This window comes from Anopheles merus, chromosome X, assembly GCF_017562075.2.
Source record: "Anopheles merus strain MAF chromosome X, AmerM5.1, whole genome shotgun sequence".
Classification (NCBI taxonomy): domain Eukaryota; kingdom Metazoa; phylum Arthropoda; class Insecta; order Diptera; family Culicidae; genus Anopheles; species Anopheles merus.
The window spans coordinates 13,530,328-13,585,148 of NC_054081.1; the positions used below are offsets into that span (position 1 = coordinate 13,530,328).

At 47.2% G+C, this 54,821-nt stretch overlaps 6 protein-coding genes across 14 annotated transcripts; 1 reads left to right on the top strand and 5 right to left on the bottom strand.

Annotated features, from left to right (window-relative positions):
• Positions 1 to 226: 226 nt before the first annotated feature.
• LOC121597416 (zinc finger protein ZIC 2) lies at positions 227 to 3,937 on the bottom strand. 7 transcript variants are annotated; one of them, XM_041923167.1, is made up of 3 exons: positions 3,677 to 3,937; positions 2,317 to 2,980; positions 227 to 1,958 (listed from the first exon to the last, which is right to left on the bottom strand). In XM_041923167.1, exons 2-3 carry the CDS (start codon positions 2,414 to 2,416, stop codon positions 1,264 to 1,266), a joined length of 795 nt encoding a protein of 264 aa, XP_041779101.1. In that variant the 5' UTR covers positions 2,417 to 2,980; positions 3,677 to 3,937; the 3' UTR covers positions 227 to 1,263. The 7 variants fall into 7 exon arrangements, with proteins under 7 accessions (XP_041779101.1, XP_041779095.1, XP_041779087.1 ...); XM_041923161.1 differs by having other exon boundaries at positions 3,632 to 3,937; XM_041923153.1 differs by having other exon boundaries at positions 3,599 to 3,936.
• A 7,272-nt stretch (positions 3,938 to 11,209) lies between these two features.
• LOC121588514 (membrane-associated progesterone receptor component 1-like) lies at positions 11,210 to 17,135 on the bottom strand. Its single transcript, XM_041906550.1, has 4 exons — positions 16,807 to 17,135; positions 15,307 to 15,760; positions 11,587 to 11,739; positions 11,210 to 11,472 (listed from the first exon to the last, which is right to left on the bottom strand). Exons 2-4 carry the CDS (start codon positions 15,638 to 15,640, stop codon positions 11,210 to 11,212), a joined length of 750 nt encoding a protein of 249 aa, XP_041762484.1. The 5' UTR covers positions 15,641 to 15,760; positions 16,807 to 17,135.
• Positions 17,136 to 21,455: 4,320 nt separating this feature from the next.
• Positions 21,456 to 34,139, top strand: LOC121592983 (septin-2). 3 transcript variants are annotated; one of them, XM_041914971.1, is made up of 6 exons: positions 21,456 to 21,634; positions 28,249 to 28,973; positions 31,078 to 31,513; positions 31,582 to 31,898; positions 31,973 to 32,208; positions 32,281 to 34,139. In XM_041914971.1, the coding sequence occupies exons 2-6, from the start codon at positions 28,967 to 28,969 to the stop codon at positions 32,362 to 32,364; spliced, it is 1,080 nt and encodes a 359-aa protein (XP_041770905.1). In that variant the 5' UTR covers positions 21,456 to 21,634; positions 28,249 to 28,966; the 3' UTR covers positions 32,365 to 34,139. The 3 variants fall into 3 exon arrangements, with proteins under 3 accessions (XP_041770905.1, XP_041770915.1, XP_041770926.1); XM_041914981.1 differs by having other exon boundaries at positions 21,456 to 21,604; XM_041914992.1 differs by lacking the exon at positions 21,456 to 21,634 and having other exon boundaries at positions 26,293 to 28,973.
• A 2,111-nt stretch (positions 34,140 to 36,250) lies between these two features.
• On the bottom strand, positions 36,251 to 44,007 carry LOC121591468 (transmembrane protein 41 homolog). The gene is made up of 4 exons (XM_041911983.1): positions 43,487 to 44,007; positions 38,731 to 39,300; positions 38,521 to 38,649; positions 36,251 to 38,303 (listed from the first exon to the last, which is right to left on the bottom strand). Exons 2-4 carry the CDS (start codon positions 39,018 to 39,020, stop codon positions 37,796 to 37,798), a joined length of 927 nt encoding a protein of 308 aa, XP_041767917.1. The 5' UTR covers positions 39,021 to 39,300; positions 43,487 to 44,007; the 3' UTR covers positions 36,251 to 37,795.
• Positions 44,008 to 47,752: 3,745 nt separating this feature from the next.
• On the bottom strand, positions 47,753 to 50,741 carry LOC121595825 (protein VAC14 homolog). The gene is made up of 6 exons (XM_041920081.1): positions 50,478 to 50,741; positions 48,946 to 50,407; positions 48,751 to 48,869; positions 48,608 to 48,687; positions 48,355 to 48,520; positions 47,753 to 48,265 (listed from the first exon to the last, which is right to left on the bottom strand). Exons 1-6 carry the CDS (start codon positions 50,573 to 50,575, stop codon positions 48,139 to 48,141), a joined length of 2,052 nt encoding a protein of 683 aa, XP_041776015.1. The 5' UTR covers positions 50,576 to 50,741; the 3' UTR covers positions 47,753 to 48,138.
• Positions 50,742 to 53,184: 2,443 nt separating this feature from the next.
• LOC121596750 (vacuolar-sorting protein SNF8) lies at positions 53,185 to 54,321 on the bottom strand. The gene is made up of 3 exons (XM_041921955.1): positions 53,873 to 54,321; positions 53,523 to 53,799; positions 53,185 to 53,437 (listed from the first exon to the last, which is right to left on the bottom strand). The coding sequence occupies exons 1-3, from the start codon at positions 54,210 to 54,212 to the stop codon at positions 53,302 to 53,304; spliced, it is 753 nt and encodes a 250-aa protein (XP_041777889.1). The 5' UTR covers positions 54,213 to 54,321; the 3' UTR covers positions 53,185 to 53,301.
• Between the last annotated feature and the right edge of the window lie 500 nt (positions 54,322 to 54,821).

Consider the following 54,821-nt stretch of genomic DNA (forward strand, 5'->3'; position numbering starts at 1 on the left):
TAAATCTCCAAAGATTATCTCTTAGGCCCGTGGCAGCGCTCATCCGATGCGATTTTATCGGACGAGATTTGTATAGGATTTGACAGATAACGTCGGACGTGCGATTTCGTCGTACGACGGAATCAAAAAATTTTGATTCCGTCGGATCGTCGCATCGATTTTATCTGTCAATGTTATCATGCAGTTTATGTAGGAAAATATCAAATAATTTTTTTACAATGGTTTAACAATTCAAATCATTCGAATTTTCGCAATATGAGCCGAATAAGTGTTTGACAGAAGCGTCCGATAAAATCGCATCGGATGAGCGTTGCCACCGCGCTTATTATTAATATTCTTGTAACCGTAACAACATACGTGATCATGCCACAGCCTATACAGGCTTTCGCGACTTCCTGGCAAGTAGAACCCACGGCCTCCTGAGAGGCTTGAACCCACGGCGGGCATGTTGTCATGTCGTCCATGTTAACCATTTTACCATGGGATCGCGTAAATTCAATACTTTGAAAATCATACATGTATAAAGATTCACGAATCCCTGGAGATCTATGAATCTTAATTAATTCATGAATGTTATAAATTCATAAATCTATCGAGATTCGCGAAACCTTGGAGAGTTGTGGATCTTTGGCGATTCATGAATCCTTGATAATTCAAGAATCTTTAGAGGTCCATAAATCTTTAGAGATTCAAAACATCTTTAGAGGTTAATAAATCTTTAGAAATTCGATTCCATATTCGGTTCACCCATCGCTGAAGATTCATCATAATGAATCTGTACGAAAGATTCATGAAACCCAATACTATACGAAACTATGAAAACGAGTCCCCACCTGCTGGATAGCCCCATGAGCAAAGCTTAGTCATGTTTATGTATTCTATAATATAAACACATCCGCAGACAGAACCGCTTACTAGGGCCCAAAATCGACAACAAAACAAATCTTATCCATTCGCCATGTTTTGGTTGGTTTGCTTTGTGCATAACTCGTGTGGGGCAATTTCGCGCTTTTTTTCGCGACATTAAAATGAAATACAACCCACACACGGTAATCGGAGACGCTGACACAAGCCCTTGGCACCGGCACCGGACCCATTCGGCTGCGTTAAAAAGGCATTAATTTTTTAAGCACTTGCCACAACTGTCGCCATGTGACAGCAAGGTGGGTGGAGGGTACGTTACGTTATTAATGCTAATGCTACATCCTTCCCCCCACCAAAAGATAAGCTTTTCTAAACGATAATCCTACCTTTAAGCACATTCTAACACCTAAGCCCGACCCCCCCGTCGAAAGCCCTTGGTGCAGTGGCGGAGCCAGTTACGTAACCGCTTGCCTGCTGCCCGATGTACTGACCTGTTGGCGTTATGCTGCGGTTCGCCGCCGATATGCTGTAGCTGTGATGTTTGATGGCAATCTTGCGCTTGAGATCGGTTGTGCCCACCGTTTGCTGGTTGAGGTGGGCCGGCTTGCCCGGCTCCAGCCCGCCGGCCCCGGCTGCTACGGCGCCACCGAGCCCGTTCTGCTGCTGCTGGTCGGCGATACCGTTCGGCGTGGCACCGCCACCACCATTGGCCGGTGCACTGCTGCCGCCCGTGCCATTCGTGCCAGCGGCACCGGGATGGTTTGTGGCCGCGATGCCGTGCAGGGTGGCGGCGGCGCCGGCGTTTGTGCCGGCGGTGCCGTGATGGTCCGACGCCGCACTTTGGTTGATCGAGGACGGTGGTGGCGGCGGCTGTTGGCCCGAGCCGGACAGCCGCAGCCCATTGCCCCCGGCAACGGCGGCCGGTTTCGCCTTGTCCGGGCTGTTGGTCGCGTTGGCGGCAGCGGCAGCGGCCATCGGCGACGCCACACCGCCGCCATCCCGGCGGCTCTCGTCGGTGACGAAGCGCAGCACGTAGCTGAGCGGCAGACAGGTGGGCTGCGTCTTTTCCGTCACATCCGGCGCCTGTGAGTCATCTGCCAAAAACAACAACAACAACAACGTCAAAGAAAGGTTTCGATTAAGATACGTACGTGTACGTGTGTGTATGTAAAGAAGAGAAGTGGGTGGCTCGGCGGGGGGAGTGCAGGTCGAGGTAACAATATTGTGAGCGTTTTTCCGGTCCGGTCGTCCGCGAGACTGCTCAAAAACAAAACCAATTGCATCATTCACAGCCCAAATGTTGACCGGCCACTCCCCAATACCGACCACCCACCCACCCACCCACTTTTCTAATCGCTGCGAACGAGCGCTTGCACAACACGGTCTGCGATGCACCACTGCACCACCGCCACTCTCTTTCACTTGTTCTTCTTCTTCTTCCCCCTCGCTTACCTATATGGGTGTTCTCGATGTGGTGTATTAAATCGCGCAAGCTGGGAAAAATCCGCTCACAACCGTTGAACTTGCATATATTAATTAGAAACACAGCCATATTATGAACGTGCAACGGTGTCGGCAGCCAGGTGAGCAGGAAGGAGCAGGGAAGAGGGGGGGGGGGATCAGAACCGTGCAGGGAAGGGGGAAGGGTCGGGTGTGTTTTTCTTTGCTTTTGTTGTTTTTTTTTTGTTTTTGTTTTGCTTTTTTTTTGGTTCGAGGAAGGTGTCACGCGCTCGGCCCGCTGCAGCAGCACCCAGAGCTCGGTCGGCCCCTTCTAAACACTGGCAAGCCCAAAATCCAAGATGGTGGGTAACTGAAGAAGATACGACACTGCGCGCTGTGTGGTGGCTCCGGTCGCCGTCGCGCTGTGTCTATCTCGCTCTCGCACCTCGCTCCACTCCGCTCGTGTCGCGGGCGCGCTGCTCGGTTCGCGCACGTCTATCCCAGCGAGGAGGTGGAGCGGCGGAGGCGTAGGGTGGCAAGAGCAGGGGAGCGCGCGCGCACGGGGGGTGGGAGGGGGGCACTGTTTGTGTGGATGTCTCTGTCACTCGTTCGCGTCGTGTGGCCTGCTGCCTTCCTGTGTGGCCTACTGCGTTCCGGCTCCGGCTGCAGCGCTGATCTGTTTATAAAAAGAAATTATGCAATCGGTCAAGATTATCTGAACGCCCTACTCCCAACATCTTTGTGTGTGTGTGTGTGTGTATGTATGCGTGTGTGTGTGTGTGTGTGTCTCGTGAGTGTTTTTTTTTGGGGGTGGTGAGGGGTTGTAATCCTTCCACCCCGCAGCTGTGTGCTGTAACTGCTGTTACGAACGTAATCACACACACGCAAACACACACATACGCTTGGGGAGGCACAGTAGCAATCACACAATCACACAGACACACACACACACACACACACACACACAATTATGGCCATCGATAAAATAGGGAAGCTGCGGCTAATTGGCCTTGCCCGGATGCAAGGAAAACACACAAACGTACAATCCCCAGGCGAAGGAACCGGGGCCCACCGAGCACAACACCACCCACACACACACATACATACACATGCACACGAACACGAAGCAGGGGCAGTGGCCGTAAACTCTGCATTACCTCTCCTATGTGTACCTAGCATACACACATACACATCCCCAAGCACACATACACGCTCACACACACACACACTCCTTGGTCCTCCACCGGGCCCACCACACACACACACACAAGTCCACACGGCCGAGAATGCTCACTGAACACGGGGAAGGGTTGGGTGGCGCCTTAACCTTTGCGGAAGGCGGTGGGTGGGCAGGGCTGCTATTTTCACATACTTCAGGCGCTCGTCTCCATTTCGCCCGCCCGCTTCGGAGCAAAACAACACCACCGAAAGACACACAAACGGGCTACTTCCGTCCGCAGTGGCGTGATTATTCTGAATCAAGCTCCTTCTCCGTCCACACGCACCCACACACACATACACACACTGGTTCTTGCACACGCGCGTGCACACAAACAAACACGCACACACACACGCGCATCTACGCTAAACACTGCACCGCACTGTACGTGCGGGATGGAAAGGTTTCATTGCGGGCGCGTTTACACCCATCGGGTTGTGAGCTTGATGTGTGGTTTTTAACCGTTGTGCTGGGCAGAATTGCGCTCTGTTTTACTATTTTGGCAATTATTAACACCTAGCCTTTGGTTTGCATGATTTCAGTCAGTGGCGTGGAAGATTTGTTTGTGCAATCGTGACGATAATGTGGCGAACCGTGCCTCTGTATGAACAGCCAGTGTGCACCGTGCAGAGACGGGAAGGTGTCACATTTGATTTGTCAGTTGGGCTGTCAAGCTGGGAAAGGAAATTAGGAAGAAAAAAATAAATAAATCAATGCCTGATTGCGGCAATTGTTGTTGTTTTTCAAAAATTATCTTTGATTTTCGTTATAGGTTTGAAATATCGAGAAAAAATAGGAAGCATTGCTGCCTTTACATTGACGCTTGTGCGCTTCAATTTGACCGACAAAATGCAATGCTTTAAAATGACGGTTTCGTTTGATTCGTTGTAAACCCTAGCACATATTTTTTACAAACACAACATTTTCTCATAAGTTTAGGATAAACTTATTTGATTGTAGATTTTTTTAAAATATAAATTAAGTGATGCTCGATTAAGGAGCGAGTAGTTTTCGCTGTAAACTTCACATTTACTGATGAAGCAAAGTTTGTTTTTATAATCATTATAATCATAACATTATCATATCATAACAATTGCCAGAATATCAGGATATATGTTTATTGGCATTTTTCTTTTAGCTCATGAATACATTTGCTTTGAGAGATTTAGCGTAACGCTCGCTTTTCACCGCTGTGGAGGATTTTGCCAGGAGGCAGTTGATTTTTGATTTTAAAAAGGACGGTATAAGGCCTAGAGCCTTTTGGATACGCTAAATTAAACTTACCTAACATTAAACTAACTTGTCTACTGTACACTATTAGAGCAAGAGCAAGAGAAAAAAGAAGAATATATTAAAAAGAAAAGAAAAAAGTGCAAACAAGTAAAAAAAGTACCCTTAGAAGGGGAGAACCTAAACTTGCGCATTTTTCTCTTTGGCTAAATTATTGCATTTTTCTCGAAGGGATGTTATAACACATCCAATTTCATATATTGGATGTGAACTGGTTTTATCGTACAACTCTTCTAACCTGGTCCAGTTCAGTTCTAACCTGGCATCAGAAATTAGTCGTAAAAATCGGTTCAACCCTACTTGAACCTTGAGGATGTTGGTCGGAGCGCTACTTTTCTATACCGAGATACTGTTACCATGGGAAGAACTGTTTGCGTATAGATAGCGATAGCCACGATTCATTAGGGGATACAGTTTTTTAAGCAGGACATTGATTCGAGTTGCCAGCTTACGGGTGTGGTATATCAGCTTGTTGTACATAGTTAGATCCAGATACTTTACCCTTGGCAACCAAGGAATTGTTGTTCCTCCCACAGTCAGTTGGTGGCCAATCGGGTTTAGTTAGCTACTTAGCCGATGTGAGACAATCATGGCTTGGGTCTTTGCGTTGTTGATGCGGATTTTACATTCAGCAGCAGAGCCCTGTAATATTTCCAAACAACGCTGAGCGCCGCGTCTGAGTTCTGCTGGCTTTCTACGCTTCGTAGCGATCGCCGCGTCGTCTGCGACCAAAAACACCTGGGCAACGCTAGGAAGAGCAGAAAGGTCTGCCGTGAACCAGCAGATGCAGAAGCAGACCCAGGACCCTGCCCTGGGGTACGCTCGCCAGAACATGCTCTACATCCGAAGTATATAAGCCGATGATAACACGGAAGGTGCGCTGCTGCAGGTAGTTCGTGATCAGCTAAATCAAGAATAACGGGAGGTTGAACTGATACAGTTTATGGACAAGCATTGTAAAAAGCGTTTTCCATGACAAGATCATAATTATTAGTCGAGTCGATCAGAGAATGTAGAAAAAAAATCAGCCTGAATAAATCTCTCAACTAGAACACATCGTACTCTGGCATTTCAATGAACAACAATTGGCGACGATAAAATTAAAACTAGACAGCAAACAGGATGCCTCAAGAAGACCAGAACATTCAATTAGCGATTCTGACGGCTCTGCAGACGCTATCGGGAACTACATCATCGGGAGCCAATAATAAGGAATGCGTTGACATGAACATGCCCGAATTTACCTTCGATCCAGAAAACGGAGGAACGTGTCGAAAATGCTTTCCACGGTACGAATAGATTTGTTCGAATCGGATGCGAAGGATCTCGAAGAAGTCGCAAAGGTTCGGCTTTTGCTGAGGAAGTTGGATGCTCAAGCATACAACAAGTACACCAACTACATCTTACCAAAACTTCCGAAGGAGCTAACATTCAAGAAAATTGTGGAAACATGAATGAACATTTTCGGATCACAGAGTTCACTATTCAGCAGACGATACTGTTGTCTTCAGCTCGGCAATACCGAAGCAGATGACATTATAAATTACGCAAACATTATAATTTACAGACCATGGTGGCAGTGCGGTCAAATGCACTTTGTTCGAGATTGCCAATCCTCGACATACCCGAATGTATGAATGTGAATGTTTCCCGAATCAAAAAACAAAAAAAAAAAACCATTGAAGGAGGAGAAGACGATAAATATGAAGATATTAACACAACAACCATCATCAAGTGAACATGGAAAATTGCGTTCCAGAGGTAAAAGCAAGCGAAAATTTATTCTTACAATTATCAACGGCATTACAGTCAATCTACAGCTCTCCACTGCTAGGGATATAACGGAGATTTCGTAGCAAACATGGGTGCACCGAACATCTATCTTGCGACGATCCAAACTATCACTGCATATAGAAAACTACTTCATCTCCAACATGAATGGCAAATCGCATGACGGCGGATGTTTTGTCACCACAGCAGGTAACCTAAACCTACTAGGAATCGAATGGACTGAACTCTTCAATCGAATAATTTGTCATCAACTGTAAAGGCCGAAAGAAGAGTTCGTGATTGCCGTGCTCAGCATTGAACAGAATCTTTCGAACGAAGAAGAGAATCTTTCCGACACTATAAAAAAGGTTTCAAATGCAGTGAGTGTTCGCTAACTGGAATATTTGTACTTTCCAGTTCTTCCATGCGAATGGAAGAAGAAAAACCATGGGCTTGGTTTTTAATTGATTGCTTTGATGGTTATTATTTTCAGTTCAGTTAGCGAACATCGACCCCTAATGTTCGCTAACTGAATTGAAAATAATAACCATCAAAGCAATCAAATAAAATAAAAACCAAACCAGCCCATGGTTTTTCTTCTTCCATTCGCATACTTAGGATGCCGGATGTTTGACCGGTGTACGTTTGACGTTTAAGTGGTTTTAAAATGGGATCCATCCCAGTTAGCTAACATCCAGTTAATAAAAACATTTCAGTTATAAAGCATCCAGTTAGCGAACACTTACTGTATTGAAGACACCCTCAATATTTTCCTTAAATTATTTCGAACACCCGGCCGGTCTGGTGGTACAGTCGTCTACTCGTACGACGTAACAACACGTCCGTAATGGGTTCAAGTCCCGAATAGACCGTACCCCCATACGTAGGACTGACTATCCTGCTATGGTAACAATAAGTCACTGAAAGCCAAGCTCACTTCATTAGTGGGTACTGGCAGGCCTTGACCGACAGCGGTTGTTGTGCCAAAGAAGAAGAAGAAGAATTTCGAACACCATCTAGCAATTTGAAGCTCGGCAAGCTCATGCAGAAGCTATGTTTTCAAGCCCGTTTCGAACTGTTTCGTCGCTTCTCAGCCCAAGCAAGCAAGAAATGGAATAAATCCCGCATGAATAGTACACTCAAAGATATGTTATGTTTTTTAATTAAATCTTTAGTGGTCAACATTTAAGTGCTTACTTGAACCGTCGTTTTAACATCTTATGTGTCAAATAACAGTTGTGCCCTACGCCGGTTGTAGGAAATGTCCTAATTTTCAAAATTTCTTTCGAACGTGTTTAAACAAACACCGCGGTGAACTTCGAGGCCGAGACCAATAAGGAGGTTTCCTTGTAAAAAGACAATCCATCAATCTGGTGAATCGAGGAAATTAGAAAAGGATTAGATTAACACAAGAAGGAGATAAAATTTGAAAGCCAAAAGCGAACGCAGCATGTTGAAATAAATGTACAATCTTTTCCGTTTGGTTGTTTGGTACCGACACCCATCATTCATATCACGTTCTTGTGTATTACATGTATTACTCTACTTGAAACAATAGTCCGCAAAATACTTAAAATTTCGAGCTATAATAATCTTGTGTGTTTGTTTATTTCCTCCCCTCAACACGTGCTTGTCTCGCCCATCAAGCGACCGCAGTACAAATGATGCCACCGCACGCACCGGGACAGGCCGGCGGATAGGGGCCAAGGGTTGATCGTTCCTTCCGCACTTCGACGCCTCGACTGGTACTGTTTCCCTAGCCTGAGGTGAGTTGTTTTTGTTGTTGTAATCGCACTTGCACAACAAATTCGGAAAAAAACTCCAATCTCCACCACCTCCTTTAGATCGGATGAGGTAAATGGTGGGTGAGGGGATCGGTTCGGGCTTTTCGCTTACCCGTGTTACTTGTGTAACGCTTTTAGATAATATTATTCAAATCATTTTGTTTTTGTTTTTTTTTCTCTCCATTTAATTGCTTATTTCAATTTGACCTCGCCTCTCTCTCTCTCGCTCTCTCTCTCTCTTTTCCTATCATTCTCTTTCTTTTTTCTTCCTGTGTATGCACATTGCCTAGACATAGATTTTGTTTTTCTTCTTGTTTTACTGATTAGCGAAACACATTTTGTGTAGAAGCATCTTTTACTGTGTTTTACAGAAAGTACATGCACACTAAAAAAATATTTATATGCAACAACTGTGTGACTCTTCTTGCCCCCCCCCCCCCTTCCCTTCCCTCTTATACGTTTTCTCCCTATATATCTGTTCAACGTTAAATTACATTTTCACTGTGGTCGAGTGTTCTTTACAATGATCCCTTTTACTAACACCCCTATGATGATACCCTTCCACCACCCACTGCTAATAATCGCCTTTCTCTCTCTCCTCTTTAGCTCGTTTTATGTGTCGCCGCATAAAAGGCCAAGCAGATCCTGTCCCTGGCCGCGTGTGCCCTGTGCTTTTGCTGCATGCATTACCATGATAAGATAGAAATAGTAGCAATTAAAAAAAAAAAAAGACAAACGAACTAATCACATCATTTGTGCCGACCACCCGCACCAGCGACTATCTGCTTTCATCCCTCATCCCTCCACCAGCAGTACACGGTGCATGTGCGTGTGTGTACGTACAGCAGCTGCCTAATGGAACGGACATTACTGGAAACATTGAGACATGTTTATGGAATTACGCTAAGACGGAGCCTCCTATCGAAATGGTTTAAACATAAAAAAACCCCCCCGGCTGATTGCGACACATCCCCGACCTGCACTAACCCACAGGGCGCCTCCCTTTTTGCTCTGGCGGTTCACCCTTTCCCGGTTAACCGGGTAAGTACAACTCTCTGGCTTTTGTTTTAGCTTGCTGTCCGAAGATGAAGAGGATCTCAAAAAATGTTCCGAAAATCTGGTTTAAATCATTTAAAAACAATAAATAAACGCCAAGAACAGAGTGCAATAAAAGCAATAGAAAAAAAACAAACACACACACGAACGACAAGCATAACTTTGGTTAAAATAATTAAGCACGATAGCAACACCAACGTAAAGTGGTTGTGGCTCACGCGTCAAGCAAATCGTCATTGCACCGTAACCACGTTTCTCATCTTTTTTTCACAGCTGCAAGACGGTTTTGTGTGTGTTTTTGTTGTTGTTGTTGTATAAAACCCACCCTAATGTGTACAAATGTACAATCATATATTTTACTCTACTTCTCGGTTAATCGAGTACCACCCACACAAATACCGTCACGCCAAGATGATTGTTAGAGAAACAATACAAAATCGAAAAAACAAACAAAAAAGTTGGAACAAAACAAACAAAACACACTTGCACACAAACGTGCATTAAGATTGCTGGGTAGAGCGTTAAGACAAATAGATAAAATATGTTGCTAACCTGCGCGTTGCGAAAACATTAACCCATCTGGACGCAAAATGAGAGTGAAGCAAAACAAAACAAAACAAAAAAAAACAGAAAAAATACAATCTGCGCATCCTTAAAATACGCAGTTAGCAATTGCCACACAAAATAAATGGGCCATTTGGGGGTTTCGACGAAACAGGAATAAGAAAACCATAGCAATACGACCTAAAACACTTACTACTAGGGTCCTCTGCTTCATCATCTGCTGTGGCTCTGCAAGCCTGGAACTGGTGGTGTAAGTGACCCTTGTCTGCCCTTTCTGTCGAATTGAATCTCCCTCCCTGTTTACCTCCTCACTTTCTTCTGCTCGTCTATTGCACACAGCTTGCTTTGCGCAGTGCCTCTGGGGCGGGTTGTGGTGGTGATGGTGGTGAATGTGGGTTGTATACATATATATGTGTGTGTGTATAAGAATAAATCCCTCGGAAGGGAATTGAAGATGAAGTTACGTGGAATATACCACCTCTGAGCCTGTTGTGTCCCTTTGCAGAAAGGACGGATGCGGACACCACCACTATCGCCTACGCGGTGCATGTTGACAGGGTTGGGCAGGTGGTAGCGCATTAGCAGCTAAGCTTCAGAACCCAAACATGTCGCAGATCGAGTGCTGATCGTAGCGCAACCGTTCGCCAATCGACATGTTGTTGTTGTTGTGGTGGTAAGGCCGTTCGGTCTCGGTTGCTCCCTGGCTACTACTGCTGCCGTCGCTCGGGTCGTCCGGTTTGTGCCCCGCCGTCTCGGTACTGCTTCTACTACCACCACTACTACTACCTTGTCTGTCCTGTCCCTCCCCTTCGACGCATTGCTGCCGGGAGCGGTGGCGTATTGACGACCCTTGTGCGCTCACCTCGCGCCCGCCAGCATGGTGGTAGTGTGAGCCTTCCTCCCTTCGCTCAACTACTGTACTGGGGCTACCACCACTGCTGCTGCTGCTGCTGCTGCTGTTATTATTACTACTGCTACTACTGCTGCTGCTGCTGGCACTGGTACCCGCAGCAAGCTCTTGGTCCGGCTCGTGCTGGTGATTTCTTACTAGCTGATGTGGATGATTCTGCTGCTGCTGCTGTGGTTGGTGATGATGATGATGATGCGGATGATATTGCGGCTGCTGCTGTTCCATCTGGCTGCTGACTTTCATGCGGTTGGCAAGCATATCGTCAATCAGTGCGTCGGGCTGCAACGGCTGACATTTGGCGGGCAGGGACCGTCACTCGCTCTTCGCCTTGTCAGCCTCGGCCGCATCACCTTGGCTCTCGGGGGCGGTGGCGCTGGCGCTGCTGCTGCTGCTGGTCGAACCGGACGCTGCTGCTTCTGCCCGGGCTGGTTCGTCCGCCGATTTCGCGGCGGTGGCAGCAGCGGCTGCCCGCTTCCGCACGTCCGAACCGTCGGTCGGTGTGTCCTCGTCCTCGTCGGAGTAGTTGGTCGGCTTCTCGCCCGGCTTCAGCAGCCGCCCAACGAGATAGTACTTTTCTGCAGCACACAATCACACAAACAAAAATACAGTACAAGACAAGGTTATTGTAGAGTTTGGTTTTAACGAAAGAGTTTGAGTATGGTGGCGGCGGCGGCGGCGGCGGTACTTACCCTTGAACTGCATCTCCCACTCGCGCATCGATTCCATCTCGTGCGAGTTGAGATCGCTCAGGTCGTCGTACTCGTCGCTGACCGAGCTGGTGATTTGGAATGTGGCCAGCCCGCGGGATGCATCCCGCCCGCCGAACGCTGCATACGTACCACCTGCGCGAAAACAGAGAAATTGCGGAGAGATAAAATATATATTCTTTATTACGTTTGCTTTCCAAACTACTGCATCGCACTCCGAACTGAATCCAGTTTACGCTGCGTGTTTATTGATTGGTTGTAAGTGTGGCGCCAGGCTGCGACTACGTCCCTGCATCAAAGCTCGTTCTCGCTGCACCACGAGCATAAAGTTAATTCAATGCATACATTTAATGCCTCCTCCAATTCCCGTTTTATGGTGATATGTGATCAAGAAAACAAAAATACACACACGCAGACACACACAATTTGCATGCGGTCGAGAAGACGGATGAAGGATGAAGAATTGATTTCTCTTCTTCCTTCAGGCGTTCTTTTCTTTTCCCCGCAAAGCAAAAATCAATCCGCAGCCAAATGTGCGGCAAACGTTTGGGGGGTGCAAATTTGGGGACACCCGACAGTCAAATTGAATCTTGCTTTGGTACGAAATTGGTTGACCAGGCGGGCCAGCAGGGCTAGCGCAAACCCACGTCACGATTACGCGTGCTGCGAGCATGACGGAGCAAAAAGCGAGCGCCAGTGAAGCCGAAAAACCCGGTCCCAAAATTGAAATTTACCTCCAACTGCCTACCGACACCGTGTGCGTGTGCTGGCGGGGCATTTAGATCGAATAAAATCTTATCATTGTTTTTGCCTATCGCCATTGGACCGCCGAGTGTCTGAGTGTCTGAGTGCGATCGTCGCCATTCGAAGGCACGCAAATGCTTTTAAGTTGCCAATGTCACGGCCATCATCATCATCGTTAGTTGGGAGGTCGGACTTCAATGATCTTGCACTATGACCCTACCCCTACGTGGGTTTTTTTTGTTTTGTTTTGTGGTACAACGAAGACAGGGGATCTTTGGTTCAAAAGCAAACTGGAACAAGACCCTCACACTCTACGGTTTGTCTAAAGAAAAAAAAAAAAAAAGAGTAGAGGTGATATCTGTGCTCGCTCAAACACTTCATCTTGTTGTCTCGATAAACCGACCGGCATGATAAGTCGGCCGACAATCAGTGACTTCGCTTTTAGATAACAGCTCCCAACAAGACGTTAGAATATTGCACCAGCCAGTGGGTTCGTTTTCTCCGGTTTTATGCATGTGTGTGTGTTTTTAAGTGTTGCTGCGATTATTTCCCCCCGCTTTTTGCTAAAAAACTAATAAACAAAATAAGTATTGGCAAATGTTAGCTGAGCCCGTGTGTGTGTGTGTGTGGAGCGAATCGGTGCCACACTTGCATAACCAATCGTCGACACGCAAGGTTCTCCTGCCCACACTACCGCGCACCCCTTCGTACAGCGTGTCTTGGCGGTACACATCATCCCGCAGGGTTTCCTTTGCTGATAATAAAAAATATTGCCCCGGCCAGCCCTCACCACACCATCCCTGCTGGAAGTGGTTGGGGCAGCGGTGGTGCAGGTGTTTCTCTTCTCGCCAGCGTTCCAGTGATGTAAAGTTGTGGGACCGCTGGGGCGGGTGAGTTGACAAAACGGACAAACTTCTGTCGCTCCACCGGTGGCTTCTGTGTAGTGGTGGTGTCGAACGCCTTGAGTTGCGATATAATGCGCATTACAATGCATTTTTTTTTTTGGGTTTACACTGTTGCGGTGGTCTATATGCGATTGTCATTCTTGTCCTGGGACGCAAATTGATTATTAGTACTGGAATTTTGGACAAAATTGATTGTATGAAGGATGATACAACGCTGAACTGAAGAGGAAGATCAACGATCACACACGGACTAATGCTGGCGGCTGTCGATCGTTGGGCTGCCACTGTCCTCGTGAATGGTTTAAAAGTACTTTACACGAGTTGAATAGTCCACCTGGTATGTTTCGTATGACGCAGGGACTTGAAAAGGGAATCGAAATTATGTTTCACACAATGAAGATTGGATCGTGATTCCTTGGTTCCAATTTGGAGCCTTCAGATCCCTTGTTTCAGTTTCTTGCATCAAAGTATTATCCAATCTCGAATCCAACCACTCAAACAAAAGTTAATAATTGCAATTACATTTGTGAGTACTAGTGTAGTGTTGAGTGGGTTTCATTAATCTTTCGTTGATTCATACGAATCTTCAGGAATAAATGATCTCGAAACAAATCTCCAAAGATTCGTGAATCTCAAAAGATTCATGATTCGCTCTCTCCAAGGATTCATGAGTCTCGTAAGTTTAATTAATCTTCCAAGATTGATGTATCCATTAATATTTTTCAATCTCCGGGGATTCATGAATCTTTATAGATGTATGATTTACGAAACATTCAATTTGCCCAACCCCACCTAAAACTTGCCCGTTGTGGGTTCAAGCCTCGCATGGACCGTCTCACCGTAGCAAAACAAACTATCCGACTGCGTGGTACTTTCCAAGAATTCTAGAAAACATGTATAGGCTGGCATAACCATGTATGTTGTTACGCAAAGAATAATAATGATAAAAAAGCTTGCTTAATTATTTTTTGGAGATTTATGAATCCCTAGACACTCGTTCATAAGATTCTTTTGGGAATTCATGAATCTTTCCAACAGAGCTTCAGATGCATTGAATCATTCCACAGATTCATTGAAATTCATGAATCTCAATCAGATTTACCCAACACTACACTAGTGTTGAGTTTTGAGATTCATTTGAATCTTCAGGAATGAATGATCCGATTCTCTAATCGAATCTCCAAAGATTTATGAATTTCTAAAGATTCGTGAATCTCCAAAGATTCATGATTCTCTCTCCCAGGATTCATGAATCTCGTAGATCTTGCAAGATTCATGTATTCATGTATTCATGTATTAAGATTTATGAATCACCAGGGAATCTTTAAAGATGCATAATTTAAAAAATATTGAATTTGCTCTACCCCATATAATGGTACTGTGGTAAGCTCGCATGACTTGACAACATGCCCGTCGTGGGTTCAAGGCTTAAATTAACCATTTCCCCATTGCAAAACAAGCTATCCGGCAGTGTTGTACATGCCAAGAAGCCTAGAAATCTTGTGTAGGACTGGCATGACCACGTAGGTTGTTACGCTAAACAGAAGAATAATAAGAACCTCAAGCTCTATGAATCTTTGGAGATTTATCAATCTTTCCATCAGAGATTCCGATTCATTGAATCATTTCAAAGATTGATTCAGATTCGTGAATCTGAGCCAGATTTTCCCAACACTAGTGAAGCACGACTTCTGCTAATCCTTCTGCTACTAATCCTTGTGTCCATCAAACCAACAATAGCTACAACAAAAAGCTCTCCTTGATGTTAACCAAAGAACAACGCCGAAGAAGCATTTCGAAAAAAAAGAAACGCGACCTTGGCTGTGGCTCACGTTAGCCCTCTACTCCCTCCCTTTGCTGTCCTTCGTTTGCACGGACCTTCTACAAAAAAAAAAAAAGAATACCCAACACATTCTGCTCCAACATTCATGAGCTGCCTAACACACCGAGTGTTGTCGCGACGGGCGCGCGCAAATGCGATGCAAATGTGGCACCGGTGCCGACTCGGAAATCGGACCCCGCCCCTCGCTCCCTGTCCCTGCTGCTCACTTACCTGGCCCGTAGAAAGCCTTGCCCTTCGTCACGTCGTACACGTTGCCGTTGACGGCGGTCAGCACCCGGCCGTCCGGCTGCGTGCCGTCGTACTGCTTCAGCTCGGCCAGCGTAAAGTCGCGCCGGAGCCGGGGCAGCTCGGGCGGCGGCGGCGGCAGCGTGGCCGGCGGCTGGCGTGTCTTGCTGATCTTGTACAGCAGAAACGAGATGATGCAGACCAGGGCGAGGTTCACCGGGCTGCTGACGATCTCGTACACAATGTCGGACAGCAGAGACCCGCCCACCGTCGCTCCCTCGCCTCCGTCCTGCTGCTGCTGCTGCTGCTCGTCCTGCATGGTGGTTTCGGGGCGGCGGCTGTGGCGAAGCAACAGTTACTGCGGTTACTGCCGGCTGGTGGGTTGATCGGAATGCGTTGCGGGGGAAGCTGGCTGCTGCTGGTGGCCACCGCTTTCGGGCTGCAGGCACAGAGAAGAGGGAGAGAGAGTGACAGAGATAGAGCGATGTTGATTGGTGTGTTTCGGTGTTCGGTGGGGTTGGGTGGCCTTAAGGGGTCAACTGGAAATTTTCACTTGAGCTCTCGCGACCGTCTACTGGACCGTACTGACTCGCGGTGGCTGTTTAGACGGACCGCGCACCGGTTGGGCGATTGTGGCGATTCACGCACCACTGAACACTCAACACACATACATACACACTCACACTCACACACACACACTTGAGCAATTGTGTAGCGATTTGATAGCGACCCAAAAGGGCACTCGAAGCCGCGCAACTGTCCGCGGCCGCGTGTGTTTGTGTGGTTCGTTGCGTACGCAAGTGGGCGCGCAAGCGAGACAGGGACAGTGTGTGACGGTTGCGTGCGTTTTGAGTGTCGTTGTCCCTCTCCGTTTGTGCCGCTGCTGTCTCTCGCTCACTCACACACGCCCGCAAAAGCGTGCCGCCCCGTTTTGATGCCCGAGAGCTTGTGCCGTTACGTCAAAACGCGAAAACTCGAAGCGGCGCAAGGGAATGACACATCGCGAGACGCAAATAAAAGGGTGTGAAGGTGTGGAGAGGGAAGGAGGGGGGTGGGGACAAATTCAACAACGCAACAGACACAACAACAACAGCAACACCGTTGCGTTCCCTTGTGCGGAAATATTGGAGAAAATCGCCACAGCGCGCCGCGATGCAACCGGCTGCCGTTTGCGCCCAGGGGAACGAAGGGAGCAATAAAGCAAAAAAGACGGGCCAACTCTCCGGGCACGGAATCCGAGATGCACTCCCGGAATGTGCCCCGTATGCTGGTTTTTGTTGATGGTGTTTGTCTTTTTTTGATTCCCTCTACACCGCCGTACATGCAGAGACACACGCGCGCAAGCAGTGTGTGTGTGTGTGTGCCGGAAGTGTTTTCGAGTGCTGCCTTCCTTAACCTACACCGTATTTTAGTGCATATGTATATATGTATGTGTGTATGATTGTATGTGGCTGTACGTGGTACGTAATATGTTTTCTGGCTCACTCTTTCGCTTCCTGCTTGGCTGAGCCCACGAGCCCCTTCCTTGCGGGAGGGTATCTTCCGGGGTCGGGATAAAACAGTGTAAAAGCTGTTGCCGCTGCTAGTTCCTGCTGGAAAATTACGCGTCAGATTCGCGTACGCACTGCACCCGCTTCTACAACACACGCGCACACAAACACACACACCACACCTATCAACTTTGGGGAATGACACACGCGGATCGTAGTATACACACGCACACGCCTTGCTGGTAGCACGGACGGGAAGCAATTGTTGGCCGCTCGCTGTGCAGTCTGTACACACGAATCGTTGCGCCTCGCTGCCGTAAGCGTATACAAACGCACACACACACACTCACACAACTAGCGACTCGCCACGGTGGTCGCTCTGTTCGGTCGCCCGGAAAGCGACGTTAGGCGATTGTTTCGATCGAAGTGCGGGAAAGTGGAGTTTGGCAGGAGTAGCAATTGCGGTGGATATATTTCAAACTATTTCGGACGAATATTTTGTGATCCAATAGAAGCAGTGTGGCGCAAAATAACTATTTCATCAAGCCCTTTTTTGGAAGATCGGCCCGCCTCGCTGTACAAGTTTGGACAGCGGGAATCGAATTCACCTTCGAAAGCTCTAAAGCTTTCCCAGTAAAGCTAGCAAACGATTGCCCACCAGATGGCAGTGCACGCGGGAGAACAGCTTCAAATTAAGCCCAGCTTACAGCGCGAGTTAAATTGAACGTGAAATTTGGTGTTTTTAGCTATAGCGGTTAACGGAGCCAAATGAGCACCCTTTATTTAACACTTTGAGAGGCAGACCATTTTTGCTTGAGTTTCCCTGGGTGCCTAAGCACTTTATGTTTACATTTTTGATGACTATCATATATGATAGCCATAGCCCCCAGGGAAAATAATGATTTTTAATACATTGTTGGTTGATTTCTTGTTGTATTTTCATTCTTTTACTTTGTTTTGATCATTGGATCGGGAAAACAACAATTTGAAGTAATAGCCGGCATCGCGAATAAATGAACTCTTTTTAACAGTCGTTTAAAGTTCATTTTGGTTTAACCGAGTTCATTTGTTGTTCATTCTTGTTAAAATAAACGATCGTCAAAACAGTTAACGACTGCTCGAAATGGCATATAGGCAAACACGGGGAAAAAATTCGAGCAGTACAATTAAACGACTGTTAATTTGTATCGCATACGCTCTTGACAGTCGTTTGTTTAACGCCGGCATAGGACCAGTCGTTAAAATTAACAAATGAACTCAATGCGTTCGCGATGCCAAATTCTAGCAATTTTTAACGACTCTGGTTAAATTTTAACGACTGTTAATTTTAAACCAATTCTTTCGCGATACCAGCTAATATTTAGATTTGTTTTTATCAGGATATTTCGGTGAAAAGTGATCGTGTAAACAACGTATGTTGACATTTAGATAATATTTTAACTAATATCTGCTGTACATTAGGCTGTTTGAAAACTCACATTATAACTAAAATATGTGAGGCTGCACTACATTGATCGAAGGAACTGTTATTTTGCATTTAAATTCTCAATTTTCGACCATTTCTGAGCAAGAATTATTAAATCAATTATTGTTATTATTATTGTTGTTGTTGTTATTATTATTATTATTATTTTTTTTTTCTTTTGGCTCAACAACCGATGCCGGTCAAGGCCTGCCAACCCACCACTTGTGGGGTTGGCTTTCAGTGACTTATTGATTTCCCCCCATAGCAGGATAGTCAGTCCTACGTATGGCGGCACGGTCTATTTGGGGCTTGAACCATGACGGGCATGTTGTTAAGTCGTACGAGTTGACGACTGTACCATGAGACCGGCATTATTATTATTATTATTATTATTATTATTATTATTATTATTATTATTATTATTATTATTATTATTATTATTATTATTATTATTATTATTATTATTATTATTATTATTATTATTATTATTATTATTATTATTATTATTATTATTATTATTATTATTATTATTATTATTATTATTATTATTATTATTATTATTATTATTATTATTATTATTATTATTATTATTATATTTATTATTATTATTATTATATTATTATTATTATTATTATTATTATTATTATTATTATTATTATTATTATTATTATATTATTATTATTATTATTATTATTATTATTATTATTATTATTATTATTATTTTATTATTATTATTATTCTTATTATTATTCAATAAATGAATTTTCTATAAAAAGGAAAACTCAAAAAATTATCAAAACCACATATTACCAAGTTATTTAACATGTTGTTGGTATTTTTGCATAATTTCACGATAACACGCCCCATCAAGATATTAAGATTTAAAGTCAATTATTCCTGGCTATCATATATGATCACCACGGCACTCATAGTGGTAAGCATTATTTCACAGCAAGGATAAATTCCAAGGCTCGAAGCGTATTAAATGGAGTGTTTTATGTACACCATGTAGGTTTTAACAAATAATCAAGAAAAATACAAAAAAAGATGTTGATGTTACACAAAACAGTCACTTGGGCGTGGGGCCAGTCATCCAGTCCCATGTACGGACATCATGATACCGACCCTACGCTATAGCCCAGGACTACTTTTAAATTGGGCTCATGGAACGTATGTACACTCAGCGTACCCTTGAAAAGCTAAATGATGTCCTAGCCACACTCAACATGGACCCCGTAGCTCTACAAGAGATTCGGTGGCTAGGGAACGGTGTGCACAACAGGTGTGGTAAGCAATGCTACGACATCTACTACAGCTGCCTCGACCGACACCGCGTGCTCGGAACGGGTTTCTCCGTAGGTTCCATAGATTTAGTATCGTCCCTCACGGTGAAGAGAAGAAACTATCAAAGCGGATTCCGGAAAATCAACCACTGATCAGATCTCCACCATGCGGCAGATCTTGGAGAAGACGACAGAATACAGACACGATACGTACCATCTCTTCATTGACTTCAAAGGGGCTTATGATAGTATAGCCAGGGTAAAACTATACGACGCTATGAGCTCTTTTGGAATCCCGGCTAAACTGACAAGGCTAGTTAGAACGATTATGACTGACGCCACTTTCAAGGGAAGGTGGATGGAAAACTCTCAGGGCCTTTTGCTACCATCAAAGGTCTGCGCCAGGGGGATGGGCTTGCCTGTCTCTTATTCAAATTGGCACTAGAGAGGCCCATCCGTGACTTGAGGATGGAGACTATGGGAACGATATTCTATAAGTCAACCCACACCCTGGCATACGCTAATGATATAGACATCATTGGTCTGCCGCTCTACTATGTAGCAGAAGCCTACCAAGGGATCGAGCAAGCGGCAGAGAACCTTGGATTGCAGATAAACGGGGCTAAGACCAAACTGATGGTGGCAACATTAGCGATCCTACCAACAACAAATCCAAACTACTTAGGCGTGACGTAGAGAACGCACTGTTGAAGTCGTCACAGAATTAACCTATCAAAGGTCAAAGGTCAGCAACGACAATAACATGGTAGTAGAGTTGGATACTGGCTGCCAACCGGTTATTCTAAAGCCTGAGAAATAAGTTCACCTCATAGAACCTGTCGCGACGGGCAAAGCTGGGACTAAATAGAACCTATATAGTACCGGTACTCACATAAACCTCTGAGACATGGACACAGTCCAAATCTGACGAAACCCTCTCAGCCGCGTTCGAGAGGAAGATGCTCAGAAAGATCCTTGGCCCCGTATGTGTGGAAGAACAATGGAAGAGTCATTGGGTGTCATCCGAATCTTCGGCGTCGCCATGTGCTGTCTGTAGCCGTGTGGAGCAGCTACTCAACAGTTCCCGATGGTTCCGTATTAGAAATGTTACACGTAGCTTCTGAAGTTGATTTAGGTATCCCAATTTATTAACGATTCTAGTTTATGGTCGAATTTACTTATCACTTCCGCATAGCTGAAATATCAGAATAATAGCTGAAATATGATTTTAATCATAAAATGAAATAAATATTGGGTCTAAAACGTAACGGAGTTTTCGGAAACGTTTAGAGCCGTTTTGAATCGCCTGGAGCCGTTTTGAATAGTCTGGAGCCGTCCGCATTCGTGCGGAGTCTTCCGGAGTCGCCCGGAGTCGTTCGGAGTCGGAGTCGTTCAGAGTCGATCCGGAATCGGTGTCGCCCGGTGTCGGAGTTTTCGACTCAGAACGACTCCATGCGACGCCGGACGACTAAGAATGACTCCGAACGACTCCGATTCCGGGCAGACCTAGTGGTTCCATTTTTACCGGAGTCAGAAGTTGGAGTTGAATCGGAATCGTGGGTGCGCTCCAGAGTGCACATCACAAGCTCGCACTGCCTCTAATCACCGCTTTACCGATGAGAGCGCGACAGGCGGAAGATGACTCTCGAGCGCGCGCGCGCGCGATAGAGAGTGTTAGGCGGGCTGCACCTTTGCTGGAGGTGAAAAGAGGAGAGACAGCGCCCGGCCGCAGTTGGAGTGAGCGTGAGAAGGTGAAAACAAAACTCGGAGATAGCGAGCGAACCACCCCAGTGCGGGCTTTCCTGTGTGTACGTATGCCCGCGTGTATATGTGCGCGCAGCTGTGCGTGTGCGAGTGTGTGTAGACCGTTAGTTTTTCGTCTTTCCCTTCGCTGCGAACGCTCAATTTGCTGCGAATTGATTTCATTGAAGGTCCAGCTCGAAACCAGGCACGGTGTTGGGCGGTTGACGTGCTCCCGTGCGTGAGAGGGCGTTTTGTTGTCGTCCCGCGACGGTTGACCGTTTTTCAAGATAGCCGAACGGAAGGTACTGTGGAGAACGTGAAGCAAAAAAAAGGTTATTACTGCTCGAGTGGAATTTAAATAGTTGCTGTTGTGCCCTAATCGTGTCGCGATCTAATCAGCACCGTTTTTTTTATTGTCGTTGTTGTATCATCACTGGTTCGTTCGTGTTAGATTCGTTAGGTTCGTGCGTGTGTCTGTGTGTACTTGTGCATAGTTGTGGCAGTGGAAGCGAATGATTAGCCGTGGACGAAAATTGTCTCATCTCTACTTCCGTGCGTGCGCAATCAAACCGTGTGGGACGAGACCCCGACCCACGGGGTCACTGTTTGCTGCAGATGTTGTAGCCCAAGGTGACGCTGGGATGCATTCAAAGTGAAGGGTGCCGATGCACCTGGCGCTCGCTACGTCATCGGTCGACCACCGGTAACAGGCATCCGCTAGCCCGCCCGTCATCTCCGGACGCAAACAATTCAAGGTGTTAGAGCGATATACACAGCATCCCTCTTCCGCCCCCAAGCATTGCAATCAACCCCTAACCCCACGACGTCTGCCAAGTGCAGCACAGTACCATGAGCAATACATACGTTACAACGACGGAGGTTGCACTGCGTGCACACTTACACGAATTATGGTTTAGCACTTAGCATTTCTAGTGGCGCTGCTGTGAGCAACCCATTCGGGAAGCCGGAATAGGCCCTAAGGTACCATATGCAAACGTTGCTAGAGCAGGCAATTTGAGGATGCTCCATCAGGGAGCTCTTGGGAGGATTGTTCGTATCTTGCTGCCCATGCTAGCCAATTTTCGGAATTTGGAGAGAAGCAATTGAACATCTTTGGAGCATTAATGGCTATCAAAGGCAGCATCTTCATGAAGGGGCCATTTCTTCAGCTTGGCTCACTGTCGGAAGCTTTCCAAGCAGGTTGTTCGGGCATTGCTCGGGAAGCGAGCCGTATCTTCCGTATGCGAATATGGAAGGAACATGAAGAATACAAATAAATTCAATGCTGGGAGTTGAACCTCTGGGGAAGAGGATTTGAACAATTTGAAAATATTCGGTCGACACAGAGGCGTACCAGGTGAAGCCGGGATGATCTTCGACGTGAGCTCGGGACTTATTGCACCTGTTTCTGTACTCCAATCAAACTCGCACTTCAAAATCCTTCCCGCCCCACTGGAGGCAGCTGGGGGCGAAGAATTTGAGCTCCCTCGATATTGTTCCTTTCTTTCTTTTTGCTATGTTTTTTTTTAAGAAGGTGCAGAGGAGGAACGGGGGAATATTTTGGCGTTCCGCTTTTTCTTACTGTTGCTTCGGGCGCCCAAACCAACCCGGCTGGAGCGTACGTGTTTGGAAAACACGTGCAAACAAAGGCGAAAATCAATGCTCCCGAAAGCCGTTTCTATCTTCCTTCTGCCTTTCTGTGCTTATCGTGGATGGGCTGGCGGGGAGGGGAGTGGGCGGCATCGGTGCCCGGGGTGCGGCTCTCTAGCGCATAGAAATCGTTTCTATTGGGGGTGGAGGGGGGATGAACCCGTTTTTGTTGAAGCAAGTGATCGACGAAGGGAAGTACGGCGCGGAGCGTGTTTGTGTGTAGAGGAAGCCTAAATAAAAATGTAAAATAATAGAAAAAAAAACACACACACACAAACACATGCACACGTACAATACATGGGAAGCTATATTTATCAGCCCCAAACATGGCATGTGTGTGTGGTGAGGAACTGGGTAGTAAACGGGCGGGAATCTATTGGTTCGCCGACCGCCGAGAGGGGTGGGCCGCCATGCTGGGAAGCCCTCCCGAATATGAACAACGGGGTAACACAATACGCGCAACAGGTTGGAGTTCCAAATCGAACCGATTGGGTTGTACAATGGCCCTCCACCCCTCTACCAGGTATGTTGGTATCAAAAGAAAATCAAGAGAGAGAAAAAAAAACACTCACACACACACACACACACACACACACACAACACAAGGTTTGGTCAGGTGGCAAAAAACTAAAAAACAATCCAAGGCAAAACGGGAACCCGCACGACCCGTTAGCGGAAAAGTGTGCGGCCCGTGCCGGCCTGTTCCGGAGCCGTTGGGCTTGGACACCGTCTTTAAAGGGGGCCACCGCTCCCTGCAAGCGGGTTTGGAATTTGGAACGGTTTTGGTATGCGTTCAAAATAATGCGTCCCTCGCTAGTGCGTTGAGGGTTTTTATTTTCTAGGTCGCCTTGTCTTACTGGGACAAGATACGCCGAAACCAAGATAGTTTTAAATATTGTTTTCGCGTTCACTAGCGAATCGAATTTCTTTGAGTTGCATCAATGGTATGGGGCATGTACTGTCATCTAGCTATTTTTTCCCTTTTCTAAGACTCTGAACAAAACCGACAAAGCGCTAACGCACGTAGCGCCTGACTGACTCGTCAATGATTCATCCAGAAAGGTGAACAACGGTAACGGTGGATGCTGGCAACAATGGGCACGAAAGGGTGCGTCAGCAGATCACGCCCCCCGTTAGTTAACACGGCACGTGAAACGGTGGTCAAGGGCTACCAGTTCCGGTTTCTGTACGAGAGCTAACGTTATTGCCAGCGCGGCCATGGTGCGATACTGCGTTACTTCCGCAAAGTGTCACAGAACGTGAGACACACGGGCGTCTTCCATCCTCTAATCAGGCACACGGCGTGTGGCTAGGGGAAGTGTCTGTCGCCATAAAAACCGTCATCTTGCGGGAGCCACTCGGTGACAATAATGGGTGGCACGAGCTGTCCGCCGACCGGTTAGCTGTTACGCCATTGTCTTTAGCGGTTCGCTTGATTACAGACGATTTCGTTCGGTTTGTTCGACCTCCAAACATCAATTCCGGTCCCAGCAATCGATAACATGCACAGCCCCGGTATCGCACGGTTCCGATTTGTTGTTTCCTTTTCCCTTTGGTTATTTTTTTGCTTCTTCTTTTTGTTTTTGCAAATGCAAATTAAAACACGACACTTTCCGTTGGGCTCGGTGGTACGTGCTCCACCCACAGCACAATACAGCAAGGAACAAAAAAAAAATGGCTAGAAAAGCACTCAACAACTGATATGCAAGCACTGCACGACAAGCAAGAGGGTGGCACAGCATAAAGGGTTTGGGGTTAGGTGGGCAAGGATGGAGGTTTTACGGTGTGGGTGGGAAATGAAAGCAAAACCTGAGCTAAAAGTGGAGGAAATAAATTTTCCTCAAATGCATGTTTTTCTCCTCCTCCTCCCCCCCCCCTCTCCCCTTCCTTCCCTCCCATACCTAACTTTGGGTGAGCAGCAAACGTTTTTGCTTCTTCTGCCACCGGTTCGAAGCCGCGGCCAATCACCATCATCATCACCACCACCAACATCATCGGGCGGTTAACGATGGGCGGCCAGCTGACGGATCATTCTTCGTGTAGTTTTCTTGCTTTTTTCCAAGCCGTTTGTCCCCCCCCCCCACCCCTCAAATGAACCTTTCACCCTCCTATTCTATCCCATTAGCAGCCGCTTAAGATGGATTGTATCGGGCGGGAGTGTGTATTTTGTTGTTGTCTTTCTTTCTTTCTCCACTGAATGTGTGCGCTGGGTTTATTGCCTTTCTTCCTGTGGTGTTCCTTCACCCGTGGGGGTGTGAGGTGTTTTTTTTTTTAAGAAAAACTTTTCCCACTGCTGGCTTTGGTGCCAAGAGGTTATTTTGCTTTCGCCCGATGCCCCCATGAAATCCATACCTGCACACATTATTAAGCAGTCAAGCAAACTAAGTGCGAGACAAAAACATTAATCAGATAATGGCATCACTTTCATTGGCATCATAATTAGTCAAGCCATGTCATACTTCTATCGAATGGTACGTCTGCCGCCAGCTGGTAGCTTGATTGCCAGAGCGCACTATCGTTCGGCTTAATCGCTCTGCGATCGGTTCGGCTTCGTGTAGCAGTGGTAACGCGGTCGGCCTCCTGCACCGCACGTCGTGGGTGCAAATCTCGGTCATATCGCGTTTAAAAGCAGCTGCCGCCGGCTTGTTTCTAGTCTCCAATTCAGCGTAGCAGGAGCGTTAGGAAAATAGGGACATTATTATCTCTCTATTTTTGAGAGCACTGATGCGAATGGCGCAAGGGGGATGCACTTTAAATCCACCGAAAAAAAAAGAATTGGACCAAGAATAGATATGGCAGTATGTTGTTGTGTTGAGGTTGGCGGAGGGAATGGGGAAGTAAGACACGCACGCAGGCTGGAACAAAAATAACGAAACTAGGCGGCAAAAGGTCTCTTTTAAAAGCCGGTCTTTAAAAGAGGATCATCCAACATGAGAGATCGCTGCCCTTCCACCATCTCCCTCTGCAGCGCAGCTCTGCCCAGTGCCGATGCTTGATGAAGCTGATTTAATTGTCCGTGTACCCATTTCTCCACATGCCGAACCGCAGCACTCCGGGGTTCGTCATTAAGCACGTTATAGCAAAATGGTATATATTTAGGTGCCCCTGCGATATATTGTTTTCATGGTGGCGTGGAGGACCGTTCCACTTCTAGCCCGATGGTGGAGGTACCTTGCACAACGCTCCACAAGAGGTTTGGATCGGATTGGGGTTTTTTTTGTTTCTCCCAGGGAAACTTTTTAGGTGATGGATTCACGACATAAACTTAGCTTGTGTGTGAGTGTGTGTAGTTTTTTGTTCATTCATCTTTTAATTTCCATGGGGTGAAAGTGGAGAAATGAATCGATTGTGAAAATTAAAAACCGTTCAGCAACACACATTTATGTTGCGATTGATGGTGATTGTTTGCTACTCCACTGCCTCCACTTCCTTTACTTCCTGTTGTTGTTGTTGTTGCTTTTTTTGGGAATGTTGTAATGATTTCTCTCGATCGGAATAAACTGATACGGTTCCAACTCCAACTCGAAACGATAGGAAGCCCTTCGGCCCTTAAGGTTGAATGAAGTCGATGCGTTTTCCCTGCTGCAGCCAACTGCGTACATCAATAAATAATCAAACGTACGAAAGTGAATTGAATTAGTTCGGTTCCGGTACGAAAAAAACAAACCTGCCAACGAAAGGGCAAAGTGAAAACCAATTATAGCGAATCGTGTTTAAAAAGTTGTCTATTTTTTGTTTTGCTTCATTTAGAAACGTTCAGCAGTTTTCATATCAAACCGAAGGAGGCTTTAAAATGTCTCAAGTTCTTTAAATTTTTGAAGTGCATTTCTTCGTGTGGATGGATGTTTAGAATCTTCATTCTTCAATCTTCAAAATCCCGTCATATATTGGTGTGTAATGCTCTCTCAAGCTGTAGGCGAAGAAATTTCTCGTGTTCTAGCTTTTCCAACTCATCGTGTCAGGTTCTAACGTATATTGACTTTACAACTGCTACTTTCATTTTCTGGATGTCGGAAGGATGTTTTGAAATGTCTAAAGATTAATACAATGATTAAACTGTCTTTAAGAGTTCATCTCCATGTCAAAGGACTTTTATTACCGTCATTGTTCATGTCAGGAACAATCTCTCAGACGCTAGGACCATAGATGTCTGCTATTCCGAGAATACACCAGAACTTGGTTCAATTGGGTCAGATGTACGCTTCAAGTCCAAAAGATGCTGGAGTAGTTCCAATTTATACGCATAAGCTGCGTGACATCATATTCTCAAGATTCTTACAAATGTGCCAGTAAAAGAAATTCGATTGGACAGGTGCCTAGGCTCTTAGACTTTCAGGTTGTTGAAATCATGGTATCGATGCTATCGATAAGGCTACAGGCAATGCATTTCATAGTGATAGCTCTCAGGTATGCTTTCAAGATACTGGAAACAGTGCCTCAGAAGTAACTTCCTCATGTCCGCAATCATCGCAGGCTCCTCGAGTAGAGCGAATTTCCAATAGTTCTAATCCAATGTCTACAATCTCTAGTAACATGTGTACTGCAAGCGCACTTAACATTCAAGCTTGCTTCAAAACCAAAGATATTCAAACTATCCAACACGATCCCATCATGTGCCGCCTAGGCTGTTGCCTGGTCCTAAGGAGCGGCACGCCACGGTGAACTTTTTCTCTCCCTCGTCTACTGTTGGTGCCGTTTGGACGCGTGCAAGGCTCGTTGTTTGTAAATATTTTCCAGCTCCCACACAGCAAACCGCTCGGTCTCACCCAGCCCACTAGCAACTACGGTTCATCAAACTCCCTACCGTACCGAGGATAACGCAAGGCGCAGAGGGCCCGAAAAAAGGGATAATGCACACGTACGCACCACCGTTGTTGTGCGTTGACGTTCGGTTGTGTAAGGGTGTGTGTGTGTGTCATGGGCGGTGGAAAATTGCGCACGCGCTAGGGCTAGCAACACGAGCGAGCAACACACAAACCCCACAGGATGTGTGGTGGCGTTTGCATCCGTTTTTGCCGTCATCACTCTCGCGAGCTGCTCTTGGTGCGAGTTGCTCTCGCGCGTGCTCTCGTATCCGCTGCTTTTGTACAGCTTGTAAAAAGGGAGTGTTATCGCGGGTGTGCGTGTTTGTGTACGTGTTTTCCCTCTGTAAGAGCGGCGAGGGCTTTTCCTACCAGCAACCAACCTAACCAGCGGCAGGATAATTGTCACTCAGAGCGAACCGAGCCGAGTGTACGTGCAGTGTGAGAGCAGTGCTTGCCCTGCTAATGTTTTCTTTCTTCTCCCACCGATGCAGTTTTCAAACCCACCAGGATTTCCACCACCCAAGCGAAACGTGGCCGTGAGTGAAAAAGGAAAACGGTAGCTAGCAGCAGCAGTGACAACAACAAAACCACATAAGTCGGTCACGAAAAACTCTGTTGTGCTTCAAAGGTTTGCGATTTTATTTGTGTGGCCTAATGCCTCCCTGGGACGCGCCTAGGTGGTGCAGTGTGAATGTGCGCGTGTGACCAGTGTGTGGTGCGAACACTAGTGATGATTTAGACGCGCCATCGAAACCGCCCTGCAGGGTCGCCCAGTGCAGTGACGCGGATGGGACGGCGAGTCCAGTACGCCACCAACGCCGCGCCCCGGTTGCGAACGTCCCGGGCCCCTTTCGAGCCGATTCCGCCAAGCCGGAATTGCGGTACGAGCACCTCGCCCCGGACGAAACCACTTCAACCAAACAAACTCAAACGACAGCGTGCAGAAACGGCCATCAAGCAGCAGCAGCAGCAGTAGAAGACCTGGGACAATCAACGGGACAGTGGGAACGCGTTGGGACGGGTTGGTCCGAAACAGAAAAGCAACACGTACGCGCCTAGTCTGCGTGTCCCCCAGTGCAGAACGGTGTGTGTGTGTGGGAGTGTGTGAGAGAGAGGTAGAGGAGGGTGGGGGTAAAGTAAAGGAAACCAGACACCAGAGGCTCTCAACACCACGTCCACGGAATACGGAAGCAAACGACGGACAGCGCAATGGCAGGTAAGTTTGTGTGTGACGTGACGGGTGGATGAGTAACGGGATGGGGATGTCCATACCTGGGCACGGTGTTTACGGGGTGGAGGGTGAGTGTGCTTTCCAGACATTCCAGGGGAGTGGTACATCCGGAGCTTGACTGCTGGCTCGAGCTATGAATACGAGCTCTTCCGTCAGGTTCAAGCATGTTTGGGAAGATGCTCCAGGAAGTCTAGCCAACTCCCCGGAAGTTCTACCGTTCCCTAGAGCCATTCGTTGTGTTTTGCATTCATGGCCAAATGTTTACAGGTTTCGCTGACGATGGCACACATTTCCGTAAGAGCGTTGCTCCAATGATAGTAACAACTTCAAGAAGGGGAGCTGGATGCGTGTAAATAGGGACAGCACTAGTGTTGGGTAAATCTGATTCAGATATTTAAATCTGAATAAATCTTTGAAATGATACAATGAATCTGAATCTCGGTTAGAAAGATTCATGAATCTCGAAAAATGCTTGAATCTAAAAGATTCTAGAGTCTCGAAAGATTCATGGATCTCAATTGTTTCATATATCTCGAAAGATGCATATAACTTGAGCATCTTCTTATTCTATTTCTTGGTGTAACAATCTACGTGGTCAGGTCAGCATGTACAGACATTCTAAACTTCTTGGTCGCATTCGAGACATTGGTTCTTGTAGCCGGATAGTCTGTTTTGATACGAGGAGACGGTCTACTCGAGACATAAACCGTGGATGGGCATGTCGGTCGAGATAACCACTCCCACCATGGGATCGCGCAAATTCAATATTTTGAGAATAATACATGGAATCTACACGGATTCATGAATCTTTAGAGATTCGATTTGAGATTAGAATCACTCATAGCTGAAGATGCATATGTGTGAATCTCAACAAAAGATTCGTGGAATTAAACACTAGAAAGAACACTCCACACCTGTTGTTTAGGCCAGTGCAACTGTGGGATAATGAGGAATCTCGAAAGATTTTTGAATCAAAAAGATTCATCGAAAGATTCATCTCTACAGTTTCATACATAGATTCATACAGCTTTAGCATTCTACTTCTTGGCGTAAAAACCTAGGTGATCGTGTCAGCCTGTACAGACATTCGAGACTTCTTAGTACCACGTAGCCGGATAGTCTGTTTTGCTACGGGGAGACGGTCCATGCGAGACATAAACCGTCGACGGTAATGTCATGCGAGTTAACCAGTGTACTGTCATTGGCACAACGGACAAGGCCTGCCAGTACCATTAGTGGACTTGGATTTCAGGGACTTATTAATTAGCCATAGCAGGATAGTCAGTCCTACGTCCATAGCAGAAGAGCACAGTCCATTGTGGGTTTGAACCCATGACGAGCATGTTTTTAAGTCGTACGAGTTGACGGCTGTACCATGAGACTTGGACCACTTTACCATGGGATTGCGCAAATTCAATATTTTGAAAATTATACGTGTCTAATCATTCATGAATCCCTGGAGATTTATAAATCTACACGGATTCATGAATCTTTAGAGATTCGTTTCGAGAGTGAATCTATATGAGTGAATCTCAACGAAAGATTCACGAAACCCAACGCTAGACAGTACACTCCCCACCTGTTGTCCAGGCTGGTGCAGTGCTTTGGGAGAATGAGGAAGACTGCCGGAGGTACGCTGGAGTGTGCGGTTCATGCTGTAATATGCTGCGGTCGGACGCTACTAAACCTCAGCAGCTACTGCAGTCTGCTTTGTTGTCTTTGTTTTTTGTTGTTGTTTAGCTGAGAGAAAAAAAGGTTAAACCAGGTCCCTCACCATGCTTCTCCCGTCCCGTCTTCTACTCTCAAAAGGTCTAGATTTACGCGGTCGGGCATCTGTCGTGACGTTCGCCGTGTCGTATCAAACACTAATAGGGCTTTAGGTTTCCCGCTGGTCCCGCTCGCCCTCCACTAGCGAACCTTGGAATATGGCGGGGATCGAATTCAAACGGGTGTCTGACATTATAAAACAAACAGTGTGACTTGAAGCGATCCCTCCACTCCGCCCCACCCGCTCGGGGTAACTGATCTCGTACCCCAGCCGCAGCTTCGAAATATATTTAGATACATATATTTATTTTGCCATTTCCAGAGCGTGATTACATCGGGTTCGCCACGCTGGCGGAGCAGGTGCACCGCAAATCGGTGAAGCGTGGCTTCGAGTTCACGCTGATGGTGTGCGGCGAAACCGGCCTCGGCAAGTCGACGCTCATCAACACGCTCTTCCTGACCGAGCTGTACGCCCAGCGGTCGGTGCCGCCGGTCGAGCAGCGGATCGAGAAGACGACCCGCATCGAGAAGAAGACGCTCGACATCGAGGAGCGGGGGGTGAAGCTGCGGCTGACGATCGTCGACACGCCCGGCTTCGGCGACGCGGTCAACTGCGAGGACAGCTGGCGCGTCTGCACGCAGTACATCGACGAGCAGTTCCGCCAGTACTTTACCGACGAGAGCGGGCTGAACCGGCGCAACATACAGGACAACCGGGTGCACTGCCTGCTGTACTTCGTGCCACCGTACGGGCACAGGTAGGTGTTGGTTGCGGCGGTCGCAGCGAATTTGTGCCTAATGCGCCTTTCCCCCGAATGCGTTACAGCTTGCGCCAGCTCGACATCGATCTGCTGCGGCGGATGCACAAGAAGGTGAACATCATACTGGTGATCGGCAAGGCGGACACGCTCACGCCGAAGGAGGTGAAGGCGCTGAAGGGCCGCATCCTGGACGACATCGAGACGCACGGCATCCAGATCTACCGCTTCCCGGACTGCGACTCGGACGAGGACGAGGAGTTCAAGCAGCAGGACCGCGACCTGAAGGCCAGCCTGCCGTTCGCGGTCGTCGGCAGCAACCAGGTGATGGAGGTGGCCGGCCGCAAGATCCGGTGCCGCCAGTACCCCTGGGGCGTGGTGGATGGTAAGCAGAGCAAGGCAGAGGCAGCTCACATTGGTTCTACATTGGAAATGCTTTCGTTGTTTTTTTTTGTGCAGTGGAAAACCCCGAACACAGCGACGTGGTGAAGCTGCGCACGATGCTCATCTCGACGCACATGCAGGACCTGAAGGATACGACGCGCGACGTACACTACGAAAACTATCGCGCCCAGTGCATCTCGCAGATCTCGCAGCATGCGCTGCGCGAGCGCAACAAGCTGAAGCGCGAATCGACCGCCTCGAACCACGAGTTCTCCGACACGGACCGGTTGCTGCTGCAGAAGGATGAGGAGGTAGGGCGTAGATCCGCGTGTGTGTGGGTGCTGAAAGACAGTTGTTCAATCCGATTTTTCCTCCCGTTCTAGATCCGCCGCATGCAAGACATGCTGGCGCAGATGCAGGAAAAGCTAAACTCTACCAGCGTTAACGATTCGGTCATCGATGTTTAGTGCGTGGCAGCAGTGGACGTGGATGTGCTGCCGGACTAGATTGCAAACCCCCTCTCACCCACTCCATTCATACCCGCCGGTCTCTTGGTTCACGTGGCATTTTCCCTCACCAAAGTAAAAAAAAAACAACCTCCATACGCAACGACCAAAAAAAAAGTCAGCAGATAGACAGATCTTTTTTGTCTTTTGTTTTCCTGGGAGGGAAAAAGGGCCACGTGTTCGTGTTCCAACCGACAAACGGAGACGTTAGAAACGTTGCGATAGAGAAAAAAGAAACAGATAGAGAGAGAGAGATAGAATGAGAGGAATGCAAGTGTGTAGACTCGTAGACTTCCGCCTAGTGGCGGGAAAAGCGCTCCGCCATTCGTAGGTACCGTTCCCGTAGCAAGCGTGTAGCAGCGTTACAGCACACCACAAATAATACAAATTTAGTCGATTTAACTGGGTAAAAGTATTCGAAGCCGAAGACGTTAACATTCGTACCCAGTGACAGGCGCTGGACCGAAGGTGATCATTATTTAGTTGTACCGGGTTTCGGGTGGTTCGCACTGTTGCGCTGGGTAGTTTCCTGGGCTTCGCTCAACGGCAAAGAAGTAGGGTCGGCGACTACTACGAAAACTATTCCATTTCCTTACCAACCCGATTTTCGCGCGCAACAAGCAAAAGCAAACGAAAAAACGCCTTGCAACCTTGGTCCAGCTTACGCGTGAAGCAAACTCGACCAAAGAGAGGAACCACGTGGCCGACACAGGACCACCAAGCACCACGTGTGTCCCCAAAATAGTAAACTTTGTTGGATTGCTTGTTGCACCACACCACCGCCGTTCCGTTTTTGGGTCAGTCTGGAAGTCCAGTCACCAGTCCAGAGGGCAGTGCGACCGCCCACAGTGTAAGGAAAGGGCATTCGAACGCTTGTGTGTGTGGGGCGTTCTTCTCGGAGCGTTATTTTTCCTTTTGTTTGTTTGTTTGTTTGTTTTGTAATGTAATTGTAGGCTTAGATATTTGTATACACGACGGTAGAATTAATGCAATTATTTATATGGAAATCGGTAGGCGAGGAAGAGTGGACAACTAGGTCCGGATGTTGCGCACGGTAAGAGGCTTCCGCCCCCGAATCTCCCCCCCACCTCAGTGCAAGGACCCGGAAAGTGTTTGCAATCAACCAAAATCCAAATGTAAGACAACTCAGTTACCACCACCAAAAGGGGAAGAAAGAAACACAATTAGTGTGTATGCAAGTGTGTGTGTGTGTGTGTTAGCGGGTTCGAAGAACCTCACTGGACAAAACAAAAAAGAAGAAAAATAGAAACAGAAAAGCGCCGCGCGAGACGATTCAGCAGGGCAGCTGAGGTAAAGGTCGCCGTAAAGCAATGAAAAGTCAAAGAAAGAGGAAAAAATGTCACGCGCGCGCCGCCGTTCACGCAAAACTGTTACGGATATTATAGGTTTCGTGTCTTTTTTTCCTGTTTTCCTTTCAGTTCGTTTCAATTTTTAACACGTGTGTACCAGCCACAGTATTTCAAGGAAGGGCGCGCGCGCGCTCTCGTGGACAGGAGCTGTTTGAGTGCAGTCGACAAATTTTCAAAGATACGCTAATTTGTAACCAGTCAACGGGGATGGGAGATGGGGCAAGGGCGCACAGCACGTGCTGTCTGCTGGGCCCAAGTTTTGCTCTCTAAGCTGCCGTGTGTGTAGTTTTTGAAGGAACGGACGGAAACAAACCCCGTAGATTCTCTCTACCAGCAAGCTAAGAAATAAAACACACTCAATAGATACACCAGGGCTGCGTTTGGTTGTTGGCGAAAGAAAAGGGCGTTTCGGGGTTAGCGAAAAGAGAAAGTTACTACACCAACATTGCCGCGATGCCTCTCGCAGACCGCTGGTGGAATGGTGGAATGAGCCATCAGCACTGCAGCCGAGCGAACGATTGGCCGCTTACCACGTAGAGAGAAAAAGGAATACTTCGACGAAGAGTGCAGACGAGCACTATTCGAGAAGAATGCAGCGCGCGCCACCATGCTACGGCGTGAAACCCGCCAGAACGTGGAGAACTACAGACTAGTGATGGATGAAGATGGCAAAAATCTGGAGTCGATTCCGATCTGATTCCGATAATTTCGGAACCGACTCCAGAAGTTAGGTCCGTCCAGCATCATCCGGAGACGGTTCGGAATCGTCTGCAGACATCCAGAATCGCCCGGAGTCGTCCGGGTTGCTTGGAGTCGGAGTTGTTCGGAGTCATCCGGAGTTGCCCGGTGCCGTTCTATGTTGTCTGGAGTCGTCCGGAGTCGGCCTTCGAAACAAAGGCCTGTATACGAAATGCACACGCAAAGTGAAAAACAAAAAAAACACAACGAAATGAAAAACCTGATAATAATTCCGGCCTACTTCGATCGACTTCGGACGAACCCGAATGTCTGGACGATCCCTGCCGACATTGGACGATTCCGGCCGATTCCTTAATGCCGTCTACAAGATCCTGTTCCAGATCCTGTTCTACAGACTTGCGTCCCTTGCTACAAATTTTGTCGACAGCTACACCAAGCTGGGTTTGTTGGAGGCAAATAGACCGGAATGAGATATGGAACTACAGCTGATAGAGGCCACCATGAACGAAGTGCATTGCAAGGTGAGAGTGTCGATTTTGATGTCGGAATCGTTCAAATCTCACAGGGGTCTGTGGCAAGGTGACGGACACTCCTATCTACTCTACAACATTGCCCTGGAAGGTGTCATTAAAAGCACGGTGCTAGACAACGACATCCGTGGCACGATCCTCTATCGGTCTCTCCAATTTCTTGGCTTCGCGGATGACATCGACATCATCGGCAGAACAACAGCGAAGGCGTACACCCGACTCAAACGCGAAGCAACAAGAATTGGATTGAGAATCAATGCGACGAAGACGAAATACCTGCTTGTCGGAGACTCAGATCATCTGTGAAGCAGTGTAGTAGTTGACGGCGACAATCTCGAGGTAGCAAAGGAGTTTTGCTATCTCGGGACGGTCGTTACTGCGAACAACGACATCAGCAGCGAAATCCGGAGGCGCATTGAGCAGAGGAATCGTGCATACTATGGGCTTCACCGTCTGCGGAGATTCAGAAGACTTCGAAAGTAGTGATGTAGTTCGAAGTTTTCTGGAATCGAATCCAGATAGTAAATCCGGAATCAGTTTCCGGAATTGGTTCAGGAATCAGAATCGGTTTCGGAATCGGAATCGGGTCCGGAATCGAAATCGGCTCCGAAATGGGAATTGGCTCCGAAATCAGAATCGACTTCGAAATCGGAGTCAGTTTCGGTATCTCCATAAGAATAGGTGTATGGGTCCAATATTGATAACCGCAAAAAATCAAAATGTACTCGTAAACGATCACTTCTCATGGAGATTCCTGAATTGATTTCGCTTCTGAATCGATTACAGCATCGGAAGCAAGTAGGTCCTATTCCGAGCTCCCATCACTATTCGAAATCGCACGGAAATTTAAATATATCGCCTCTATGGCGATGATCGTCTATGGAGACGAATTTTGGACCACTCGGATGAGCGACGCGGCCAGACCATCTTTGGCGGTTTGTTCGAGCAAGGAGCGTGGAGAAGGATGAAACACGAGCTTGCTCAGCTGAACGGCGAACTGATGGAGGCGAAGGCTGGCAGGATACGATGACTGGGGTATGTTATGAGGATGGCGGACTCATGTCCCACCAAGAAGGTTACAGCGACCCTCAGTTCGTCACGAAATGCAGGAGAGCACATCGAACAACGAGGTTCCATCAGCTAAAGCAAAACATGTCGGATGCATGGGAGGCTGCAACCAGGGACCGAGCATCGTGGAGAATGATCTTGAGTAGGTCAACTAGAGAGATAGAGACTACACCGAGGCGGTTGGCTTTTAGCGTTCTCTGCCTGCTTGGTCCGGGGTTGCTTATTTATTGCGCCGATCGCGTACATGTTACAGGGAAAAGCAATACCACACATAATACCGTTGAAATATACCCTTCGATGCTCGCTAGTCACAATTTGCCTGGTTTGCGTCGAAATGAGGCGCAATTTGCAAGCGCGTTGATATTTTTTTCTTCTTTATGTTGCTGCAATAAATTATTATTTTCTCGCCTTCCCGGTCCCGGGAAGCGTTTGCCTATCGCTGATGACTACGAAAGCTTCCCAAATAGACGTGTGCACGCTTTCTTCCTTTCTACTAGCTTTATCCCTCTTTCCACACAAACACACACACTCTGACTATGCACTTATGCAGCTCCAATTTATCTTACTCTGAAGCACTTGATTTGATGCAAAATTAGCTATTTTGTTAGCGTATTGTTTTTTTTCGCACAACTCATTCTACACAACACGCGTACCGTACTACGAAAATAAATCCATTCTCTTTTCCTTGCTTTGCGTGCGTACCATTACACCCCTTTTTGACGCATCTAAACCGTAATCCCTATCTTTCTTATCCTCGCTAACATTCGCGCTTAATACACAATTCTTCATCTTTAGGACAAGTGCTCGCGCGCGTGTATGTGTGTGTGCAGCTACCATTTACCCCTATTTTTTATCATTAGAATAATGCTTACATCACAATATAAAACAAATCAAAATTACACATACACACAAAACACATACAAACGTACCTACACGCACACTTTGATAAATCAGTTACACTGTTTTGGGAGTTGATTTGTTGGGACAAAGAGCTTTAGTTGCAGTACGATCGTATTCGGTTCGGTTTGTTTCCCCTTTTTACAAACAATTTTAACAAAAACTAATAATTTACTACGCTTCGAGACACGATGATGGCCTTTTCTCCGTTTTCTTCTGCGTGTGGTTTGTAACCCTATTGCTGCCCGGCCGGTGTAAAAAAACATAAAAAAAAAACAAACCTAAAAAATGTCTTGACGGAGATGGGCCTTAAGGTTTGCTCGCCCAGTGGCAAGTAAGACTCCTGTCTTGCCAAATGGCCAAGCGCTTTTCGTTTGGTTTGTATGTTTTTTATGTAGCTGGGTCTAACTCTTCTAACTACTTTCCCACTCGCCCGTACAGCCGCGCACTGCCTACTGTTTCGCTGTGTTTTTTGTGTTCCTCCATCCCGATGATCCTCTCTTCCCGAGCTCCTTTCCCGGATCAAGAAGATCGGTGTGCGATGTAATTAGCGACAGTGTTGTTGTTGTTGTTTCTTCTTCCTTGTCCTCCCTAATTACCTTAATAGGAATATTCATCTCAGTTGCGGTCTTACGTCTAACTTATTTCCTCTTGTGTGTGTGTGTGTGTTTCCCTCATCTCGCTTGCTTGATTTACTCTTTGGCTAGATTATTTAAGCTATCGGCTAAATTTTTCGCGCTTCCGCACACACCCAGACGACACATCGGGCAAGAATTTAGTATGTATGCGTGTGTGTGTGTGTGTGTGTGTGTGTGTGTGTGTGCCGATTTAGTCGATCTTGGCCTTAAAGTAGCGCTTAAAGATCACTGGCACGAGCGCGACGACGGAGAAGGCGGCCAGCATCGCGATCGAGCCCCAGCTGAACGCGTCGCTCGAGCTGGTCATCTTGTACAGCGTCTTGCCCGCCTGGATCGCGATGAACGAGGGTGGCGCCACGCCGAGGAAGGTGCCGAGCGCGAACGGGTAGAGCGGTACGCCGATGACCGGCGCGACTAGGTTGATGAACCAGTTCGGCAGAAACGGCGTCATGCGCAGGAACAGCATGTAGCTTAGCAGATCGTCCCGGTGCCGGTCGACCTGCTTCGCCCAGTGGTGGGCCCGCTCGGGAAAGTAGTACTTGACCAGCCGGCGGCCCACCAGCTGAGAGAGCAGGTAGCACAGCGTGGCGCCCAGCGCGGAACAGAAGCAGACGAGCGTGAGGGCGACCGGGAAGCTGTACAGGAAGCCGCTCAGTATCGAGAGGAACAGCGAGCCGGGAATGGCAAACGTTTGCAGACTGCGTAGGCATAGGAAGCGCGATAGAGAGGAAGATAGAGAGAGAGAGAGAGAAAGAGAGAGAGAGAGAAAGAGAGAGATAGAGAAAGAAATAGAGATTAGAATTAAAAACGCAATAAAAGTAGACAAACAGCCACAGAAGCCAGGCGCAGACAAGCGTGTGCAACGCAAAGCGCAACTTGCGGTAGAAGGTGCAAAGGGTTTGCCGGCATACTTACAATATGTACACCAGTATGATGCCGAACATCACCTCCAGATTGTACAGGTCTTTGTAGCGGTCGAGCACCCGGCCGAGCTGCTTCGCGTCCTCGATATCGAACGGCACCTTCAGATATTGCTTTTCCGACCTGCGAACGGGAGGGGAAAAGGGCCTAACGTGGTTAGCACTGGGGATGGGGAAACCCGAGGAGGGGGGGAGGGACACTTACTCTTCCAGCTGGGGAAACATCGCGTACACGTACACCATCGCGAACAGGCTGGTGAAGAAGATGGCCGCGAGAATGATGAGCGATTGCCGGGCGGACCGATCCTCGTCCGCCGGCGGTGATGATGCCTTGCTGTGCTGCTGGGGCTGGGGCGGCCCACCGTTGGCCGCCTTGGCGGACCCGTTCATCGTGGCGGACGGGCGCTGCTGCACCAGCTTCTGCTCGTGATGGTGGTGGTGGTTGTTGTTGTTGCTGCTGCCGTACAGTGCCGTCCCGTTCGCATCCGGTGCCATTGCTGCCCCTCGGTGTCGACCTTTTTGGGATGTCGTCCCTCTGTTTGCCTTGTTTTTCCTCTACTGACGCGACCAGTGGAGCATCTGCTGAATCGTCGCTGTCTGGCTGCGTATCTGCGCCGCACGCGGCTCGCGCTTGATGATGGATGAATAAAGCCCGTCCGGCTGGTGCACGACACTATCACACCCAAGCGCAGATACGGTACGGTACGGTCCAATCGTACGATACGTGTGCAGCAGCAACCGCAGCCGCGTGTGTGTGCCGATGATTAATATATACCTACAAAGAGAGAACGTGAGTAGAAGGGTAGAAACATACAGGACGCGGGCGGGTGTGTGAGATCACGATGACGAGAAATGAATGTACATCTACCGGAAGCTAACACTAACAATGTCACACAACCGTAACAGAAAGTGTCAGTCCATCGTGTGTATGGTAGCGAGCCGAGCAGCGCCTACCGCAATGCGACACGTGGTTAGGCCGGCTGAATAAATAGAAAATACGAACGATTCTGGGGAGGGTTGTCATGCGGCACATTTTGGGGGAGATTTTCTATTCACGCTATTTATACATCGCGAGCGAATTTAAATTTGAATTCCTATGCGCCTTGGTACAGAACGCAACTAGAGGCGCACCTTCCCGGCGCGGTGTCTTTCTCACGGTGTCTAAATAAATCAATTAGAAATTGACATACATATAAACACAGGAAGCAGATAAGTAACCCTCGTCTGTTTCGTTATCAACCGTAAAATAGGTCATAAAAGCAAACCGCATCTCGCTCAACCTCGCGATGCATGGCTGAGCCGACTTGCTCAAGAATATTTATACAGGGTTTGACAGGTGTGTGTTACAGTACATTTGAAAAAGCAGGTTTTTGTGTGTGTGCGTGCAAGCGAACGAGATGCGAATGAAATATTTTAAAGTCATTTTCCTGTTTTTCTAAAAAGTGCACGGAAAAAAACCCGGACTAATCGACTCCAAATCCGAGTCAGTCCGGATCAGTTCGGAGCAGTTCGGATGAGTCCGGATCAGCCCACAAGAGTCCGGATGGGTCTGGATGAGTTCGAACTAGAGATGCAGGATCAGATCCGGATTCAGCCTCAGTCTCTGATGGACGAAAAACAGCTAATACAGTAGTGGAGGGAGTTCGGAATCGAACCTACCCGATTCCAATTTCGTACTCGGAATCAATTCCGAAGCCGATTCTGAAGTTGACTCCGATTCTGGAGCGAGGGATCAGAATCAGCTCCGGAATCGGAATCGACCTTGGAATCTCAATTCGTTACGTTAACGGAATCAGGATTGACTCCAAAAATAGAATTTGCTCCGGAATGAGATTCAGTTCTTGAATTGCAACACGGAGTTTCAGAAGCGAAATCAGTCCGGGAATCTCCATGAGAATGGATTTACGTTTGCAAATAAATTTTGATTCTTTGCGGCTTTAAATACGTTGTATAATTGAACCCAAACGCCTATTCTTATGGATATGTCGAAACCGATTCCGTTTTGAAGCCGATTCTGATTTCGGAGCCAATTTGGATTCCGGAGCCAATTTGGATTCCGGAACCGATTCCGGAGCCAATTCTGGAGCCGATTCCGATAGGTGTCGTCCAATAAATATTGAGAAGAACCAAAAAGCTATGGGAAACAACCAATCAATCGGGAAACAAGCAAAAAACCTTAGAAAACCCTGTAAACGAGAGGAGAGAGGGAGAGAGAGAGAGAGAGAGAGAGAGAGAGAGAGAGAGAGAGAGAGAGAGAGAGAGAGGGGGGGACATACTGCAGAATCTTCATGAACTGACAGGTTCACACGAGTCTGGTCGAGTTCGGTCGATTCCGGGCGAGTACTTTAGATTGGAGGTGCAATTGCTAATACCCAGCATGAATATCCATTATCGTTCCGACGATTCTTGATGAGTGCGTTCCTTTTCAAGTTGAAATCAAAATTGAAATAGCCTTACTGCTTTTGACTACACCGGATTTTTCAAGTCACTTTCGAACGTAAACCTTGTACTGCATGCAAGAAGGTATTTCATTGCCATCATAATAATTTCTAATAAAAAGATATTTTTGACATAAAAATCTGTTCTGTAATTCCGAGCGTGTTGTTACATTGGCCAAGCGGATTTTGCTGTCGAATTTGGCCAACGACAGATTAATTCCGGAATTCATTTTGGGAACCAGCAATTGAAATGCCAACCTTAACTACTCGCCCGGACTCTACCGGACTCATCCCGGCTAGTGTTGGGTTTCATGAATCTTTCGTTGAGACTCATTCATATGAATCTGCAGTGAAGAGTGATTCGAATCTCGAGTCGAATTTTTACAGATTCATGAATCTCTAAATATTCTTGAATTTCCAAGGACTCATAAATCTCTAAAAAATCATGAATCTCGAACGATTCATGTATCTTTAGAGATTCATTAATCTATAAGATTTATAAATCTATAAAAATTCATAGATCTCCATGGATTCATGACTGTTTAGAGATGTGTGATTTTTTTTTTTCATATTGAATTTGCCCAATCCCAACTACAACATGCCCATTGTGGGTTCAAGTCTCGCATCTCCTATCCGTAGCAAACAAAACTATCCGGCTGCGTGGTACTTGCCAATAAGTCTCAAAAGCCCGTAGAGGCTGGTATGACTACGTAGGTTGGTACGCCAAGAGGCAGAATAATAAAAAAAAAACTCAAGCTCTATGATTTTTTTTGAGATATTTCAATCCCTTGACATTCTTTAATCTTTCGAGGTATAAGAATCTTTTAAGATTCATTATTCTTTCGAGATTCAGATTCCTTGAATCATTCCAAAGATTCACTCGGATTCATGAATCTGAATCAGATTGACTCAACACTAATCCAGACCCATCCGGACTCAACTGGACAGATCCGGACTGATTCGAAATGATTCGAACTGATTCGGACCTATCTAGACTCTTTCGGAGTCGAGTCCAGCTTTTTATCCGGAATCGGATTAGGATATTTTGCGCACCAGATCCACAGCTCCTCTCCGGATTAGCCATCACCACGCCCCAATCGAAGAGCTTTGGCACAATTCAAACAAGGAGAGAACGTGTCAGTGAACGGTTCAAGGGAATTCCCCCGCACAGCAATGTTCCATTTTTTTTATGTACACTATTTACAATTCCAGTTCGTGCTTTCGCGTTGCCATTTTACACAAAGGCGTAGTTTGCGCAAAAAAAAAAAAACGCATTTGCACGACCAGAATAGAGTAGGGATTGTAGCACACGTTGCCGAAGGCAAACGAAAAAGAACCGGAGGCAGTAGAACGAAATTGGAATGCAATGAAAGTGAAACTTCCTTTCGCCCGCGCAAAGCAACCAAAGCAACACCACGGCTTTTTCTTTTGGGCGGGTGGATGTTTTGTTTTGTTTCGTTTTTTGTTGTTGTTGTTGCAATCGCAGGCTTCTTTCCGCGTGTTTCTTATTGCGCGTTTGCGGCTCGCCCGTTCTCTAGCCAGCTGATGGGTGGATTATGCCCCTGCTGATCGGCGCATGCAGATCATACGATTCTTTACGCGTATGTGTGTGTGTGTGTGAACCGATGGACATGGAAGGGGCATTGGGTGCTGCGCTTGTTCTGTCTCGCCGTGGGGTTTCCTTTGAGCTCAGCGTGTGACTTCCTTATCATCTTCGCCATCCCCATAGTGTCACCGAAACGGCTCATGTCGGGTGCGTGCAGAGGGGGGGGGGGGGGACGATGAAACCATATTCCATCCCTACAGCTCCCTCCCCGCCACCCCATTTACAACAAAGACGTATCGCCTGATGTTTTGCTGCCTTGTTATCCACCGTTGCGCAGGCTTATTTTTATCTCGCTTTCGCACTCGCCAGCGCCCCACCGTTGATGCGTGGTGGTCCGACCTTGTGTCGTAATTATCTCCCCACCTCCCACTACTAACACTACACTACTACAGCACTACTACGCGCGCGCCCGTTACTGTTTCACTCGAATGATGTGTTTTTTTTCTCTCTCTCTCTCTCTGCTGTTGCTGTATGGCGTGTTGTTTAAGCGCGCCGTTGTGGGCTGAGGGCGACGAAGGTGGGCTGACTGTTACGTACTCCCAAATGGCTCAAGGCTCTTTGCAGCACCGTTTCTCGCACGAAACGAGTTTGCCGCAGCAGCGGTCGTTTTGCCGCCGAAGACAATGGCACACCACCCCAAACTGGAAGGTGGTGGAACATTTTGTCTTTTTTTTTTGTTGTTGTACGTGCTCGCGCGCTCTTCGGAGCCGTTGTCCTTGCTCGGTCCAAATAAAGCCACCCGCTGCTCGCAAGGGAAATGGCGTGCACCTCTTCCTTCCGGTTTTGTATAGAAAATCCTTTTGCAGGGGCAAGTAAAACACACACACACACATACACGCACAGACGGACACGTTTTCGGCAGGGATCGATAGCGATAGTTGGCTGCAAATGGACATTGTTGTGTAAAATCGTCATACCTTTCCGATTGCCCTTCGGCTACTATTGTTGACGTGCCTGGCACTGGTTGTGTTGGCTGTTGGCACTCTCCTTCCCGAGCTGGTGCTGCCGCTGTTTGCAAACGCCTTGTTGGTCACGCGTTCCGGAATGGGGCAAAACACGACACGATTTTTCGGCTTGTTTGGTACGCTGCGCTGCCCTGCCGAGACGGGATGATGCGTGTGCGCGCGCGTACGTTTCGCTGTTGATAGTTGGCTGCCGCGCCAGGCAGAAAGGAAGGATAAACTGCAACACACCGCCAGCGAACTGCCTCCACCACTTGCGGGCTGATTGGAGAGAGCGACTGTTCTATGCCACCGCGGTGCTGATAAAGGGAACGATAAACGTTTTTTTTACACCCCGCAAACACACACCACACACAACACACGGACAAAATTTCCAGCAAGGGCTGGGTGTAGAAAATATATAGAAATTGCGGGGAAACAAAATGCACCAAGGGAACGGCAGTCGGCCCGACCGAACGATGGCACACGAATGAAGCCGTGGCCAGATGCGGCTACCGCACGACACTGACGGCGGTTTGACAGCTGCTCGCCAGCTGCTCGACTGCTCGAAGGGGTTTAAATTTAAAAGACCTTTTCTTGGCCCTTCGAGCCGTTGAGTGATGATGATTCTAGCGAGTTGTTGTTAATTTTGTTTATTACGCTTTTATTTTTATTTTATCACCTGACGGAGGAGTGCGAGGTGGTCGAAAGGTGGAAGTACTACTTCGAAGGACATCTGCATGGAGCAGAGGCAGCACAGGCTGGCGCAAGTGGCAGAAAAGGGTGCAGTCGAAGAGGCTTACCGTCGAAATGCATCAGCTGATCATGAAAATTTGGGAGCAGGAGGAACTACCGGGGGAGTGGAAGCTGGGTGTCATCCATCTAATCTACAAAAAGAGCGACAGGCTGGAATTCTTGAATTTTCGAGCCATCACAAGATTCTACAAGATACTGTCCCAGATCCTATTCTGCAGACTTGTGACCCTCAGTGGCGGATTAATGGTATCGGGGGCCCTAGGCGGTAAGACGAGTTGAGATCCCCTGTAAATGGTAAATGGTGTTCGGTTAAACAGTAAACTTGAAATGCCATCGGGAGCCCCTATGAAATCACCATCAAAGGCTCTAAATTGTTTGCGGTCGGGGGTGGGAGGGTGGAGGGGGAGGGGGGGGGGTGCAAATGATTCGCCAGCCTCGGGGCCCCATCCTTCCGGGGCCCTTGTTGCTAGTTATCTGTCCATACGGCATACTATAGACTAGCGATCTACGGGGCTCCTAAATCGGCGGGGCCCTAGGCGACCGCCTAGTACGCCTACCGTTAGATCCGCCACTGGTGACCCTTGCTACAAATTTTGTACTAAAGAGTACTAGGTCCCCTACGCACCACCTGTTCATCGACTTTAAGACGGCCTACGACACCATACACCGGAATGAGCTGCGGTACCGCTTCCCTGGGAAGTTGATCCGGCAGTTAGAGACCACCATTAATGGGGAGCAATGCAAGGTAAGAGTCGGAATCGTTCAAATCTCACAGGGATCTGAGGCAATGGTGATGAACTCTCCTGTCTGCTCTTCAGCATCGCCCTGGAAGGTGTCATTCGATGCACGGGACTAGACAACGACATCCGTGGCACGATCCTCTACCGGTCTCTCCAACTTCTTGGCTACGCGGATGGCATCGACATCATCGGCAGAACAAAAGCGAAAGTGTGAGGCGTACACCTTCTGCTATCTCGGCATGGTCGTTACTTCGGACAACTACATCAGCATTGTGCTGGAGAATCATGCATACTATGGGCTTCACCGACTGCTGAGATCCAGAAGACTTCGAGCCCGCAAAAAATGTAAGATATATCGTACATTGATTCGCACGGTGGTCCTCTATGGACACGAGTCTTGGACCATTCGAGCGTAGGATGCAAATACTCTGAGCGTGTTTGAGCCACGCATCCTCCGGTCCATCATTGGCAGTGTGTTCGAGCATGTACGACGAGCATCCTGACGGTGGCGAAGGCTGACAGGATACAATAGCTGGCGCATATTATGAGGATGCTGTACTCATGCCCCACCAAGAAGGTGTTCGACAGCGATCCCCAGTTCAGCATAAGGCGCAGGGTAGCACATCGAACTCGATGGCTGGATCAGATGAAGCGAGACCTGGTAGAGATCGGTTGTCTACATGGATGGGAGGCTGCAGCCAGGGACCGAGCATCCTGGAGAACGATTGTTGACCGGGCCATGTCACACCGACGTGCTCACTTCCATTATTACTGTGATTACTGGGATTCAACACTGAAATGCTCCATCCTTGCTCTTAGTGGAAGGAATGTAGATCTACGTACTGCCAGGCAATGGAGTTCGGTTGGTCATTTTTTAAGTTGCCATTTTACAGGATAAACCCTATTACAGGCAACCGGCTACCCGGGTAGCCAAATCGCTTTTGATTGCTTATTTATTTAATTCTGAGAATTCGATTGATTTGAATTTTAAATGTGTGTGTAAACCACAGCCATCTTTCTCCGAAAATTTTCGTAGAATTTTTTGAGTATAATAAACCTATTCTTTTTTTTAGAAAATGTGCGAAGCACATTTTAGGAGAATTATACTAAAAAAAGTGAAAAAAGATTTTTTTACATGCTTTTTTTAAAGATTTAGTGAATTTTATGAGACTAGTTCTTAAGCAGTGGTTTAAAAAATAAATAAAAAGTATTTTTGACAAATTTTTAAATGATGGATTTTAAATAAATCGCAAATAACGCAACGTTTTTCGAAGATAGCTTTGTGTCTAACAACATTCATCCCGACGATGTATCCCATGCACTCATTAACACACCTATCGATGCTGTCTGTCCTACATGTCTCGTCGTCACTGAATCTATGGTTTTAAAAGGAATCGACCGCCTAAAGAACTCCAGCTCCCCTGCCCCTGATGATGTCCCTGCGATAATACACAAACCTTGCGCTGCATCATACACCTATACATAAAAACCTATACATAAAAAGGGATGCAAACAATTTTCGTGGGATTACATCCTTAAGTGCATGCGCCAAAGTTTTTGAGCTTTTTATGTATGGACCTCTCTTAGCATCGGCCTACAACTACATCAGAATAAATCAACACGGCTTTGTACCTAAAAGATCCACTACAACAAACCTAGTTCAATTTGTGAGCACTTGCCATAGATCCATTGATAACGGCTTCCAAGTGGACACCATCGATACGGATATTAAGGCGGCCTTTGACAGTGTTTCCCACAGTATCCTTCTTGCTAAGCTTGACAGACTCGATTTGCCACCATCCCTGGTATTGTGGTTTAAATCTTATCTCGCCGATTGATGCTACGCGGTCGGATTTGGTCAATATCTGTCCAGACATATCTGCGCTTTTTCCCGTGTACCACAGGACAGTAACCTGGGCCCCCTACTGTTCCTGCTCTACATTAACGACGTGATCTCGGTACTGGCCGACTCCAACTGCCTTTTATAAGCAGATGATGCAAAAATCTACCGTGAGATCCGGAATCCCGAAGACCATCAGCGTCTTCAAGCATCCTTCATTGAGTTCGACTCCTGGTGAAGGCGATACGCTTTAGCTGTCAGCATCGAGAAGTGTGCTGCTATCACATTCAGTAGATCGCGTACGCCTGCACATTACACCTATATGCTAAACGGACATATAAGTCTTGGGGGTCTTGAAAGAGTGTTTTGTGCCAAAGGCCTCGACGTCTATCTAGACGCTAGACTCTCCTTCGATGCACAGCTCGACGTCGTTGTAGCCAGGGGAGTATGCTAGGACTAATTGGTAACATGACACGTGCTCTCCGTGACCCCCTGTGCATCATGACGTTTTACTGTGCTCTTGTTCGACCGTTGCTGGAATACGCAGGCATTATTTGGTGGCCTTCATCTACTCAGGCTATGGCGCGGCTAGAGTCAATTCAGCAGAGGGCAACATGCCTTACCCTTCGTGACTGGCACCGACGGCTCGACTATGATACAAGATGCCTGCCGCTGGGGCTTCCTAAGCTCGCAGATCGTATTCAGCATTCATCGCCGGGCGTCTTATCGATTGTCCTGTGCTGCTATTTATGCTATTTATATGTACATGTATTCGTAGAAGAGTAGTTTCGAGTGGGCTCTGCAGTCCCTTGACAATACTATAAACATTAAACATAACGAATGTCCATTTAGTTATGGTACCGTCTGCTGCATTCCTCCAAAGAGTATTAAAAATGCAAGAGTCTATACATTTGGCAATGTATGTGCCTTTTTGTTTACTGTATATTTTGTTCATAAGCTATCATATGCGATAGTCGTGATTATTAACCCCCGTTGACAGCAGTGTACATGGAATGTAGAATATTAAATCGAAAACACGGATCGGCTTCTTTATTGTTGCCTGTTTTAATTTACGCACAGCACGAACACCTCGTCGTCGGCAGAACGCATCGATCGGGAGACTGATTGGAGCTGACTTTAAAATCTTCCACCAATGGGGGCGCGAAAGGGAACTTATATCGAACGGTAGGCTGATTTTTGGCTTACAATTTATAACAAAACATCGATTGATCCGTTCTACGCGTCCACAGGGAGGATGGGAAGAGGAGGGGATAGTAGAGCAGGGGAATGGTTTAAAATTGATTTTTCTTTCGCTTTTCGACGCGCTTCTGGTGATGCAGATCCTGCACGTACTTGAAGTAGGTGAACAGCTCGTCAAACTTGATGTTGCACTGGCTTTCGTTGGTAGACTTGGAGCTGCTGCATGGTGCGAAGGAAAAGGTGAAGGAGTACAGTTGTGAGTGAAGTGGCATATTTCATTTATATTGCTAACTAAAACAACTACTTACATCTTGTTCGGTTGGCTCCAGTAGTTAGGCACACACTTTAACCGATTGTTCAGCAGATGGAACGCTTCGGTCTGGGGCAGAAGCATCAGTATACCGTACAGTGCACGGGAAAGATGCTGTGCGTCGGCATTATCGTTCGAGTGCGATATCAACGCGAGCCGTAATGCTACAGGGGAGAAGATAGAAAGATGGAAAAAGCATTACTGTACAAAAGAAATGACACGAACAACGGGTTTTATCGAAAGAGCCTTACACGCAAAGATCGGAGATTCAATCAGCTGCACCATCTTGTCAATTTCCACCAGAAAGTCGACCGTTATTTCAATATCGGCACTGGAAGGAGAAAGATATGGTACATTGCAGGCGTTGTTGGCGATGGTATAGATAGGGACTTACAATAGCGTAACTATCTCGGACACGTGCTGGTAGCATTGCGCTAGCAGACAGAGCGAAAGCGTCGAGACGGGACAATGCGCCCAGCATTTGTAAAGGCACTCGAACAGTGAGGCAGATTTCTGTAGAAACAAAAAGAAAATGAAATGTATAAGCACTCTCCTTCCACCAGGCCGGCACCAAATCGCGACGCCTCACCTCGTTCCGGATGTCGTGCAGCATGTTGCGCAGATCGAACAGGTCCGAGGTCGTCAGCAGGATCATGTTGAGCGTCCGCACCATGGTGGAGGCAATCTTCAGGTTGATGCGCTCCTCGAGTAAAATCTCCGCGAACGTCCGGTAGATGTACTCCGCGTTCAGCAGCCGGCACAGCTGCCGTATGATGAGCGTGCCCCGCTTCTCCAGGAACGTGTTGTTTTCGCTGAACAGGTTGAGCAGCTCGACCAGAAACTGCCGGTACTGCGTCTGGTCGAAGTCGTTCCCCTTGACCGTGGCCGAGTTGACGATCTCCGCCAGCACAACGATCGCCTGCAGCACCACCTCGTCCGAGCTGTCCGACAGGCAGTCGCGCAGCAGCACCGGGAACAGCTTGTTCGCGTGCTCCGACATCTCGTCGTGCACCTCGGTGAACAGATGGTGCACCCACTTGAGCACCGCTATCTTGGTCGGCACCGGGCTGTGCACCAGGTACTGGCGCAGCACCTCCATCACCGAGTTGAGGTCGAGGTAGCTGAGATTCTTCTGCTTGTCCTCGCCGCTAGAGATCAGCTCGAGCAGGTGCAGGTTGACCGCGTTCGCGCAGTCCTTGATGTTCTTCTTCGCGTCGCTCTCGAACGCCAGGCAGGGCAGGATGGCGGTGAAGATGCCGCTCGCGAAGCACAGTATCTCGCCCCCGGACAGCTGCACGAACTCCTTGATCCAGGTGATGGCGTAAAACTGGATCAGCGGATTGCTCGACTGGGCCTGCACGATCAGCACGTTCGTCATCGTCGGGATGTCGGCCGCGCTCGGGTCCTGCTTGATGATCTTCAGGAACTGGGCGAGCAGCGACTCGCACATGCGCTGGATTTCCGGCAGCGGATCCTCCAGTATCTGGAACAGACCGTGCAGTATCTCCGGCAGAAAGACGACCATGTTGATCTCCGGCACCGCGTTCAGCACCGAGATCCACGAGATGATGAACTGGCGCGCGAACGAACTCTTCACCATGATGCGCTCCCGCACCAGCGGTATGAACGCGTCCAGGTCGAACGTCTGCGACGACTCGATCACGATGTCCTTCAGCAGCCGGTCCAGTATCTCGCTGCCGTTCTTGATCGTCTGGTCCGGATCGGTCACCAGCCGGCTGAGCGCGTTAAAGACGCTCGGGAAGAAGGGCAGCACGGCGCCGCGCGCCACCTTCACCACGTTGTAGAGCGACTCGCTCGCGAAAAAGCGCACCCGGTTGTCGTTGTCGATCAGGCAGTTCATGATCGGGTTGACGATGTCCTCGATGAACTTTTCCGTGTCCTTGCCGAGCGCGATGCTGGTGGCGGCCAGCGCGATCAGCCCGCCCTTCTTCTTGTTCGCGTCGTTCGACCGCACAAAGTCCCGGCTCAGCACGTCGATGATGCGCTTGATCTGCGTCATGTTCTTTTTCATCTTGAAATCGGTCACCATCCTGCAACAGGACAGAGCTAGAGCTAGTGGTCGAGCCAAAAGAAAAGTCCCCACCGCTGCACTTTACTTACTTTTCGATCTCGAGGGCGGCCACCTTGCGCTTATCGTACGTTTTGTCGCTGAGCGCCTTAACGCACGCCTCGCTGATCGGTGCAAAGGCATTTTCCATCTTGTCCTCTGCCTCCAGAAAGTGACTAATCGAACAGCTCTTATCTGCTGCGGTGCTGGTGCGATTATGGGGTGGTTTGTTTATGCCTTCCCTCCCACCCGATGCAACGCACAACAGACCACTGACGCAGCGGCGAGCAGTGCGAATGACAGCACTGACAGCGGCATTGTTTACATCCACTGTGAATGTGAATTTGAGCGAACGCGCGTTGTAGGTGTAGAAACGTACAGGGTGGCTCGAGAAGCAAAACGTTTCAGTTGAATAAAAGATATATTTTGTGCGAATATTTCATCTGCTCCTCATTGCCTTGTAGAAGCCGTATTTGTTAGAATGGAACTTCAAAAGGTAATCGATACACAGGTAGGGAAAACTACAAAAAGTGCCATATACAGAGCTGTTATAGAAGTCTCGATTTAAAACCCGTAAAATCCGCGTCAAGCCGTTTGAGATCGGCGCCAATATGAATGCAAGTTATAGATTTATTGAATTATTTAATCTTCAATTATTATTGAATAGATTTATTGAACTAATTTATTAAATAGAATTAATAATGAAAAATCATTCTCAGTTATATGTAAAAATGGAAGGAGAGATAGAAAGGTTTTATGCACGGCTAGAAAATTCGAAACAATTTATGAATTTGAAAAAAAAAAAAACTCAATATGATATTGTATTTAATATTTAAATAACTGCTTTGCCTTAAGTGCAAAATATTGTTTCGTTTTAAATTGGAATCGCTAAAGAGATATATTCAGCTTATTTCTCGTACCCACATTTTTTTCCTCACAACTGTTTTGAAATTCTTTTCACCTGTGCCATCCACATCAAAATTATTGATGGGAGCTCGGAATCGGACCTACCCGATTCCGTATTCGGTATCAATTTCTATGCTGGAATCGGTTCCGATTGCGGAGTAGATTCCGGAGCCGGTTCAGGAGTTGACTTCGCAGCCGATTCCGGACTCCAGAAATGGATTTAGCTCCGGATTGAGAATTGAAGAAGAGCGCAGTTCTTAAATTGAAAAAAAGAAGTTTCAGAAGCGGAATCAGTTCGGAAATCTGCATGAGAATTGATAGTTTAGAAGTCAATTTTTATTATTTCCGGCTATTAATACATCATTGGACCCAAACGCCTATTCTTATGAAAATTGCCGAAACTGACTCCGATTTCGAAGCCGACTCTGATTTCGGAGCAAATTCCTATTCCGGAGCCGATTCCAAAGCCAATGGCGGAAACAGATTCCGGACCTACTATCCGGAATCGATTCCAGAAAACTTCGGATCCAACCGGAAACAATTCCGACAAAAACATCATTGTTCCCATTACTAATCAAAATACGGTGGAACTCCTCATAACGAGTTTAATCCGTTCCAGTGACTCACTTGTTATACGACAAACTCGTTGTGCGGGAGGCTTTTTTCCATACTTTGAAAATTGAAATAATTGGTTCCAAGGCTGCAAATGTGCTGATAAAATGGGCATATACGAGCAATTTTGTCATTATTAGGATCGAGACGATATTTGAAGTTCACTATCGTTGTCGTCATTGAAAAAGTGATCGATTGGTTTAGTGTTTTCTTAAATTTTTCCCAAATACATTGTTTCTGGAACGATTTTTTTAAATAGAACAAACAGAATAATTTTTTTTCAAGAGTAAGCCAGTTTCATCATAAATGTAATTTGTTTGAGGGTAATATTCTTCAGCACGAATACGGATTTAAACATGTCGATTAATTCATTGCCATCGATTCGACAACCCACTTGCAGATCTGTATCAACGAGCTGGAATCCTCTTTTACGAATGCTGTTTATTATGCGCTCAGGATTTTGGTTGACTTATGGGTCATCCTTGCTTAACATGATAAGGTGGTCCAACAGAAGATGAGCAGCTTCATGCCCTTCAAACATTTTCCCGAGAGGAAAACCAGCTGTTGCTGTGTCAAAAAAGCGGAATACAGATGCAAGAACATGAGATTCGTCATATTTTGTATGCTCTCTTGTTCAAATTGTATTTATCATCGAATTGCATTAAAACAAAATCAGTTTTCTTATTTCGCTCATTAATACTTTGACTGCCACCCTGTATCGCTTTGATTATCAGAAACAAAGCTGGAGATGAATGAAACCCATCGTCCTGATTGTGATTATGTTTCGTTCAACGTGTTAATGTAACGATTGTTAAAACGAGAAGTTCATGGACTTCGATTTTGTGTTTGGGGTGTTTGGGGTGTCATGGGGTGTTTGACACAGATGTAAAAATGATGACGATTCTATCGGCTATTTTTTTACTTTCCGCAAAATCCGCGTCAATGAAGAGTAAAAACGGGCGAAATCCACACCAAACGCAAAATTCGCACAAAATGCAAAATCTGCGAAAGCTGTTACAGCTCTGCATATAGGCTCAGACACTCGATGAAGGCCAGTCCTAATTCGGAACCGGTCTCAGCTTCAGAATCGATTTGGCTCTGCAACATGACAAAAAGTAGAAGGCATGGACAAGCTAGCAGTACTTTCGGTTAGCTTCCAACGCTTTCGGTTAGTGTGGTATCTCCTTCAAGTAGGAGAATTTCTGACAAACACTGCAATAAAGCATAAATTGTGGCCCTAGATTTGTTCAATATAATCTATTATTGGCACTGATGGCAACGCACCGGCACCTAGTTTTGAATTAACCTATACAAAAATTAATCACCCTTTTGCGTACAGACATTACGGTCCCTGGCGCCTCAAACTTTGGCCGTTAGTCGTCCCGGGAACAGACTCGGGAACCAGTACGACTTCTCCTCCCCTTGCGTATCGATCCATGCCATCCCTTCGCCGAGCATTTTCTCCACCGCCTGTTCCGCACGCGCCTGCGTCCATCTGGAAGGAAGAATGGGGCAGTGTGTTAAAAAAACAAACCAAAATGCCACTACAGCTACCTCTTGCCAGCGAACCAACACCCTACCCAAGATCGCTCATGAGCGAGGCGACCGTCACGAACCCTTGCCCCTGGTTCGTGGCCGCACTCAGCACCGTCGTCTCCTGCAGGCTGAGCTCCCCCGGGATGGACTGCACCATGTGCCGGTTCTTCCCGACCGAGTACACGGTGAAGCCGTTGCCGAATATTTTCAGCTTCTTCGTCGCCATCAGTATGTCCTCGGTTGTGATTTCCTGGTGAGTTTGGCTCTTGCCGCGGGCCGCCACCAACCGATTGCGCAGCTCGTCCAGATCCATCAGACCACCTGTATGGAAGGCGATGAAACACGGCATTTAAAATGTGCATCGCGCCATTGCCCGCGCACGCTGCTGGCTTACCCGTTATGTGGTTGTGGGCCAGACAAACTTCCACCACCTGCACGCTCAGCTCGTAGAAAAAATCGCCCATCCCGAGCACGCTCCAGAAGCCTTTGGCCGACGCGAGCGGATCCACCCCGATCGCGGCACACATCTCCTGGAACTGGCGCCGGAACTGGGGGTTCTTCTTGATCTCGCTCCGGTGCTTGGACGCGAACTCTTCCAGGTTCTCCTTCAGCGCTTCCATCTGCTTCACCATCTGCTCGAACTGGGACTCCTGCAGCTCGGTACCCTTGTCCTTGTACTTCTCCGCCTCGAGGCGCTGCTTCTGGATCGCACCAACGCCGGCCCGTCGTCGCATTTTTTGCACACTTCTTTGCACCAAATATTACAAAATTTCGGTCACTACGGTCGGCAGCGCACGGTTTGTTTACGTAGCAAGCGGCAAGCAAACGGGCTGCCAGCAGCTGATTTTGACAAGTTGCGTTTGCGTGTGACAGTAGCCAGTGCGCACTGGATGTAAACAATGGTCAATGAGAAGCGTTTTCAAGCACTAACATATCGAAATAATTCAAATTAAACGAGAAATTACCAAGGAATATGTTCATTACTTAGAGGTAAATATTTGTATGAGCTGAAATACAACTCAGTGAAGCAAATCGGTAATTATAAAGGTCGGTCGCTTCATTTCAGTTTTGAGTTGGCATTGTTCGACATTCAAAATCAACAGTGCTATGCATAAATATATGTTAGCATTGCAAAAAAAAAATTATATTCCAGAAAATTAAAAGCTGCAGGATAGTTGTGTTTTCTCGTGGACTACAATAGTCCTAAATTTGTAAATTCAAACACGGTTTTTTTTTTCAAAAGAAAATATCTTTTCATTCTTCCTCTTACAGAAAAACTTAGGAGTCTCCTAGATACCGTTTTGCTACGAATTACGGACACTAAAGGTATTTTTGGTGTGGTT

What these genes read in the sequence shown, in the direction of transcription:
- LOC121592983 (XM_041914971.1), top strand. An exon ending in GTGCCACCGTACGGGCACAG is followed by an intron (nt 31,514 to 31,581) that starts GTAGGTGTTGGT and finishes AATGCGTTACAG; the next exon opens with CTTGCGCCAGCTCGACATCG. An exon ending in CCCCTGGGGCGTGGTGGATG is followed by an intron (nt 31,899 to 31,972) that starts GTAAGCAGAGCA and finishes TTTTTTGTGCAG; the next exon opens with TGGAAAACCCCGAACACAGC.
- LOC121595825 (XM_041920081.1), bottom strand. Translation starts at nt 50,575, where the DNA reads ATGGAAAATGCCTTTGCACCGATCAGCGAGGCGTGCGTTAAGGCGCTC. An exon ending in TGCACGACATCCGGAACGAG is followed by an intron (nt 48,870 to 48,945) that starts GTGAGGCGTCGC and finishes TTGTTTCTACAG; the next exon opens with AAATCTGCCTCACTGTTCGA. An exon ending in TGAATCTCCGATCTTTGCGT is followed by an intron (nt 48,521 to 48,607) that starts GTAAGGCTCTTT and finishes TCTCCCCTGTAG; the next exon opens with CATTACGGCTCGCGTTGATA.
- LOC121597416 (XM_041923167.1), bottom strand. Translation starts at nt 2,416, where the DNA reads ATGGCTGTGTTTCTAATTAATATATGCAAGTTCAACGGTTGTGAGCGG. An exon ending in CATCGAGAACACCCATATAG is followed by an intron (nt 1,959 to 2,316) that starts GTAAGCGAGGGG and finishes TGTTTTTGGCAG; the next exon opens with ATGACTCACAGGCGCCGGAT.
- LOC121591468 (XM_041911983.1), bottom strand. Translation starts at nt 39,020, where the DNA reads ATGGCACCGGATGCGAACGGGACGGCACTGTACGGCAGCAGCAACAAC. An exon ending in ATGTTTCCCCAGCTGGAAGA is followed by an intron (nt 38,650 to 38,730) that starts GTAAGTGTCCCT and finishes TCCCGTTCGCAG; the next exon opens with GTCGGAAAAGCAATATCTGA. An exon ending in ATCATACTGGTGTACATATT is followed by an intron (nt 38,304 to 38,520) that starts GTAAGTATGCCG and finishes ATGCCTACGCAG; the next exon opens with TCTGCAAACGTTTGCCATTC.
- LOC121596750 (XM_041921955.1), bottom strand. Translation starts at nt 54,212, where the DNA reads ATGCGACGACGGGCCGGCGTTGGTGCGATCCAGAAGCAGCGCCTCGAG. An exon ending in GGCCCACAACCACATAACGG is followed by an intron (nt 53,800 to 53,872) that starts GTAAGCCAGCAG and finishes CCTTCCATACAG; the next exon opens with GTGGTCTGATGGATCTGGAC. An exon ending in TCGCTCATGAGCGATCTTGG is followed by an intron (nt 53,438 to 53,522) that starts GTAGGGTGTTGG and finishes TCTTCCTTCCAG; the next exon opens with ATGGACGCAGGCGCGTGCGG.
- LOC121588514 (XM_041906550.1), bottom strand. Translation starts at nt 15,640, where the DNA reads ATGCAGGACGAGCAGCAGCAGCAGCAGCAGGACGGAGGCGAGGGAGCG. An exon ending in CAAGGCTTTCTACGGGCCAG is followed by an intron (nt 11,740 to 15,306) that starts GTAAGTGAGCAG and finishes GTTTTCGCGCAG; the next exon opens with GTGGTACGTATGCAGCGTTC. An exon ending in GTGGGAGATGCAGTTCAAGG is followed by an intron (nt 11,473 to 11,586) that starts GTAAGTACCGCC and finishes TGTGTGCTGCAG; the next exon opens with AAAAGTACTATCTCGTTGGG.